Source organism: Carcharodon carcharias, chromosome 17 (genome assembly GCF_017639515.1).
Source record: "Carcharodon carcharias isolate sCarCar2 chromosome 17, sCarCar2.pri, whole genome shotgun sequence".
NCBI lineage: Eukaryota > Metazoa > Chordata > Chondrichthyes > Lamniformes > Lamnidae > Carcharodon > Carcharodon carcharias.
Genome location: NC_054483.1, coordinates 119,267,204 through 119,339,292, shown reverse-complemented (window position 1 = coordinate 119,339,292; position 72,089 = coordinate 119,267,204). Strand labels below are relative to the sequence as shown.

The window sequence follows — 72,089 nt, the reverse complement described above, 5'->3', positions numbered from 1 at the left end:
AAAGCTGCTTAGGATGGTCAGAATTCCTATAAAAGTGCTACAAAAATGCAAGTCTTTCGTTTTGACTTTCGGTAAAGATTGGATATAATCTGCTATTCATCCAGCCACTAATCTCTGCCAACCATTGCATTCCTTGACATTTTTCTGTCAAACTAAAATATACTGCAAGCTCTTGTGAAGAAACGTGGATGCGCTTGGATTCTTATCTTGCCAGCTTCCACTGTTGTTATTTTTTTCTTTAGGTTGGGAGTGGATGGGAAATTTTGTCTGGTTAAGTTCCCACTCTGCTTTGGCAATATTGCAAACATTGTGGGATAATTTGGTTTGATTACTACCAGGACTTTCAATGTGTTTGTAACATGATATAGCAACTAGAGGAAATGTCCCTTCTACAGTTGTTATGGGTCACAACCACAACAGAAAGAGAAAAGCATTGATACTATCTGATTTCAAATGGGGAACGTTTGAATGGGTCAAAATGTATAGTCTATGATGCTGTCCTGTCTCAATAGCTATTGCAAAGTTGTTGAGCTGGGATTTAGGTTCTGCTCTCTCCAGGTCTAATCCTGCTTCTGAGGCTCCCGGAATGATTTCTCAGGGAGACAACCATTTGCATGTATACCTCAGCTGGGTTCCCCACCTGCCTTGTACTGCAGTGTGGCTCTCAGCTTCTGAGCGATATAAACAGGAAGATAGAGTGTAATCAGTAATTCTGTGGCTGAGGGTACTTCCTTTCGGCCTGTATTGCTGAAATCCACCACTTTCCACACCGAGTCAACAAGGTACTCCAAAAATACAAGGCATTCCTCATGCCCAACAACAGCGTGCATTTATATAGCAGTGTTAACATGGAAATATTCCCAAAGTGCTTCACAAGAGCATTTATTAAACAAAAGGCAGCGTCAGCTGATACGGCGTCAGGTCCTGGCACCATATATAAAAGGCTCACAGCCCTAAATTCACTGCTTCACTGCCTTCTATGTCCTACTGACTGCCTGCTTAACACTGGAGCCTGCCTTCCTGGGAATCAGAAGAGTGAACAGTAACTTGCAGCCACACAGTGGCAGACGGAAGATCCCATATGGCCCCATTGTTCAGAATCGCCTCCCTTCAGGCTCTCCTCCAGGCTGCAAGAGCAATGTGGAAGGTCCCCTTCCCCAGAGATGGAAGGAGGAGGCTAACCTGCCTGACCAAGCAAGTCTGGATGGAGATGGCAGAAGAGGTTAGCAGCCAAGGGGACTTCTCTGGAGTGTGGCTGCATACAGATAGCATTTGTGTGCACCCATCACAGATTACTGGGCTGCCGCTAGCAGAGCTGTTGTGCTTGTCTCCATGGGGAAAATAACAGTGTTCATTTTTTGTTTTTGCTGGAGAAAGTGGCCCATAACATGAAAGAAAGGGCCAGGGTGATGGAGGGGTCCATACCTACACACCCTGGTCCACATGGAGAAGGAGGCCTTGGAACTGGAAGGGCAGCAGAGCAATTGCTCTATCGCTGATGGTCAAGCAGGAGTGAATGAAGATTGTGAATGAACGAGTGAAGAGATGCAAGGGCGTACCTGGCACACGCAAGGCAGGGAGCTCATGTGTCCACCACTGGACACATGGAGCACCGCAGTTGGGACAGTGGAGTGACGGAATGGAAAGGCCATAATCCTTCAGTCTATCTGTTCTCTCATGTAGGTCAGGGTCATGCTAAGGAGTGGGACACTAGAGATGCTGAGGGTGAGGCCGCGTCAGATGACAAATAAATCAGAGAAAAGTTGCTTCAAGTGAAAGTTTGCACTGGTGTCATATTTGGCACTGCCCTTTGAAATCAATTCTAATTCTTAAGGATTATTTAAGAAAATAATCTTTGCTGATAAATCTTTGGCCTGACAATACAGCTCATTCCTAATAACCTGCTCATTTCATTTGAATTAGTGAATAATTTTAACCTAAATTGGACTAAAATAAAATCCTGAATTGCTAATTTATTCCAGGGGCTGAATTCAAATTATTGATCATTCAGTTTTCCTTGGCACACAAAACAACTTCGAATTGTCAGCATAGACTGATAATTCACCATGGAGTACCAACATCCGAGTACCTAATGCAATCGTCTGACAGCCCTCTCTCTGCTGTTTTAGCCCTATTCTATTCTTATCCCTTTCTGAACAAAATTAAGCCTGTCCTTAAGCAGCAACGAAGCCTCAGATTATTGTATTAATCATTCATAAGCTGGTATCCCCTCTTGTATTTTCAGGCTTTTAGTGCAGTTCTGAGGTAGGGCTGCATTGTTGGAGATGCCGTCTTTTGAATGAGCCTTTAAACTAAGGCCCTTTTTGGCCTCTCAAGCAGATGTGAAAGATTCCATGACGTCATTTCAAAGAAGAGTACAAGAATTCTTCCCAATGTCTTAGCCAATATTTATCCCACTTCTAATTATAAAAAGTAGAAAATCTGCCCATTGTCTTACTGGCTGTGGGAATTTGCTGTGTGCCTATGACTGTCACATTTCCTACATTACAAAAGCTTCCAAAGTACTTTATTGGCTGTAAAGACATCCTGAAGTGGTGAAGGGCACAATATAAATGAAAGTCTTTCTTTCTTATTCAAAGCAAGCATGAAAAGCTGACTTCAAAATTAATTTATGCATGTTTATCAGAAACAAAATTAAACGTTTGGCTCATTTTGACCAGCCTCACTCCTTACTTTATGGCTGTATTGAGACTTTACACAATGGCGGTAATTTAAAGTTCTGCTATTGATAAAGGAAATGTAATTACCACACACACAACAATCCTGGCCGCTTATGTTTGAGCTTGCTTTATTTTTATAAACAGTTTTAAGTTTCAACTGAATTGGAAAAGAAAGACATACAGGAGCTGACCATTCAGGGTCATCAAATCATGGCAACTTTGCATCAGTTTGGTAAATAATTTTAAGTAGCGAAAGAAACCAGTGGATTATCAGAATGTCACACCTAAAGAACACCTTTCACCTGGCATGACAGGCAATAATTGATATTTCCAGCTGGTAACAAGAAAATGAGTAGCTGCTGTAAGCCTATTTGTTAGAAGCCAACCAATATCACAGGTCTTTTAACCTGCCTGTTTTGTTGGAAAAATAAAGGGTACAAGCAACAAAAAGCAGTCCTTGGGGACTTATGAGATTCTAGTACAGAAATGTATTTTCAAAAGGAGAGTGCATTCTTTATCTCTTCAAATTTCATTGATATATTGGGTGATTTATCCTGTAACATGGTGAGAGATCAGGTGTGTTGTTATTTAATGATGGAAGTCAGAGCTATGAGTTGTAGCAACATGCTGCAATACATCCAGCAGCTCCCTGCATTTCTTTGTTCTTTCTCTTCCATGACACACAGGCTGCTTAATCAGTACAACAAATGTGCACAGGAAGAAAGAAGTAACCTACATTTACATAGTGCCTTTCACGGCCTTGGGACATCCCAAAACGCTTTACACCCACTGGCACACTTCTGAATGGTGCAATGCAGAAATATGCAGCAGTCAATTTTCACACAGCAACGTGATCGTGACTGGATAACTCGTTTTAGTGATGTTGGCTGAGAGGTAAGTATTGGATAGAACACGAGGGAAAGCTCCCCCGGCCAAGAGGGCTGATGGAGCCATGGCTTAACGTCTCATTCTAAAGAAGGAAACATTAAAGATAGAGGGAAGAATTTGCATTTATATAGCGCCTTGCACACCCGCAGGACAGTCAATCCCAAAGAACTCTACAGTCAATTAAGTACTTTTTGAAGTGAGTCACTGCCACGTCCAACAACACAATACCATCCCTGTGCTCCCGAGCTTTGCTGTAGATTTTGTTCTCAAGGGCTGGATTTTGCAAGGTGCCATTTTCCACACCACCAACGCACCCCACCTCCCCCAAGCCACTGACAGAAATGGTGTTCGTCAGCTCCCTCGCAGGGATGTGTCGGGGAGCAGCCTTAATTATTTCAGATCGGGACCCCCACCCCCACCTGGGAGGAAGTCCCGAGCTGGAGCACGGATCTGATTGGCCGGCGGCTCTGATGTCCCAGCAGTGGCCACACCACTCGAACCGGGTGCTGCTGGGAAGACAGGGCAGTCGCCCAAAAGACTGCTGGGAAGGTAAGGCTGGAATTGTGGAAGGGCCTGAGTGGCAGATCCCAGCAAAGTGGGGGAGGGAGCACGGAGGCTGGGAGAGGCTGGTAGGGGAAGGTTAAACATGGGGGATGATCTTGGGAGAGGGACTCCCAATGGGCACTGGGTAACCCAAAAGGAAATACTCCACTTCCTGCCTGACAACAGCCTACGCAGTGAAAGCTGCTGGGATACCCACCTTGCCTCTGCCTTCCCCTGCCACATATAAGGTAGCAGTGGAGGCAGAATGAGGCCCTTAAGTGGCGATTAATTGTCCACGTAAAGGTCTCAGCAGGCCTAGGTTGCTTTCCTATTGACTTCCCACCCAATCCCACCTGCCATGATATGGGAGACAGCTCAGGGGTGGCCTTTGGAGTTCAGAAGAGTAAGAGGCGACTTGATTGAAACACGTAAGATCCTGAAGTGTCTTGACAGGTTCGATGTGAAGGGCATGTTTCCTCTTGTGGAAGAATCTAGAACTAGGGATCACTGTTTAAAAATAAGCGGTCGCCCATTTAAAACAGAGATGAGGTGAAATTTTTTCACTAAGAGGGTTGTGAGTCTTGAAGGTCTCTTCCTGAAAAAGGTGGTGGAAGCAGAGTCTTTGATTATTTTTAAGTCAGTGGTGGATAGGTTCTCAGCAATCAAAGGGGTGATAGGTTATCGGCGGTAGGTGGGATGCAGATTTCATGTTACTATCAGATCAGCCACAATCTTATTAAATAGTGGAGCAGGCTCGAGGGGCTGAATGGCCCCCTCCTGCTCCTTGTTCGTCTGTGCGTATGTTAACGGATCTCAAGTTGCAAACAGTTCGGAATGTGCGGTTTCACACACACCGCCACCCACAGAGTTGCTGAAGAGCATTAATTGGTTAGAGATAGCAGTTCTGACCCTCACTTGGAACTCCCATCGCAGATAACTGCTGAACAACCTGGTCGGCCAGCAGACCTGTAGTCACAGCAGCGACCAGGACTGGGACTACATGCCGTCTCCAGATTCCAAGTCACAGAGCCCAGGAACAGGCAAGTGCAGGAGGTCTCACAGCAGGGAGAGAAGGTGAGGCCCGGGGAGGGGTGGGGAGGCCGGGGTGGGACGAGTGCCTGATGTGGAAAGGGGGCCCTTGAGGGAGACGCCCACCCTCACCTCAATGCCTGCCTGAGGACTAAGCAGGGTGATTGGCCACTTGAGTGCGTCAACTGAGTGAGGTGAAGATGGTGGGCTCCCCTCGGTCTCGCCTACCCCATTTAAAATTGCAGACAGGTCAGGAGTGGGCAAGAGGGCAGGGGGATAGCCATTCAGGGAATTTCAAAGGCTCCCATCCTCCCCCCCCCTCCCTCCCCCACCAGAAAACCCACTGGCGAGGGACCATAACATTCTTTTCATTCATTGCTTTACTTCTGGCCTATATTCAACACTCAACCACACTTTCACGTTGCAAATAATGTCAATGAAATAATATAAACTGAAACATTTTATTTCTAAAAGTCAATTGTTGCATATTGGTCTGAGTCAGAAAGTTGGGGACATTTAACTGTGACTACAATCCCAGCTTTTTCCATTTCAATTTGTTTGCAATCTCTGTCTCAACAAAGAAACATAGGGGGTGGATTTTGGCCTTCATTGCCTGGTTGTTAAGCAATGCCTGGGGCCCGCTTGATTTTTCCCAAATCTGGCCTGTTCTGTTACTGTCATGTGAACCCTTCCACCCAACCCGTCAAATGCGCCCCGCCCAGCTCTGGCTCCCTCGCTTTTCAGTAGTCTGATCATGCCAATACCCATCTGGTTACTGCAGCATCAGATCTGCTATAAGGAAATAGGTCAGTTAACGGGACTGACAGTGAGTGAGGGAAGTGCCATTTACATGTATTTATTCTCTTTGGTACATCACACATGACGTGCAATGAGTTTTGTGTCACTACTCAACCACCCGGCGTGCAATGGTGTTCCAAAGTTGCTCAGTGAGTCTCCTTTAGTTACTGGCTGCATGCACTGAGGTGGAACAAAATCAAAATAGACATGCTCCAATAAGTGAATTTGGCCTGACATTTTTTTCACATTGAATTGACTCCAGACTTGTCACTACTGGAAATAGAGAGGATAGAAAGTGGAATCACACCTTCATTTATAAGGTGTCCAACAGGATATAAACCAGGGGCATTGATCACAGAGACATCAGCAAAACTTATTACTGCAATCCCAAATCAGTGCCATTTTGCGACAAACCAGCGGGAGTTTGATACCAAATTTCTAGTACAACAACAGAATAAAATACACTGAAGCAGTGGGAGGATTTTTCAGGCACTGACTACACTTTCAATCTAGTGTTTCCCTTATAGCCTTGGAATATTAGATCATTTTACTACTGATCCAGAACTGCTGCAGCACAAATGAACTCTACGCAGCAACCCACAGAGCAAAATTGCAAAGTCTTCATTACGTGGGGACTGAATCTAAAGCAGGCAGTCCCAAAAATTAAAAAGTGTTAAATCTGATTACAGCAGGTTGGCGTTTTAGGATTTGATGGACTTTGCATAATTTAAAGCCAGAATAAACAGCAAGATTGAATATCTTATATGTCTTTGAGTTGTTTAAACACTACAGTTATTTCATTATTGCTCATTGGACATGCAGAAAACTTAAAAAGGAATGACACTACGGGAGACGATCTTTATTAACCTGTAATTTTCCGCCACTCCATTTTTGTTTTAACTCTAGTTTTTTAAACCACCAAATGATTCATTCTCTCTTTACTGAGTTTAGTTTATTGAGATCTCCTTTACTGATAAGCAACCTGAGAAAATAACCTGCTATAAAAAGGCTTTATAATAAGAATTTGTAATAATGACACTCTGCCATAACTTGGAGCCCAAATAGTTAAAAAGAAGTTATCTTCAAATTGGTAGTAATAAACTTTATAACCAAGCTGCTTCTGATGTTAGCAATGTTGCCAGCAATGGTGCTGTGCATTGGCTCCTGTTTGTTCACCAGAGATAAAAACCCGCTTGCCTGCACATTTCATTGCCTCCTTGTGTGCGCAGTACATCATCCGTGACCATAGCAACTTGACATAATGAACTGTTGTTTTTCTTTGATATCTTACCAAACTGGAGAAACAATTTTCTGCAAGCTTTTAATGGACTTTCCGTTGGTTCAACAACAAAAAGGTCAGACATGTGAAGTGCTGTTGAATGGGCATTATGGACAAACCTGAGTTTTTTTAACCGTCTGGATTTGGTTCCAACATGTTTCTCACACTATGATACATGTTCTTACATTGCACTGGAGTTCACTTAAACTGGCAAAGTGGCAAAGTTCAGTGTTCTTTCTATACTCTGTTAATTGATAGTAGGATGAATTGACAGTAGGATACTAGTAGGATTCAATGGCTTGAACTTATATCGTACCTTCAACTTATAATAAAACATTTGAAAGGCACTTCACAAGAGCATTATAAAGCAAAGTCTGTCACCGAGCCAATACCAACGCTGTTATAGCAAATAGCCAAAAGCTTGATCAAATAGGTAGGCCTCAAGAAACACCCTAAAGGAGGAGCAAGGTAGAAATGTGAAGAGATTTAGGGAGGAATTTCAGAGCTTAGCACCTAAGGCAAAACCACAAATGGCAGAGCGATTAAAATCAGGGATGCTGCAGAATTAAATGAGTGCAGGAATTGGAGGGTAGTGGGGCTGGGGGGAGGTTACAGAGATGGAGGGAGGCAAGGTCATGGAGTATGAGCACACTGTGAAGAGGGCTTATGGTTGAAACAGGCTGAGGGCAGAATTTTCTGCCTGTCGGAGCGGGTGGGCCCGACCCAATCTCCGGCAGGTGGGGAACCGATCCCCGCCGGAGAAACAGGCCCTGCTGCCATTTTACGTGGGTGGGCCAATTAATGCCTGCCCAGTGTGACGTCCAGTGGAAAGCGCAATGCACTTCCTGTGCAAGCGGGGAGGATTCCCTAAAAGCGAGAGTGCGCTCTCTCACACATGCTCATGAAAGAGCGCACATCTCCCTGAGGCTAAGTGCAGCTTCAGGGAGATCACTTCCACTTTGAAAAATATTCAAAATAGAAAAAAATAAATTCCTTAACATGTCCCACCCCTTGTGACAATGTCACATGACATGGGGCATGTTCATAATTTACATAATAACTTTATGAAAATTTTGAAAACCCTGCATGAAACCTCATCTCCCCCCCACCCCCACCAACCCCCGATGATTTTGCCGCTCCCCCGGCTTCCTGAATATTTAAATGGGGCGGGATGACATCAGGGGTTCCACCCAGCATCATCCCGCGTCATTTTACGCGTCGGTGAGCAGGGTCCGCCCCCAAAACTCTGCCCTCAGCGTGAGTTCGGACATGGGTGGTGGAGGTTTGGATGATTTTAATTGCCACTCTGGAGAGAGTTAGATAGATCAGCTCTGATTGGACCAGAGCGCAAATATGTAATTTAGTTGTCAATTTAGAGCGATAGTGTAGTTTTTAACTTCGGACCTATTCAGATGGGAAATGAGTAGAGTGTTTGCCACTTTGATAATCTTGGTCAATTGTGAGCACCGTTTACACTTAGGCAGTGAATCAACCACAGAATTGCACTGGATATTTCCTTCTCAGGGAAAGGGGCAGGCATAGTTGTCTAGTGAGGTGTGAGGGATTACAGGCAGGCTGGAAGATTTTCAGGAGTCCACAAAAATATTTCTAAAAGAACAGAAATTTAGCTGCTTTGGGTATGGCCTGCAGGGGTCCCTTTAAGGATCAGCACCAGGTACCAATGAGCATAAGGTAAGAAAGGTCATACGGACTTGAAACGTAAACCCTGTTTCTCTCTCCACAGATGCTGCCTGGCCTGCTGAGTTTTTATTTCATGTTTCCAGCTTCCACAGTATTTTGCTTTTAGCATAAGGTGAGAGTTGCTTTGAAATTACATTGGGGAACTTATAGCTGACATAGGACCTGGGATTTTGTGTTCAAAATAGGGTCCCACCTGGAACAAGCTGGCACCTGGGTTACCTTATTGAAGACTTTGAAAGAAAATTACATTGGCCATACTGGGCTGAAATAGAGGTTATAAGTGGAGTACTGCCATGTTTCATCTGCTACCACACCATTGCAGTGAGCATCAGCCCCATGTACTCTGCCTTAATTTTTGTATTGCCTTTATAAAATTGCCATTAAACTAGAAAGTAGTGGGGGAGGGAAGGGTAAAACCCAAAGAAGTATGCCTAATGGGAAACAAAGGAAAATTATTAAAAAACTGAAAAGTAAGGAGAGGCCAGGAGAGGCTATTAAAGAGGCTATTAAAGTCCCCAGAACACAACATAGGACAGAGTGTTTGGAAAGGGCTAGGAATCTAACTTCAAGCACATCAAGTAAAGGGACGACAACGAGAAAGGGGATAGGAAATACAGGTGTTATATTTGAATGCACGCAGTATACGAAATAAGATAAATGAGCTTGTGGCGCAGATTGAAATTGGCAGTTATGATGTGGTGGGCATCACAGAGACATGGCTGCAAGAAGATCAGGACTTGGAGATAAATATCCAAGGATATACATCCTATCGAAAAGTTAGGCAGGTTGGCAGAGGGGGTGGGGTTGCTTTGTTAGTAAGAAATGAAATTAAATCGATAGCAAGAAATAACGTAGGGTCAGATGATGTAGAATCTGTGTGGGTAGAGTTGAGGAAACGCAAAGGTAAAAAAACCATAATGGGAGTTATGTACAACCCTCCAAACAGTAGTCAGGATGTGGGGCACAAGATACACCAGGAGGTGAAAAAGGTGTGTAAGAAAGGCAAGGTTACAGTGATCATGGGGGATTTCAATATGCAGGTAGACTGGGAAAATCAGGTTGGTAGTGGATCCCAAGAAAAGGAATTTGTGGAATGTCTACGAGATGGCTTTTTGGAGCAGCTTGTGGTGGAGCCACTAGGGAACAGGCAATTCTAGATTTAGTGATGTGTAATGAGGCAGATTTGATAAGGGAGCTTAAGGTGAAGGAACCCTTAGGAGGAAGTGACCATAATATAATAGAATTTACCCTGCAATTTGAGAGGAAAAAGCTGGAATCAGATGTAACGGTATTACAGTTGAATAAAGGCAACTACAGAGGCATGAGGGAGGAGCTGGCCAGAATTGACTGGGAGATGAGCCTAGCAGGAAAGACAGTGGAACAGCAATGGCAGGAGTTTCTGGGAGTAATTTGGGAGACACAGCAAAAATTCATCCCTAGGAAGAAGAAGCATACTAAAGGGAGGACGAGGCAACCACGGCTGACAAGGGAAGTCAGGGACAGCATAAAAGCTAAAGAGAAAGCATACAATGTGGCGAAGAGCAGTGGGAAACCAAGGGATTGGGAAGCCTACAAAGACCAACAGAGGACAACTAAGAAAGAAATAAGGAGGGAGAAGATTAAATATGAGGGTAAACTAGCCAGTAATATAAAAGAAGATTGCAAGAGATTTTTTAGATATATAAAGGGTAAGAGAGAGGCAAAAGTGAACATTGGGCCGCTGGAAAATGACGCTGGAGAAGTAGTAGTGGGGAACAAAGAAATGGCGGAGGAACTGAATAGGTACTTTGCGTCAGTCTTCACGTGGAAGACACAAGTAACATCCCCAAAGTCCAAGAGAGTCGAGGGGCAGAGGTGAGTATGGTGGCCATTACCAAGGAGAAGGTACTAGGAAAACTGAAAGGTCTGAAGGTGGATAAATCATCTGGACCAGATGGATTACACCCAGAGTTCTGAAGGAGATAGCTGAAGAGATAGTGGAGGCATTAGTGGTGATCTTTCAGGAATCACTGGAGTCAGGAGGGTTCCAGAGGACTGGAAAATCACTAATGTAACCCCCCCTGTTTAAGAAGGGAGTGAGGCAAAAGATGGGAAATTACAGGCCGATTAGCCTGAACTCGGTCGTTGGTAAGATTTTAGAGTCCATCATTAAGAATGAGATTTCAGAATACTTGGAAGTGCATGGTAAAATAGTCAGCATGGTTTCATCAAGGGGAGGTCATGCCTGACAAATCTGTTAGAATCCTTTGAGGAGGTAACGAGTAGGTTAAACAAAGGAGAGCCAATGGATGTTATCTACTTGGACTTCCAGAAGGCCTTTGACAAGGTGCCGCACAGGAGGCTGCTCAGTAAGATAAGAGCCCATGGTGTTACAGGCAAGGTACTAGCATGGATAGAAGATTGGCTGTCTGGCAGGAGGCAGAGAGTGGGGATAAGGGGGTCCTTCTCAGGATGGTGGCCGGTGACTAGTGGAGTTCCACAGGGGTCAGTGTTAGGACCACAACTTTTCACTTTATACATTAATGATCTAGATGAAGGAACTGAGGGCATTCTGGCTAAGTTTGCAGATGATACAAAGATAGGTGGAGGGACAGGTGATATTGAGGAGGCGGGGAGGCTGCAGAAGGATTTGGACAGGTTAGGAGAATGGGCAAAGAAGTGGCAGACGGAATACAACATGGGGAAGTGTGAGGTCATGCTCTTTGGTAGGAAGAATAGAGACATAGACTATTTTCTAAATGGGGAGAGAATTCAGAAATCTGGAGTGCAAAGGGACTTGGGAGCCCTAGTCCAGGATTCTCTTAAGGTTAACTTGCAGGTTGAGTCGGTAGTTAGGAAGGCAAATGCATGTTGGCATTTATTTCGAGAGGACTAGAATATAAAAGCAGGGATGTGCTGCTGCGGCTTTATAAGGCACTGGTCAGACCACGTTTAGAATATTGTGAGCAATTTTGGGCCCCGTATCTCAGGAAGGATGTGTTGGCCCTGGAGAGGGTCCAGAGGAGGTTCACGAGAATGATTCCAGGAATGAAAGACTTAACATATGAGGAACTTTTGAGGACTCTGGGTCTATACTCGATGGAGTTTAGAAGGATGAGGGGGGGATCTGATTGAAACTTACAGAATACTGAAAGGCCTGGATAGAGTGGACGTGGGGAAGATGTTTCCATTAGTAGGAGAGACTAGGACCCGAGGGCACAGCCTCAGAGTAAAGGGAAGACCTTTTAGAACAGAGATGAGGAGAAACTTCTTTAGCCAGAGAGTGGTGAATCTATGGAATTCATTGCCACAGAAGGCTGTGGAGGCCAGGTCATTGAGTGTATTTAAGACCGAGATAGATAGGTTCTTGATTGGTAAGGGATCAAAGGTTATGGGAAGAAGGCGGGAGAATGGGGTTGAGAAACTTGTCAGTCATGATTGAATGGCGGAGCAGACTTGATGGGACAAATGGCCTAATTTCTGCTCCTATGTCTTATGGTCTATGGTCTTATAAATGCCAAATTCTACAGTCAAAACTGTCTACGTAATCTTGTAACCACCTTGCTAACAAAGACTGTACAGCACCACCAGGAGAAAAGCATGATATACCTATGAAGAAGGAGAATCAGTATTGTGTTTAGATAGTTCTGCTGAATTGTACTGTTGCACAAGAGCAACAGCTTAAAAGAATGAAGGACCATCGAACTGACAAAGGGGCCGGGGACTCAGCTGTTAGTGGGACTCTGTATGAAGACAGAAAGTCTGACTAATATAAGATTATGGTGAGTGACCTGAATTGAAAGGTAAATTGGCGGTGGTGTTACCTGCGCTGTATTTGCTGTTATGTCAATGTATGGAGATTGTACAGATCAGCCATGATCTCACTGAATAGGATTGAGAGGCTGAATGGTCTACCCTGTCTCTGGTAACCTAGGAGTAAATTGGATAATTGATTCAATGTGATGTCTACAGGATGGACTCAAGTTTATAGCTGACTCAGAAACAAAAACAAAAATTGCTGGAAAAACTCAGCAGGTCTGACAGCAGCTGTGGAAAGAAAGTCTCAGAGTTAACGTTTCGAGTCCGTATGACTCTTCTTCAGAACTAAAGAGAAGTAAAAATGTGGTGAAATATATACTGTCTAGGGGAGGGGGGGAGGTGGGACAGGTGGAGCTGGGTAGAAGGCCAGTGATAGGTGGAGGCAAAGGAGAGATTGCGAAAGATGTCATAAACAAAAGGTCAAAGGGGTGTTGATGGTGATACTGGCTGAAGGAGGTGCTAATGGTGACATTCGGAGTAAAAAGCAGGGTGAGCAAGTGACAGATGGTCCTAGTGGGTTGGGGTGGGGAGAGGTGATGGTTTGGAAGATAAGATCAAAATAGGCTAAAAGGTAGGGATAAAACAACGAATGGAAATAACTTTTAAAAATAATAATAATAGAAATAGGTGGGAAATATATATATATATAAATTTTAAAATAAATATAAGGAAAAATTGGATCAAAAAGGGATGAGGATGGAAGAGAGAGTTCATGATCTGAAGTTGTTGAACTCAATACTAAGTCCGGAAGACTGTAAACTGCTCAGTCGGAAGATGAGATGCTGTTCCTCCAGTTTGCATTAAGCTTCACTGGAACAATGCAGCAGGCCAAGGACCAACATGTGGGCATGAGAGCAGGGTGGAGTGTTGAAATGGCAAGTGACAGGAAGGTCTGGACCATGCTTGTGGACAGACCGAAGGTGTTCCAGAAAGCGTTTGGTTTCTCCAATGTAGAACAGACCACACTGGGAGCAGCGAATGCATTAGACCAAATTGAGGGAAGTGCAAGTGAAATGCTGCTTCACTTGAAAGGAGTGTTTGGGCCCTTGGACAGTGAGGAGGGAGGAAGTAAAGGGGCAGACTCAGCAGTGTTCTCAGGTAGAAGGAAGTTAGACAGGAAGAATTAGTTGAAATTAACCATCTGGGAAAACATTTCATAAAAGCATGAAGGAAGTGATTGGGATATATTTAAACCAAAGATTTAGTGTGGGATGTGCTAATGCTTTGGTAAACACAGATGAGCTAACAGTTATTACTGATATGGACACAGGATGGAATTATACTATCCATGATAAACAAAGGATCACAAATATATCAGCTATCATAGAAAGGTGGTGTCAGGGATAACCTTTGTAACACTTTAAATCTTTTTCCAGCATTCTATTTACAGACTATTAAACCCGTTAGTTGCTGCTTTGTGAAAGTAGTTAGCACACTTGAATTCAATTAACTTATTTTTATCAATTAATGTAAAAACAATAGCAATACTCAACAGGTCCGACAGCATCTGTAGAGAGAGAAACGGTGTTCATGTTTCAGACTGATGATTTTTGAGCATGTTTTTACACACCAAGTACTCACCTGACTGGATTTCTAATGCTGATTTCTAAATGGGAAGTAAACCCAGAGCATATCAGATACACTGGCCAAAGGACCTGAAGGCACAGATTCAAGCTTATGATAGTTGCTGGGAAGTATTTCTTTATAGAGAGGATGAGTGACAGCTGGAATGAGCTGGCTTGAAGATTGTATCTGAGTGTAAAAAAAATACTAGATGCTGTATTGAGAAGGCAGTGAGGTTAATATTGTGGAAAAATGAGACTAAATGGTACTAATGGCCTTCTGCATCCAAATCCAACTTTTGTGTTACTCTTGAGTTTATGTGTAACCAGCAACACTTTTTCCAATGATTCAGTCAAATCAGAATTATTTAAATTAACTTTTTTTATGAATTAAAACTTGTGCACTGGCTAAATGCTAAAATATTGGCTGAACTTTCCTCACACACACACACACATTTTACTTTCCATTTTCCCTCTGTTGCCATTAATGGAAGGACCATACGAACATACAAATATGAAGATACAAATGAGGAGTAGTGGGCCATTCAGCCCCTTGAGCCTTTTCTGACTTTGGATAAAATCATGGCTGATCTTATTGTGTCTTCAACTCCACTTTACTGTCTTCCTCCTACAACCTGTGACTCCCTTGTCTATCAAGAATCTATTCAACAAACCAGCCTCCAATGCTCGCTGGGGAATTTCCACATACTAATGACCCTCTTAAAGAAAGAATTTCTCCTCACCTCCACCTTAAATGGGAAACCCCTTATTTTAAACTGTGTCCCCTGGTTCTTAGTCTCTCCCACAAGGGGAAACACCTTTATCCACCCTGTCAAGTCCCCTCAGGATCTTGTGTGTTTCAATAAGATCACCTCTCAGTCTTCTAAACTCCAATGGATACAGGCCCAATCTGTCCAACCTTTCCCGATAACCCCTTCACCCCTGAATCATTTGAGTGAACCTTCACTGAATTGCTTCAAATGCAATTATATCCTTTCTTAAGTAAGGAGACCAATATTGTACACAATACTCACATGTGATCTCGCCAATGCTCTATAACAACTGTAACAAGACTTCCCTACATTTATACTTGATTCCTAAATGCCATAAACAACAACATCCCATTTGCCTTCCTAATCACTTTGTTGTACCTGCAGAATAACATTTTGTGATTCATGTACCAGGGCACCTAGTTCCCCCTGCACTGCAGAGTTCTGCAATCTCTCTCCAGTTAAGTAACCTATTGTTTTTCTATTCTTCCTGCCAAAGTGGACAAGTTCACATTTTCCCACATTATACTCCATCTGCCAAATTTTTTCCCACTCACTTAACCTATTTATATCCCTTTGCAGACTCCATGTCCTCTTCACAACCTACTCTCTGACCTATCTTTGTGTCATTATGGCTATCATATCACTGATTTTTACTACCAAACAATTATTATTATTATATCATTAAGCTTGAACCTGTGCCCTCTAGTACTTCTATCAGTGTATATGATATCACTATTATTATGACCATTGTGGGCAATGCCCTCTGGCACTGCACATATGGCACCTGCAGTTGAGCCTCGGCAAGTTCCACCTGTACTCTTCATGCTGATTGCTTCATGGCTGCACTGAATGGAAGTAATGCCCAAAAATAAAGTATTTAGGTTGCTTTAGAAATGATAGCGATGATTCTCACTATGTAACACCTGCAGAATCCCTGCTGCATTGGTAATACTGTTCCTTTCCCACATTGCTAAGCCCATTTCAAAATATATCACCTCTGAATTCAGACACTGAGAGCTTGAACAGCAAGCAAGAAAGTTGACATAAACATAAAACTAAAAGGCATCAGGCAAGGGGGGGGGGGGTGGTGACATAGTGGTATTGTCACTGGACTAATAATCCTGGGTTCAAATCCAGCCATGGTGGAATATGAATTCAATAAAAATCTGGAATTAAAAGTCTAATGATGACCATGAAACCATTGTTGTAAAAACCCATCTGGTTCATTAATCCCCTTTGGGGAAGGAAATCTGCTGTCATTACCTGGTCTGGCCTATAATGTGATTGACTTAAATGCTCTCTGAGCAAGGGGTAATTTGGGATGGGCAATAAATGCTGGCCAAGCCAGTGATGCCCACATCCCATGAAAGAATAGAAAAAATAGATCAGAAATTGTTAAAGTCCCCCCTAAGGGAACTGTGGATATGTAGAATAAACTATCAAAAAAGGTAGTCAATTGGCACCTTTAAAAAGGAACTAGATCAATACTGTCACTTAGCTGTGAAAATGGACAACTGTCAAGAAGGAAAACTCAACAACTTTCATCTTCGCTCTTTGTGGCGCATTCTGGGCATCTCATGGAAGAACAAAATCATGAATGATGCAGTCCTCTCAGAAGCAAAGCTCCCAAGTATGTCAGCAGCCATCATACAGAGGCAACTTTGCTGGCTCATGTTCACAGGATGGAAGATGGTTGCACACCTAAGGACGTTCTGCATGGCAAGGTAGTCAGAGCCAGATGACCAGTAGGATGCCTATTATTTCTTCTGGTTCCCATAAGTTAGAAATAACCAGACTTTAGACTCTCAATGCTGGAGCTTCATCTGGTGTATTTCTTGCTGTTCTCCATGTGGCTGGTAGACTGATAGACTGAGACATTAATACTCAGCGCATGACTACCGTGCAGCAGTGAATGTGGCATCCCAGGATATATATTCATATTACAATTATTTCCTAGCTCTTTACGAATAATATAACAATATAACATCGCTCTTTTTAAAATATATATATATTTAAAATCAATATAACTGTTCCAAACATTAATTGTTTTCTCTAAACTAAAAAAATTAACAATCGACTTTTATAAATCAACTGAACCCCTTAAAATTATTTTATTGCTGGTTTTCATTATTCATGGTGTCACTTTGGTGGAAGGCTATTGTGCCTCCATCCTGTAGATTGGGCATTCATTGCTGTCAGTGGTGAGTTGGCATGCTGCACAGACAATGTTGTGCATGGCTCCTGAGGCGGAATTTTACAGCCTCTCCCGCTGGTGGGATTTTTGAGTCCCGCTGAAATCAATGGATTTTTGAACTACTTGCTACATTTTATGGCCCCACCCCCACAGCGACAGGGCTGTAAAATTCCAACACTGGTGTTGTAGGAGTTGTACTTGATGCTACTACCATTATGTCACTTATCGGTGTTACTGATGTCTTACTACTTGTTGGTGATGCTGTTGATGCTGTTGATGCTGTCTCACTGGTTGGTGATATTGCTGGTTTTGTTGATGATCTTTTCTGCTTTTCCAGCTCTGGTGTAAGTCGTATATGAACTCTCTTTCTTCTCATATGCTCACTGATTTCTGTCTCAATGATGTATGACCTTGGACACTCAGCTTCATCAACAACTTTTGATGGGTTCCAGGTTTTCATGATTGGATGCTGTACTTGTTATAATTAGTTCTGAGCTCTTTGCAAATAATGTAACAATGCCCAAAGGTCATCGATAATTGTAAGCGTGACATGAAGACCCTAAAGGTTGATTCTAGCATCTAGGAGACACTAACTGATGACTGAGAAAAGTGGCATCACCACCTGTGGGCCAGAGTGCACCATCATGATGATCAGTGGCTACAGTAGATTGGCAACAAGAGCCAGCAACAAAAACAACAGCCCACAATGACACCTGATAACCACTTCATATGTGACAGAACCTGCCTTTCACGTATTGCTCTCTTCATCCATTAGCAAAAGAGCAACATATGAAGCTAGCTCTTCACCAACAGATTTGATTTCTTGCATCTCCATCATCTTATGCAGATGGAAGGATGTTGACAATGTCATGAAAAGCCGATTATAGCCACAAATTACTTAAGGCCTATTGAACTTTTTAAGAAAGACGTGTGTGTGTTCTTTTAAAGAAATACAAGCAAGGACATTCAATGGCATTACCATCGCTGAATCTCCCACTATCAACATCCTAGGGGTTACCATTGACCAGAAACTGAACTGGACTAGCCATATAAATACTGTAGCTACAAGAGCAGGTCAGAGGCTAGGAATCCTGTAACTCACGAGTAACTCACCTCCTGACCCCCCCCCAAAGCCTGTCCACCATCTACAAGACACAAGTCAGGCGTGTGATGGAATACTCTCCACTTGTCTTAATGAGTGCAGCTCCTACAACACTCAAGAAGCTTGACACCACCCAGGACAAAACAGCCCGCTTGACTGGCACCACATACACAAACATTCACTCCCTCCACCACCGGCACAGTAGCAGCAGTGTGTACCAAATACAAAATGCACTGCGGGAATTCACCAAGGCTTCTTCAACAGCCCCTTCCAAACCCACGAACACTACCGTCCAGAAGGACAAGGGCAGCAGACTCACAGGAACACCACCACATGAAAGTTCCCCACCAAGTCACTCCCATCCTGCCTTGGAAATATATCGCAGTTCCTTCACTGTCACTGGGTCAAAATCCTGGAACCCCTCCCTAACAGCATGGTGGGTGTACCTACACCACATGGACTACAGCGGTTCAAGAAGGCAGCTCACCACCACCTTCTCAAGGGTAATTAGGGACGGCCCCATCCCATGAATTAATTTAAAAAACTGAGCAAAAGATGGCTGATAATGGAAAATTCCTCAGTGGATTATACTGACAGACCTATCCTGAGAGCATATGGAATGTCACAGCTGAAAAGGTGTCAGGGCCTTCTTCAAGCAGAGACACTTGAAAGGAGATGGAAAGATGAAAACAATTAATCTTCTGTGGTTATTGAGATAAGGACTAATTACCACATCTCAGCAGTCATCTGGTCTCTGTCTCCTGTTGATTGATGTCTCAGAATGTGTAAAATGAAAGAAAGCAGTCTTTCAGCACAAGACATGTTTTTTTTTTTCCCCATACAGGAATACACAGGAAAAATGGGATAAAAAGCTAGCTGCAGAGCAGTGCACTATGTGCTGGTCTGATGTTTGTGTGGCAGCAAGTCACCACTGCAGTTGCAGACGAAGCCTCTCTCTCTCTCTCTCTCTCTCTGTCACTGAGGGCAAGGCTCAGCAGAAGCCATAGTCAAAGAGGAAATAGGACAGCCTCTTCAGCCAACCTGTAGAACTTAGTGTCTCCAAACCAACTGCAAAGCTGCCAGAGTCAGCTCTACCAGATTCACCCCAACTTAATGGCCACAACATATCCCATCTACGCCCCACAGAGAAGCCAAAGACTGATTTGTATATTTTTTTAACTTTTATTTGGACTCTTAACTACTCATTTCTGAGCTATGTATATGTGTGTTGAGTTTTTATTATTTTTCTCAGGGTTTGAGCACCTAATAAACTTTCTCTTTCTTTGACTCAAGAAAGCCTGGTTAAATTGGCTCCTTCTAAAAAATAAATACATTTGGACTGGGCATTCCTCCTCATCCAGGAGCATAATAAAATTGGGGTCCCATTCAGGAAGTCAGCGAATCGAGGGACCTCACCCAGGGACTGGTTGCAACAGCAATAACTATCAAGAAAGGAGATTAAGCTGACAGAAATACTAATGGCTCCATTTGATTCACATGGGGGTTAGGAGTCAACCTAGTGACCTTGAGACAGGGGTCCATAAGAGAGATAGTCATGCGTGAACCGTGAAAGAGGCGGACTCGATGAGCTGAATGCTCTTTTCTCATTCCAAGTTTCTAATGTGCAAACTCATACTTCTGACGAGCAATAGGATTCAAGAGGCAGATTTTTAGGACCCTGTCATGGTGGGGGGGGGGGGGTGGGGTGGCATTGAGGGTGGGGGGGGGTGGCGGGGGGCATAAAATGCAGCGAGCCGTTTGAAATTCCATTGACTGCGGCAGGACCGTCAAATTCCGCCCAATATTTTTTCCTCCCTTTATTCTTGTGAAACTCTTGGAAACTGTACAGAACAGAACAAGCAAGACGCACAAAACAAGATTATTTTTCCTTTTAAGAGAGCTGTTTGCAACAAATGATTCTGAACAAAGGTATTTTCATCAATGACTTTCTAAGGCCACCAGGATGCCCGAGGCATGTTTGAGGTAGAAGGCAGCTCGCCACTTGCTACAACAAACTGCCTATTTAGTCTAAAATAGATGATCTGTCCACTGCATCAATACCAAGCAAGTTATATGTATTACAGGTGCTGGATTGTAACTTATGTCTCCCTTTGCTTCCCGAAATGTAATTGCTGTTCCTTTAATTTGTCGCTTGACATTTCTTTTTTTTTCTCTCATTCTATCAGATGCTGGTCCTCGTAGCCACAGGCATAAATCTTTTAATAAAACAGCATCTGCTTACATCAAAATGGTATTAAGAGCAAGGTTTCTAAGGTAGCCCCAAGGTAAGGCAAAGGAGCCAAACTACCCTGTAGCTTTTAATTCAGCTCTGCAAACAACCAGCTCCCATCCATAAGACTGCTCGAAAACAGGAAAGAAATCCTTCCATTTAAAGTGACTTATCGGTAATTGAAATCTCTGCTCACAGTACCTAACATAGGACTAATAGAAAAGCATTAGGTCATAACAGCAGTGACAGACAGTAAACCCACAGAGAATTTAGTAGCACTGAAAGGCTTGCAACATGGATGGCTATATTGTCATATTCTTTTTTTATTCATTGACAGGATGTGGGCTTCGCTGGCTGGGCCAGCATTTGTTGCCCATCCCTAATTGCCCCTTGAGAAGGTGGTGGTGAGCTACCTTCTTGAACCGCTGCAGTCCATGTGGTGTAGGCACACCCGCGGTCCTGTTAGGGAGGGAGTTCCAGGATTTTGATCCAGTAACAGTGAAGGAGCGGCGATATATTTCCCCAAGTCAGGATGGTGAGTAACTTGCAGGGTAACTTCCAGGTGGCGGTGTTCCCAATTATCTGCTGTCCTTGTCCTTCTAGTAGTGGTCATGTGTTTGGGAGGTGCTGCCTAAGGAGCCTTAGTAAATTCTTGAACTGAGAGCAAGAAGGAAGATATTATTGAATAGGCACTGAGGATGTACTCAGTCCAATGAATGAGTTAATTCTTCAGAGACAGTCAGGGAACTAAAATCATTAACTCCCAGTGCCTACAGCTGCAGATCATTGCCTTTTCACCTATAGGCATTTCATATCTGAATTTTTCTCACTTCCTTCTCCGAGGTTGTGACAAGAGGGGGTGTCTCCGTTGTTTCACCCGATTGGGAATTCATATTCAACTTGACTATTAACTCTGTTCCTCTCTCCACAGATGCCGCAAGGCCTGCTGAGCATTTCCAGCACTTTCTGGCCAGGATTTCCAGGTTGGCGAGCGGGGGGGGTGGTGGGGGGGGTGGCGAGGCTCGCTCGGCGACGCGGGGTGACGTTGGGTGGAACTCCCGACGCCACCCTGTCTCATTTCAATTTTCAGGTAGGCGGGGGCTCAGCAGAATCAGCTGTGCGCCCGCCGACCTGTCAATGGCCAATCAAGGCCATTGACAAAGTAATTGACATAATTAGTGGAGCTGCCCGTCCAACCTTAAGGGAGCCCTGGCGGGTATTGGAAAAAGCATAAAACCTCATCCACGGGCAGAATGAGGTTTCATGTGGGTTTTTAAACATTTAATAAAAGTGTAATTAAAAGTGATGGACATGTCCCAGCTCATGTGACAGTGTCGCATGAGAGGACATGTCAGGGAAACTTTTTTTTCTCTGTTTTTAACATTTTGTAATGTGGAGCCGATCTCCCTGAGGCGGCACTTAGCGAAAGATGCACTCCTGGATCAGGGAACCCCACCCCCGCCCGCACAGGCAGCGCATTGCGCTTCCTTGTGGATGTCACGCTGGGCAGGCCTGCATTGGCCCACCCACATAAATTGGCGGCGCCGATTGGAAGCACTCATCCTCGCACCCGCTCCTGAACTTCACCCCCTTACGGGGGGAGAATTCTCCTTCTGTTTTTTTTTGGGAATTCTCTACGCTTGGCCTTATGGATCTGTCCTCAGGCTGTTTAACTATGGAGGTCATTACAGCTTGATCCTTGCCTATCCCAATGCCCAAACCTATGGGGCTGAAGTAAACAAGGCACCCAATTCACCATCCCACCCACCCCCACCCCAGCTAAAAACCATGTGAAGGGGAGCCCGCCAAGGGCAACACCAGCTGTCGCGCGCCATTTAATGGCCAATTGGCAGGTATTAAACTGGAGGCAGCATTCCCACCCCTCAGGGACAGGAAAGCCCGCCACAGAGAGCTGCCAGTCAATCAGAGGCCGGAAACTCTCCAGTGTTTCAAACCAGACACAGGCGTCATTGGACCCGGATTTGAGTCAGTGAGGGGGATTGAATGCCCTCCTCCTTGATGAGTTTGGTGGAGGCGGGTGGGGGGGCATTTTACCACTCAGGATAGTGGCAGGTAGGGATCCCGCCATCTTCCAACCTCCAACGCCAATTAAATCCCTGGCGGGAAGGCCTGTGAATGGCCTTCCTGCCCAATGCCAATTAAGGCCCTTAAGTGGGCAATTAATGCCCACTTCAGGGCCTCGTTCCGCCACTGCTGGTAGTAACCCACCGGCAGGTGGTGGGGTTCACCATGTGAGGAGCACAGCAAACAAACCCATGCTGGGTTGCTTGTGGGCTCGGGGTGGGGGCGGGGTCATGGGTCACTCCTGCCATCACTCACCTCTGGCCTGGGATCCAGTGATGAGCCTCAGCCTCGGGTAGATGTCCTACTGCCAGCAGCCACTGCCCCCTTAGTGGTGTTGCCATTCAAAAGAGCTGCCAGCGTCTGATTGGCCTGCAGCTCTTGACGAGTGGGACTTCCTTGATCCTGCTGTCCAGATAAGTGCCTGAGTTGCACTTCATTCGGCAGGCCTTCCCTAAAACAGGCAACAGCAGCACTCCTGCTGGCTCTCCAGACAGTGGGCCAGATCCCCCCTCACCTCCATTAAATCCAGCCTCGTGATTAGGGGTCTTGCTGGGTTCCAAGCGGCGGGGCCAGGGGCCTGGGGTTTGAGAGGCCAATAGGGGATGGACAACTTTTGGTTTATGGTAAAACCTTTTTGGAGGGGTGGGGAGGGGTGGTGGGGGCCTTCCAGTGGAGTCCATTCAGACGGGGCACCCCTGCCTGCCACCAGCCCACACAGAGAAACTTGTCAGGCTCGCTGCTTGGCGTGGGCCTCTCCAGCCGCCGATTAAATCCTGGAATTAATTGCCCGCTTAAGGGCCTCAAAGGACCCACTGGCAGGCAGGCTGCCCAATGCCACCCCTGCTGCTGGTAAATTGAGATGGGTCAGGAATGGATGGTTAAGCGACAGGCAGGCTGCGTGCTGGATGTAACAAGGACCCACCTTCAATCTGACCAGCAAAATCCAGCCCATGTACACTTTTTGCAGGGATCACTTAACAGTGGGGATGAATTGAAGTCCTTACCAATTTATTTCCCATGCATTGTGGAGGGTGCTGAGGCCAGTTACAATAACCATTCGTATTCGTTAATTGGTGTTTAGCTCATTGAAGTTTTTATTAAAGTGTGTAATTGAAGCAAGATTATTGAGTCTAATACATTAAATGTCAGAGATAAATAGAATCGTAAAGTCTTGCGATTGCAGTGGTTAACAAACACATGTTTGAACTATTAGTGCTTGAAACAGGTTGGGCTGTAACAGCTGAGCTCCAGAGTGTCATATTTGGGGGGATCCCCCCCAACAAGGACTCTTCCCCCAACCCGACATTCCATTGCCCCACAAGGCCTGGCCTGATCCAACCAGACAACCTCCCACCCCCCCACCCCAATCCTACATACTTACCTTATACACTTACCTTCTCCCTGGCTTGTCAAAGAACTTTAAAACCTGGATGAACCTTTAAACTTACCTGGTTTACAGCAGCTAGTACCATAAAAAAAAGGGCCATAGCTTACTTAGCTGTGACTCTACAGCCCTCTACTCCAGGCCCTAGGGACGTGCTGCACTGCTCACAGCTCACCTAGTCTGAATTGGAAAGTCAGACAGGATAGTAAGAACTTTCCTGTGGACTGGCAATCCAATGCAGTTTCCACTCCATCGGAAGTTGCAGCCCATTATGTTCCAGCTAAGTTTTCATCTACTAAACTATAAGGTTCTGACTTGTAAAGTCCTGGCTGTTTGGACAAGAAAATTACATCTTCATTTCCTTACACATTGGAAAGAAAGGTTTGCATTTATATAGCATTTTTCATTACACCAGGACCTCCCAAAGAACTAGGAAATGTGGCAGGCAATATGTGCACAGTAAGGTCCTGCAAGCAGCAAGGTGATAATGACCAGATAATCTCTTCTTAGTGATGTTGGTGACTTATGCTTTCAAAATATATGCAGGATTCTGACATTAATCCATATCACTGAATCTAGGCCTTTGCCAACTCTTTTTTTCTAAATTCTTAAATGAGCAGTTCAATAATTTGTGAATGATTCCGACATTACTTCAGTACATTTCTTCATTATATCTCAGCAAAGCAACAGCAGCCTGGGCTCCATATTGTTGTCTGTCCCAAAGGTTATTGATGTTCTGTGCCATTTCCCTGGGCCGGATACACCAAAAATCCTGTCTTGTATCATGAATCCAATTTTGATATGACTATGCTAATTGCTTCTGTGTTCCTGCTAAGTTCCAAATACATTGAACATAAGAACATAAGAAAGAGGAGAACACCCATATAGCCAGTGAAGCCTGTTCCCCCAACAGGACAATGATTGATCTTGAGTATGTCTTTGCAGCTTCTTTGAGTCCTCCTCACAGCATTCCCAAGCAGCTTTGCATCATCAGCAAACATTACTCTCTGTCTCTTCATTTAAGACATTAATAATTATTCTGCTTCCTGTCCATTAACCAATCCTCTATCCATGACAATATATCACCCCCACTCCATGAGCTCTTATCTTGAGTATTAACTTTTTGCATAGCTGTGTATCAAATGCTTTTTGGAAATGCAAGTATACTACTTCTACAGGTTCCCCTTTATCCACCCCACTAGTTACATCCTCAAAAAACTTTAATAAATTTGTTAAACAGGGTTTTCCTTTTGGAAAACTTGTTGACTTGTTCTAATCATACTCTGCTATTTAAGTACATTGTTAAGACTCCCTTAATAATAGGTTCCAACACTTTCCTGATGACTGATGTCAGGCTAACTGGTCTATAGTTCCCTATTTTCCCTCATCCTCTTTTTTTTTAAATAGCGATGTTACATTTGCTGACTTCCAATCTGTTGGGACCATTCCAAATCCAGGGAGTTTTGGAAAATCATAGCCAGTGCATTTATTATTTCTGCAACTATCTCTTTCAGAACCCTAGCATGTAAACAAGTAGTGTTTCATATCTTTAACCTCCTTACCAAGCCACATGTGAAATCTTTTTCTCTGAATTTTTGTTCATCAATGGAATGTATTTGGTTAAAAATGTTGACTTGCTAATTTAAATGTTTCCCATTGTTTATTTATCACCATACCTTTCAGTTTATTTACCAAATCAACATTGGCCAGCTCCCTCCTCATACCTATGAGTTTAGCATTGTTTAAGTTTAAGATTCTTGTTTGTGATTAGAATATGCCATTTTCAAAGTTAACATGGAATTCAATCCTATTATGATCACTATTTCCCAGTGGATCTTTTATTATAACATTACAAATTAACCCTATCACATTGCACAATGTTAGATATAAAATAGTTTTATCCCTAGTTGGTTCCACAACATATTGCTCCAGGAAACTGTCATAAAAACATTCTACAAACTCATTTTCCAGACCACTTTGCCAATTTGATTCGTCCCATCAATAGGAAGATTGAAGTCCCCCACAACTATTACATGACCTGGATTGCAAGCTCCAATAATTTCTTGTTTAATGCTATAACCTCTATATTTACTCGCGATTTCACTGATTGGAAAATTACAGGGAATACATCCACAGTTTCCTGATGAGCCTCCAACAGCGAGAGTAATTCTACAGGTGGAACATGGTCTCAGGAACTTCTGTCTGTTATCTATAAGTGCTCTTCTTGCTTCAGTTTGTTGAAACCCAGACCCATCTAACCCATCTTTGGCACAATTTCAAAACTGTGGAAGGCATTAATTCCTCCAAATTTCCCTTCATTGTGTAATTTTCTTTAAAATCTATGCTTGGCATCAACTAACCATTAGCTTTAGATTTATCTTACTTTGACTATAATGGAAAAGAAAATTGGAGTGTAAAAGGAGCTGCCAATCTGTTCATGCTCATTCTGTGCTGCTGCCTTGGGCAAATTTATGCTCCACAGGATTTACTTGGCTGAAGACAGCATCAACCTTAGGAATATAGGAACAGGAGGAGGCCATTTATTCCCTTGAGGTATCCCACCATTCAATGAGTTCATGGCTGATCTGCAGCCTAACTCCATATAAGCACATTTACTGGTAAAAGCTTCACCCAACAGACCAATTATTTGCTCCCATCCCTTTGGTGCACAAAAATCTATCAATCTAAGGTTTAAAATTTACAATTGACCTTGCATCAATTTCCATTTGCAGAAGGAGAAGCCCAAACACTTACCACCTTTTGTGTGTAGGAATGCTTCAAAAATTCATTCCTGTGAGAATTAACCTCTTAGAGCAAGAAATTCAGCCACATCTTTATGCTCCCCGACCAGCACTAAAACCAAGTAGAAAATTATCCTTAATGCACAAACTGTCTTGCAATCATCCCTTTTTTTCAGTGATCTCTTCCAAAAGTGTTGCTTGAGAAAGTGTTCCGTGTATTGTAACCAAACGAAAGGACATGTAATATTGATGCTAACAAGCATCCCCCTGCATATCAAATCATAAATCTATCCCCTTCAATCTATTCAGATTTTGAGTTAATTATTCATCATTTCTATATTTCTTGCCTGAATCTTTTCCCAGAACTTGTCAGAATTAAAGTTCACTCAGTGGCCTTTTGCTATTCGTTATTGTCTCTTTGAATTAACATAGTTTGACAATCTGGATGTTGTGCAAACTGCTGCTGACTTTGTTATGTTGCCAGTTGCTTTCGGGCAATATGCAATTTATGGGGTTATGCATTGTTGAACCCAAAATTTTCCATTTTCTTGTCATATGATACCACCTCATATTGTCCTTAACATTACACAATGGTATTCGCCATGTTTGTTAGTTGATAGTTGTCATAATTTAATGGAACTGATATCTTACATTTTTTCATGCTTCCATGGCATATGAACGTCACTAGCAAGGCCAGCATTTATTGCCCATCCCTAGTTGCCCTTGAGAAGGTGGTAGTGAACTGCCTTCTTAAACTGCTGTAGTCCATCTGGTGTATGTACACCCACAGTCTGTTAGGGAGGGAGTTCAAGGATTTTGACCAAGCGAGAATGAAGGAATGGCAATATAGCAGCAAGTTAAAATGGTTTGTGTCTTGGAGGGGAACTTGAGGTGGTTTATGTTCCCATGCACCTTCTGTCCTTGTCCTTCAATGTGGTAGATGTTGTGGGTTTGGAAGATGCTTTTGAAGGAGCTCTGGTGAGTTGCTACAATGCATTTTGTACACATTGTGGGTTGGTGATGGAGGGAATGAATGTTCAAGTTGGTAGATGGGGTGCAAATCAAGTAGGCTGCTTTTTCCTGGATGGAGTCAATCTTCTTGAATATTGTTGGAGCTGTACTCATCCCAGCAAGTGGGAAGTATTCCATATCACAGTTCTGACTTGTACCTCATAGATGGTGGACAGGCTTTGGGGAGTCAGGAGATGAGTTACTCACTGCAGAGTTCCCAGTCTCTTACCTGTTCTTGTAGCCACGGTATTTATATGGCTGGTCCATACGATTATGATATGGGTTCTGTCCATTTATATTTAATAGGTTTTAAGTAAAAGCTGCTGATTACTGGATTCCTTTATTTTCATGTGCAACTTTATTCAAGGTTTCTTGCCTTCATTATTACATTTCACTTTAGAAACTGTCACCATTTAGTTTCTTATTTTATAACCACAAAGCAGGATCCAGAGGTTTACCCTGTTTAGCCAAGGATGTCATACTCTCACTGCTATTCCTTGCCTACCCACCACCATTGTAGTGCTAACCTGCTTTGTATCCTCTTTGCTCCCTTCTCTAACTTGAATTTTATTACTAACCTGCCTTACACCCTCCCCTACCCATTCTGTAACCTTCACCGTTGTGTTACCAACCTCCCTTGTTACTCCTATCGGTATGCTAGCCTAATGGGTAAGATACTGGACCAGCACTCCAGAAGATGTGAGTTTGAAACAACAAAAAAGTCTTGCATCGGTAAATCCTACCATATCAAGTCACGAAGTAGAACTCAATAAAAATCTTAATAATAATTGGAGGTTGGCACCAGTTAAGGTAACTGAAGATGCTGACTAATGATTCAGGAAGGAAGCTTTCCACCTACTCAGTAATACGCTTGACTCTTAATGGCCTCCTGGCAAATAGGGATAGGGGATTAATGTTCCTCTGCTCCTGTTGCCAATATCCCAGGATTTAGATCATTGTATTCCTAAGCTGCCTCAAGCCTTGCTCTAACATATGTCATGTGTATTTTTCTGCAGTTTCTTTAGCATCTCTTCATTGTCTCTCATATGCTCAATCATGAATCACTAATCTGTATGCTTGTCTAACTTTTCTTGGCATGAGGCAGGTTATTTGTGCAATGAGGAACTTTGGAGAAGTGATATTGGTGAAGGATAAAGCTGGTTAATAATACAACGGGGTAACTTAAGGAGATGGGAGGGAATGAGGTCACTTAGTACTGCAAAAGAGAAATTAATAAGAAAGGATTCTGTATTGAAAATTTGGATTCTGTATTGAAAATTCTGAATATCTGCAGAAAATGAAGATAGATAGTCTCATAAAGCTGTAATAAGCTGCACTGTTTAGGCCCATCAAGCGTACATCGATATCCATATGGAATGATACCCAACACTTTTAAATGTTTTGGCTAGTGTTGCGGACAGAAGGGGGTCAATTCAAACAACACTGATTTTACCTCTTACTACCTGGCCAAAAACAGAGGGTGTTTTGAATGTTTTTTAGAATAACGGTGGCATATTTACCAACCCCTCGATGGCCTTCATGTAGCTCTCTTTGAAGTTGGTCTGTGCAGTCCCAGGCGGTCTGTAAGAACCTCCTCAGACATAATGAGGTGTGATATTCTCGAAACTAAGAAGTGAATTATTTTGTTCTGGTAACTCACAAACAGAGGGGGCAGCCATCTGAATTGTCCGCATTTAGCAGAAAAGTCCAGGGGTGAAAGGTTGTCTGCGGGGGTAGATAGGAATGTGGAGTGGAGGTCACAATCAGATCAGCTTATTGAATGGCAGAGCAGGCTCAAGGGGCTGAATGGCCTACTCCTCTTAAATCATACATTCATAGTTTAAAAACAAGAAATAGCAATAAGGATAAAGTTATTTTTTTCTTAAATATAGTGTTGGGTTCTGTTCCATAACATTAGGGATTCCAACACTCAAGAAAAATAAATATCAACTTGGAAAAAAGATGAAGGTTCAAATAATGTGGGTATTTATCATGCCGACTTTGATCTTCAACATTTGTTTAATCTTCTTAATGATTAAGATTAGAAACAAAATATGACTTGTTTTTGGTGTGAAAGACATTTTTTTAATCAAATTCAATATATAATTGTTCTCCATCATCGCTTCCTTCTCACAGTAATAATTCTCTGCATTGGGTTTCTCAACATCAACTTCAATGCCTTCCCAACATTGGCTCCAGCCTCCCTCAGCTCTTCAAGCTAACATAACCTCATAGCTTCTAACTTGTCTCATCAAGTAATACAGACAAATGAGAGAGATGCATTGAAGCTTCATATTTATTATGATACACTTGAAGCATGTGACAATAATATCCAATGATAATTATGTAAAGCCACCAGGAATGAGGGTATAGTGAATGTCACCATCAGATACCTGGCCATGTTCCTGCACATTCTGATGGCCAAATGATGCCACAGTTCACCTGAAGTTGTTGTCATCTGATGCACAGATAATACAACAAGCTATTGCTATATTGTGCTGTTAAAAGGAAAGAATATACAGTGACAACTTGCATTCATATAACACCTTTAACATAGAAAGGTCCAAAGGAACTCCAGAGAGACAATGGAAAAGAAATCTTGAACCAAAAAAGGTGTATAGTTTGGGTGATTGTGAGCAATGGAGTCCAAGGCCATAACTTCAGATCATAACCTTGGCAGAGACCGGCATAGAATATAAATAACACAAAGGCTGAAATCGACACCTTACTGTCTCATTTGGCAGCAATGAAATAGTCAATTCTCCATCTCTAATTGCCTATCCCACTGGCCTAAGAATTTACAAGCAGAGGTGATGGGTGCCAGGATAGTTGGCAGACATGTAAAGCATCTGCTGCAGCACAAACTCACTTTTAGCTGTCACAAGGATTTATGCTGCCTGCAAAATAAACAATGGGGGCATCACCAACTCTTCATACTGCCCCTGAGTGCTATTTTCAAAGTTCTTAACTGCAATCAGGAAGTTTCTCAACCACCATCTGCTTCAATCATTTCACTATTTTTCCATAAAAGATGATGTTTACTGATTGTGATGTGCTTATAACTGTATATCACTTTTCTCTAAGCGTTCATTTTTATGCCTGATGTTAATGATGGCTTTCTGAATAGTTTAGTGTAATTTTCAAATTCAGCCTTTGCCTCATTTAAAGGATGTTTTTCTTTGTTTTATCTTAGTTGACAGTGTGCGGTTTGAAGGAGTCCATGCAACAAGGCTATGAGATGCATAAAATTTCATTTAATTTCATTATTACATAGCTTTTTGCTGGAGTGTGAGTGTTAATTGTATATTAATTGTGTTTATTGTATACAGGTGATGGACATTAACTGCAAATTCACTTGTACGACTAATGACACAGACTGAAACTGCAGTTGTTGGGTTAGGAGGTTCATGCTCGTATTGTGTAATTCTGTAAATAAATGCTTACAAAAGTGTGTAAAGATTGGCTCCAGTTCTATCCTTGACCTTTCCTTGGCTTTCTTGACTAGCACAGGGACTGCAAGTAATAATGAGGGACAAGGCATCACAGTTATATGGGAGAGGCTGGATGGGTATATAAGTCTATTTCTGTTCCAATTTCTGTAACCTCCACAGCCTTACAACCTTCCCAAGATCTCTGCACTCCTCCAATTCTGGCCTCTGGTGCATCTCCAGTTTTCATTACTCCACTATTGGTGACAAGCCCTACAGCTGACTAGCCCTATGCTCTGGAATTCCCTCTGTAAGCCATTCTGTCAAGTTACATCTTTTTCCTCTTTTAAGATACTCCTTTAAACCCACGGCTTTGACAAAGCTTTTGGTCACCCATCCTAATATCTGCTTGTTTGACTTTGTGTCAAATTTTGTTTGATAATATTCCTGTGAAGTGCCTTGGAACATACTGCATTATATTTGCTGCATTAGGTTTGCTGTATTATATTTGCTGTATAAATGCAAGTTATGTTCTTGTCTGTCAATTTTCTTCTGTTTATATTGACTTATCTCTCATCTCCAGTTTTCTTCTGTCCAATTATGAAACAGCTGCCTCATAGTGTGTTCTGCTTCCATTCTTCACGAGTGTGCTTGAAAAGGTAAAATAAAGTTCACCAATGTCATAATCCTACACTATGTGCCAAGCCCAAATGACATCTTAGTCAGAGACAAGGTTTTAAGAAAATCGATTCTCCGGCCCACGCTCCCTTCAGAAGTTATTTTTTTGCTGGGAGTGCAGATTGGATGAATTTATCCTCGTGATTATTCTCAGGTTATTCAAGCCTTGAGGATATCACAGTGGATCCTGATCCAAGCCTCAATTACTTTTTATTCATTTACAGGATGTGGGCTTCACTGGCTGGGTCAGCATTTATTGCCCATCCCCAGTTGCCTTTGAGAAGGTGGTGGTGAGCTGCCTTCTTGAACCGCTGCAGTCCATGTGGTGTATGTTCCCCGACAGCGCTCTTAGGAAGGGAGTTCCAGGACTTTAACCCAGCAACAGTGAAGGCTCCATCAACAGCACCTTCCAAACCCACGACCACTACCATCTAGAAGGGTGAGGGCAGCAGATAGATGGGAACACCACTCCCTGGAAGTTCCCCTCCAATTCACTCATCATTTTAACTTAGAGATATATTGCCGTTATATATTTCTAAGTCAGGATGATGAGTGACTTGGAGGGGAACTTCCGGATGGTGGTGTTCCCATCTAGCTGCTGCCCTGGTCCTTCTAGATGGTAGTGGTCATGGGTTTGGAAGGTGCTGTTGAAGGACCCTTGGTGAATTCCTGCGGCCCATCTTGTAGGTGGTACACACTGCTGCTACTGTGCATTGGTGGTGGAGGTAGTGAATGTTTACAGTTGTGGTGCCAGTCATTCAGGCTGCTTTGGCCTGAATGGTGTCAAGCTTCTTAAGTGTTGTGGGAGCTGCCCTCATCCAGGCAAGTGGACAGTATTCCTTCACACTCCTGACTTGTGCCTTGTAGATGGTAGACAGGCTTTTGGGAGTCAGGAGGTGAGTTACTCATCGCACAATTCCTAGCCTCTGACCTGCTCTTGTAGCCACAGTATTTATATGGCTATTTCAGTTCAGTTTCAGTTAACCCCCAGGATGTTGATAGGGGAGATTCAGTGTTGGTAATGCCATCGAGTGTCAAGGGGTGATGGTTATATTCTCTCTTGTTGGAATGATCATTAACTGACACTTGTGTGGTGTGAATGTTACTTGTCAGCACAAGCCTGGATGTTGTCCAAGTCTTGCTGCATTTGGACATGGGCTGCTTCAGTATCTGAGGAGTCGTGAATGGTGCTGAACATTGTGCAATCATCAGCGAACATCCCCACTTCTGACCTTATGATGGAAGGAAGGTCATTGATGAAGCAGCTGAAGATGGTTGAGCTGAGGACACTATCCTGAAGAACCCCTCCAGTGATGTCCTGGAGCTGAGATGATTGACCTCCAACAACCACAACCATCTTCCTTTGTGCTAGGTATGACTCCAACCAGTGGAGAGTTTTCCCCCTGATTCCCATTGACTCCAGTTTTGCTAGGGCTCCTTGATGTCACATTCAGTCAAATGCGGCCTTGATGTCAAGGGCAGTCACACTCACCTCACGTCGGGACTTCAGCTCTTTTGCCCATGTTTGAACCAAGGCTGTAATGAGGTCAGGAGCTGAGTGGCCCTGGTAGAACCCAAAATGAGCATCAGTGAGCAGGTTATTGCTAAGCAAGTGCTGCTTGATAGCACTGTTGATGACCCCTTCCATTACTTTACTGATGATCGAGAGTAGAATGTATGGGCGGTAATTGGCCAGGTTGGATTTTTCAAGCTTTTTGTGTACAGGACATACCTGGGCAATTTTCCACATTGCCGGGTAGATGCCAGTGTTGTAGCTGTACTGGAACAGCTTGGCTAGGGGCGCGGCAAGTTCCGGAGCACAAGTCTTCAGTCATATTGCTGAAATATTGTCAGGACCCAGAGACTTTGCACTCTCCAGTGCCTTCAGCTGTTTCTTGATATCATGTGGAGTGAATTGAATTGGCTGAAGACTGGCATCTGTGATGCTGGGGACCTCCAGAGGAGGCCAAGATGGATCATCCAATGGACAATTCTGGCTGAAGATTGCAGCAAATGCTTCGACAGACCTTGCAGTCCACTCTGCTCCTATCTCTTGTGTTCTTGTCTGTTTTCTTGCTACTGCAACTTGTCCCTTGGCCGCATATGTTCTGACCTTAGTCATAAGTTTGTTATGCATTATCTTATTGAAGGCCTTTTGAAAATACAAATACATTGAATCTACTACATTACCCTTACCTACCCTCTCTGTTACTCCTATAAAGAATTCAATAATATTGGTCTTGTATGAGCTCCCTTTTCCAAATACATAGGGCAGAATTTGTCCCAGATTTGCACAAAATGCAGAAGTAGGTGGGAAACAGGATGTTTTACATACCGGCCACAATGATGGGTTTTCACACCATATCGTCCCATTCACAGCGCATCCTGCCTCATTAATGATGCATTTCCATGAAATAGGCTGGATCGTTGGCAAGGCAGCCTCTGATTCACCAGCACTTCCATCACCTGAGGCCTTCAGTAATCCGGGCACCATATTTAAAGGGTGCCCCCCACACAGAGCTAACTCTCTCTAAGGCATCGGAAACTGTGGGAAAGTCATGGCTGCCTAAGGGAGGAAACATACTGTCCCCAAAATTAGTGACACCTCCCTAGGGCATCTACCGGATGCAGGGAAGTCCTGTCGCAAAGTGCTCTACCCTTGTTCTGGGCGAAGACCAGCAAGTAAGGTGACAAATCCAGCATGGGAGGTAGTGGTAGTGGTGGTCAGCACCAATGCCCTGCAAAAGAGGGCAGCCACCCAGTGCCGAAAGAGGGGAATGATCTCCTTCGCTCTGCCAGGGTAAGTCACTCTTCTCATCATTCTCAACTCAGACATCACAGGGATCTCACTCACTGCCAGTTCAAGGGACATCACCATTCATTCTCTTACACACACCGTCATTGTCCTCAGCGCATCCATGGCATCACTCACCACCCACACACACCACACATCCTTATCATCTGCCCTGGCAAGCGTCCTGCTTACACTCTCTCCATCTGTATTCATGCAGGTCAAGCTGGCACACAACAAAAAGGGAGAGATCGCAGACCGGTGAACGAATGCCTGACACCAAGGTCCTCACAGGCTTTGAGAATAGAGTCATCCAGCTGGCCGGCAAGGTTCTGGGCCATTCCTGTGCTGACGGTGAGGTCGGTGGTGCTCAGCCAAGTGAGGATCCAGCAGTGCAACACCCAGCAGACAGCCATGCTGTGAGTGAGTTCCCCTGTTCTGCAGTCCCCTTCCAGGCATTAATTATCTCTCCTTCTTTCACAGGCACATCTGGGAAGCAGCTGAGGGGTCCATGAGCCTGGTCCTCGACTCTAGTCCCAAGGACTCCTCAGAAGAAGAATCTAATGACAGCCTAATTGAAGACCCATCACAGTGTCACCCACACCCTCCACCAGCATAGAGACAGACACCTCAGTGGGACCTAGTTCTACAGTGGCCTCGGAGTCACATCTGGTGAGCACATCGTACTGCCTGATCCACAGCAGGCAGCGGTAGGGACTTCCGGAGAGCATCAAGACCAAGTGGCAGGACTAGGAAGGTTAAGAAGGTGTCGTTCTACAGGCTGGGCATGGGTGTTAATCACTTGTACACAATGTTCATATTGTAAATAAACACCCAAGAATGTCTCCTTGCCTATGGCTCCTTGTTATGATGATGTCACTCAGATGTGAAACCTTATCTCCTGCACAAGATAAAGGCAGGTTTCTCAGTCCAGGTCCTTTTAACCTTCAGACCAAAGTGATGGTCCGGCCTCACACTCACTGGACACATTAGTGATTCATGCACCTCGATGGTGCTTATCATTGCTGCCAGAATGTTGTGGGCAGGCATCACAGAGACCTGGGCAAGTCCCAGTGCTCTTGTTTCCTGCTTTCCTGATCTCGGGCAAAATGCACAAAGTTTTGTGCCTCCATGAAGCTGGTGTCCGTGACCTGCTGCATACTCTTGTGTGTGGAGGTTGCGAGATCCCGCACAGGTCACCTGTGGAGACCTGGAAGGAACCACTGGCATAAAAATTGAGTGCCACAGTCACTTTCACAGCCACTGGCAGTGGGTGCCCTCCATGTCCCCCTGGCACCAAATCCTGCAGCAGGTGGCATATGTGACCAACCAGTTCCCTAGACTTGCAAAGTCTTCAGCGACACTGGTTCACAGTCATCTACAGGAATGACAAGCGCTGTCTATAGATCCTGGGTCTAGTGAGGTGCCTACGAGCGACAGCTCTCTGTGGATTTTCAGCTGCGTGCACAGCAGGCCCTGCCACCTCTTCATCTTGAGGGAGGTGCTCCTCCCTTTACCGATCCAGACACCTCTGCTGCTCTCTTCTTCTTCTCTGCTCTCTGTAAACCATGAGACATACTGCAAATCACCAGACTCCATGTCCTTAATGCTCTCCTCCTGCAGGATCAAAGAGAGAGACATGTGGGTTAGCATGGGTGTACTAAGAGCCTCTCTTGGTTAAGTCAGAAGACCCCTTCACGCATGCAGGAGAGTGCTGATCCCGGCTTGGATGACCAGTGTGTAGTGCGCTCATTGGCTGTCCGAAACCCCACCCCCCTCTGCTCCACTCCACCCAAGGATTGGCGGCAGCTTTGCCCATTGGACTGCAGGCTGTGCTCTCAGCTCAGGTACAGGCATTCTCCTAACCCGCACTGCAAGGCTGCACTGTTAGCTTGAACCATGGGGGATACTGGTCCAAAACTGAATAAAGGCATTGCAAAGGGTTGTGAGCACCTCCAGCAGTGACTGCGCCATGACCACCTTTCACAAGGGGATTGTATAACTTACCCAGTCGGCCAATTTCTCTGCTGTCCCCTGAAACGTACATTAATTTGAAGCCTGTGCCTGAGGGGTGAAAGGTTCTGGAGCATTTGGTGGCTCTTTCATGCTTTTGTGTTGCTTGATTGGGCAGAAAAGCCTCAGAGGCCCAACTCCAAGCGCGTCAATGGAGCTGCAGCTGAACGGTCTCAGCTGTGGAAGGACGTTCACTTTTGCCAAGCTTTCCCTCACATCAACCCCCCCCACAAGAGTATTTCCTGCAGTCTGTGCTGCCTTGCCCCACCGCCACTCCAGTCTGACCCACACTGGAGCCCTTGCCCCAGCTGAAAGGCAGCCGGGAGAAAGCGACTTGCCTGTTCCCCACCCCCTCCAACCCCCACGGTGAATGTGCGGTACCTCTTCCTCGATGTCCCACAGGCGATGCCCGTGAGTGCTGTGCAGGGTTGTGCACTCTCACCTCCGAGTTCCCCTCGAAATTCAGGTCAGCAGGTGCACTCATTTCAAAGGCAGACGTGAACCAAGCCATTCTGAAGTCACGCCGACGTGGGCGGTAAATTTGATGTGGGGGGATGATTCTGGCGAGCAGGGCTCATAATTAGATGTAAATGTATTAAAATGATGTTCCCGCTGTGTAGCAGTGGGGAACACGGAGCGGACAATCACAAATTGGTTTCACAACAGCGTAAAGCTGATTTTTGGCCTTCTTGCCACATTGACCCCCCCCCTCACCACCTGCCTGCCATGATGCCCAACGCCAACAGGGCTGGAAAATTCTAGATCTTTTTGATTACATCTTTGAGTAAGGAAACCATCGTCTTTCCTAACACTGGCCTTAAGCTCATTAACCTTGACTTTTTTTTAATCACTCTTTTTAAATAGAGGAATCACATTATCCAATTCTCTGATGCTGTTCCCTTTTCTGATGAATTTTTATATATATGTGATACTGCCTCTGCTACCTCTTGCATGACGCCTTTCAGTAAACATTGTCAAACCTGCAAATTGGAGCGTATTCCCTTCACACCAGGCTTTCACCCCACAATGGGTGAAATGCTGTTCTTATAAATTGAAACTGGACAGGCCCTAGCATGCATTGCCTTATTTTATGCTCCTTTCATCCCATTTTCTTCTCAATGGTGTGGAGAAAGTGCGATTGACCTCATTGATTTTATCACTTTGGAATTAACTGAGTTTCCCGTGGTTCGATTAGTCAGCTCACGTCCATTTACCCTGGCAGCATTGCTGAGATGCAGCCTGAAGCCAGAGTGATTCACTGATTTGAACATCAGCAAGTAAGAAGGCAGGAGACTAGGATCAAAAGTTTAGAAAAAAATTTAAAGATCAACTTAACTGCGGGGAGGGTGTAGTGAAGCATGGGTACAAATTGTTTCCATTGACATGCTGTTGGAATACAACAGAGCTTGGAAAGAGAATAACAGCCTATTCCTCCAATGCTGAGACTGCCACTGTTGTAGGTGGCCAAGTTGTACAGTCAATGAGTTGATCTGCATGCACTTCTTTGGTGGAAACTTTAAGTTTATTTACAATATACTCAGTAGCAACTACACGTGTGCTTTCAAATCTAACTCTACACTGACTGCTGAGGTAACCCACGCTACTCTCTTATTGGTTACTACAGATCATGTGACCTTGCCTAACAGATATTATTCTTAAAGGTACATTACACACTAGATGAAACCATATAATTACGACAACCACAGGGGAGAGTACAGAGAGCAGTTCCTGCAGGGACTTTCAGCAGTCTTGAGCTACAGATGGCAGCTGCTTACTCAGAATGCAAAATGGTTAATTGATATGCAAGATGATGAAAAACAGCAGCAAAGCAGTAATTTGGCACCTTGCAGAAGTGAAAGTCAGCCAGTATGGTCCGGTACTGGGACTGTTTCTGGAGAAGGTGGGACCTGTACAAACGGGATGGTCTACATCTGAACCAGAGGAGGACTAACATCCTTGTAGGCAGGTTTGCTAGTGCTGTGGGGAGGAGTTTAAACTAATTCAGCAGGGGGAGGGGACACAGAATGTTAGCAGAATAGAGACACATTATAATACAGTAAAACAATCAAGTCAGAGGGAGTACAGCTGCATTAAGTTTCAAGGAATTTAGGCAAGGCTGGATGGCCTCTACTTTAATGCCAGGAGTATTACAGGTAAAACAGATGAGTTAAGGGCGAGGATTGACACATGGAATTGTGATATAGTAGCCATCACTGAGACATGGTTGAGGGAGGGGCAGGATTGGCAGCTCAACATTCCGGTGGAATCTTCAGGTGAGACAGGAAAGGGGGTAAAAGAGGAGGGGGCATTGCATTATTAGTTAAGTCAGTTACTGCAGTAAGGAGAGATGATATCTTGGAGGGAGCATCGAATAACGCCTTGTGAGTAGACATTAGGAATAAAAAGTGGCAGCCACATTGTTCAGTGTTTATTATGAAGCCCTAGATAGTCAAAATTGAGGTGCAAATATGTGCACAATTTGTGGAGGTGTGTAAAAACAAGAACAATAGGGTAATTATATTAGGTGATTTCAACTTTCCCAACATTAATTGGGATAGACATAGTGTTAAGGGCTTGGATGGAGTGGATTTCTTGAAATATGTACAGGAGAACTTTTTAGGTCAATACGTAGAGGGTCCAACAAGGGACGATGCATTGCTGGACCTAATTCTGGGGAATGAAGCCGGACAAGTGGCTGAGGTGGTGGTGGCGGAGCATTTTAGTGATAACGACCACAACAAGGTACAGTTTAAGTTTGTTATGGACAAAGAAATAGACAAAAAATTTTTTGGATTGGGGGAGAGTGGATTTTAGTAAAATAATGCAGGATCTAGCCAAGGTAGACTGGGAACAGTTACTTGTGGGGAAATCAGCAGAGGAGCAGTGGAGATGGGGGGGGGGGTGTTCAAAAAGGAAGTGGGGAGGGTACAGGCTCAACATGTTCCCCTAGGGTGAAAGGAATGAGGAACAGGCCCAGAGAACCATGGATGACCAGAGATATTCAGGATAAAATGAGAAAGAAAAGAGAGGCTTTTAGCAGGTACAAGGGGAGCAAATCAGTGGAGGCATTAGTGGAGTACAGACAGTGCAGGGTGGAGCTTAAGAAAGCAATTAGGAGAGCAAAGAGGGGATATGAGAAAGCTCTGGCTGGTAAAAGTAGGGAAAATCCCAATATATTCTATCAATATATCAATGGGAAGAGGATAACCAGGGAAAGAGTAGGGCCCATTAGGGACCAAGGGGGCAATCTATGGATGGAGTCAGAGGACATCACTAGAGTGTTGAACGAATACGTCACATCCGTCTTCACCCAAGAGAATGAGGATGAAGGTATCGAACTTGGGGAGAGAGAGACTGCGAGGTTCTTGGGCAAATTGATATAGGGAGTGACAAGGTATTGGAGGTGTTGGCAGGCTTAAAAGTGGACAAAGCTCCAGGTCCGGATGATTTGTGTCCCAGACTGCTGAGGGAGGCAAGGGAGGAGATCACAGGGCCTCTGACCCAAATTTTTAGTTCCTCTCTGGCCACGGGGGAGGTGCCAGAGGACTGGAGAACAGCTAATGTGGTTCTGCTATTTAAGAAGGGTTGTAGAGATAAGCCAGGGAACTACAGGCCAGTGAGCCTCACATCAGTGGTAGGGAAACTATTGGAGAAAATTCTGAAGGAGAGAATCTATCTCCACTTGGAGAGGCAAGGTTTGATCAGGGATTGTCAGCATGGCTTTGTCAGAGGGAGGTCATGCCTAACAAATGTGATTGAATGTTTTGAGGGGGTGACCAGGTGTGTAGATGAGGGTAGTGCAGTTGATGTAGTTTATATGGATTTCAGCAAAGCCTTTGACAAGGTCCCACATGAGACTTATAAAGAAGGCAAAGGCACATGGGATACAGGGTAATTTGATAAGGTATTTTCAAAATTGGCTTAGTTGTAGGAGACAGAGGGTGATGACAGAAGGATGCTTTAGTGACTGGAAGCTAGTGTCCAGTGGTGTACCACAGGGATCTGTGCTGGGTCCCCTATTATTTGTCATTTATATAAACGACATAGATGACTATGTGGGGGGTAGGATTAGTAAGTTTGCAGATGACACAAAGTTTGGCCGGGTGGTTAACAGTGAGTTTGAGTGTCTTGGGCCAGAGAAGATATAGACTGGATGGTCAAATGGACAGATAAGTGGCAGATGGAATTTAACCCTGAAAAGTGTGAGGTGATACACTTTGGAAGGAATAATTTGACAAGGAAGTATTCAATGAACGGCATGACACTAGGAAGTTCTGAGGAACAAAGGGACCTTGGCGTGTGTGTCCATAGATCTCTGAAGGCAGAGGGGCATGTTAGTGGGATGGTGAAAAAGGCATATGGGACACTTGCCTTTATCAATCGAGGCATACATTACAAGAGTAGGGAGGTCATGTTGGAGTTGTATACAACCTTGGTGAGGCCACAGCTGGAATACTGTGTGCAGTTGTGGTCGCCACATTATAGGAAGGATGTGATTGCACTGGAGGGGGTGCAGAGGAGATTCACCAGGATGTTGCCTGGAATAAAACATTTAAGTTATGAAGAGAGGCTGGATAGACTTGAGTTGTTTTCGTTGGATTAGAGAAGACTGAGGGGTGACCTGATCGATGTGTACAAGATTATGAGGGGCATGGACAGGGTGGATAGGGAGCAGCTGTTCCCCTTAGTTGAAGGGTCAATCACAAGGGGGTATAAGTTCAAGGTGAGGGGCAGGAGGTTTAGGGGGGATGTGAGGAAAAATTTTTTACCCAGAGGGTGTTGACGGTCTGGAATGCGCTGCCTGGGAGGGTGGTGGAGGCGGGTTGCCTAACATCCTTTAAAAAGTACCTGGATGAGCACTTGGCACGTCATAACATTCAAGGCTATGGGCCAAGTGCTGGTAAATGGGATTAGGTAGGTAGGTCAGGTGTTTCTCATGTGTTGGTGCAGACTCGATGGGCCAAAGGGCCTCTTCTGCACTGTATGACTCTGTGATCCTGTGATTCTGCACCAGTAAGAAAGCGGCTGAAGCATTTCCCCTTCAGCCCACACTCCCAAACCAGTGGCACCAGGGTCAATTCCCAGCACCCCAGCCTCGTGGTCTGTTGGATATCAGTTAACGCAGCACAGGCCCTGAATATGGAACTTGAAACCACTCTGGTTTTCCAACTCAGAACCATTGACCTTAGGAAAATTCAGACGACACCAACCCAAATTAGGCTGCAGTACCAGTGAATTGTGATTCTCGCTGAAGATTATTGGATTATTTCTAATTACTCGGGAAACCTTTCAGATCTCACTAAGCAGGGCCTGCAGGAAATGGCAATTTCTATTTGATTTCTAGCCATTTGGACTGAAATCTGCCTGAATTGTATTAAATTGTATATCAATGAAATCAAAGCAACAAAACGCAGGAATGGGACCCCATCGGGTCTGAGGGCACATCGCCAGTTAATCATTTGTAACAAACCTTTCCCGGTTTAATCTAAACCAGCATTGTAGCAAGTTTCCAGATTGGCAACGGAACAGTTGGGTGTAAAGTTGTAGCAAAGTATCACGAGCTACATGGCTGGTGGGTTTGGTGAGATCCAGATCCAGAAACAGCTGGTAACTTCAACAGGAAACGTCGTTAGCAACAGTTTCCAAGGCCAGGGCTGCCGACCAATCCGGAATGGCTGCAATTGCCGGTCTGGAATTGGATACAGGATATTGCGATGCAATCCCTGCAGTGAGGCTGGGATGTGTCAATCCTGGGCTCTGGGCTTTTGGAGGAGGCCCGAGGTGACCTGAGCTTCGCGCTTCAATTAAAGGGGTCCCAGTGGTTATAAGGGTCTCTGTGCCTGTTGCTACCTGGTTGGTTTCAGTCTGCACTGTATGATTTTTGAGTAAGATGTCTAGTAAGACTGCTAAACAAAGAACTGGAATCTCACATGCTTTGTGTGTGTGTGTGTGTGTGTAAAAGATGGAGATGTGCTTTTCTTTCCACTTGTGCTAGCATCACACGATGAAGGGACGTCCATTAGGAATATTTCTCATTAATTTTCTTCAATAGCAAGCAAGTAGGAGTTTAATTTATATTTTCACATTTTTCCTCTCCTACTAACAGCACACGTTCCTCGCTGAGGTATAATCCCATAACAAATTAACACCGGAGTTAAATTAGCTGGTAAAGGAAGGTTTAAAACAAGCATTTACATTAATATCACAGCATAAATTCAAGGTCAATGTGACAAATACAGGGCATGCTACTTCCTGATGATTTAGAGTGGGAAGGGGGGGCTGTGACATTTGTTACTTTCACTCCTGGCCCCCTGTTTTTAAAGAACTCAACTGATAAACAGATCCAAATCCAGGTATTCTGTACATTAATTCAACATGAGCCAATTAAAAATGCTTAAGTTTCAGAATTTGGTTCATCATTCATCCCTACACTGTCTGCTTTTATTTTACCATTATTTTACTGGCATTTAAAGTGAACCACATTGATAAGATATCCGACAGTTTCGCTTCCAAATTGAATTAAATTAGTTCAGGAGTATACAGTGGTGCTGTATTAATGGACAATCCCCATTGAGACTAATAATTAGAATGCAATCTGCACAATTAACTATCAGTTTCACCAATTAAAAACAATTACACTGAAGTCAGCAGAGAGTATAGCAGCAGTTAAACAAACTTGGGCAATAGGACATGCATTTCTCGGCCAAACATCTTCAGCTGCTTCATCACTGACCTCCCTTCCCTATAAGGTCAGAAGTGGGGATGTTCACTGATGATTGCAGAATGTTCAACACCATTCACAACTCCTCAGATACTGAAGCAGTCCATGTCCAAATACAGCAAGGCCTGGACAATATCCAAGCTTAGGCTGACAAGTGGCAAATAACATTCGCACCACACAAGTGCCAGGTAATGACCATCTCCAACAAGACAGAATCCGACCATTATCCCTTGATGTTCAATGACATTATCATCACTGAATACCCCACCATCAACATTCCTGGGGGTTACCATTGTCCAGAAGCTGAACTGGACTAGCCATATAAATACTGTGGGCACAAGAGCAGGTCAGAGGCTAGGAATCGTGTGACGAGTAACTCACCTCCTGACTCCCCAAAGATTGTCCACCATCTACAAGGCACAAATCAGGAGTGTGATGGAATACTCCCTACTTGCCTGGATGAGAGCAGCTCTCACAATACCCAAAAAGCTGGACACCATTCAGGACAAAGCAGCCCACTTGATTGGCACCACATCCGCAAACATTCACCTCCTCCACCACCGGCGCACAGTAGCAGCAGTGTGTACCATCTACAAGATGGACTGCAGGAATTCACGAAGGCGCCTTAGACAGCACCTTCCAAACCCATGACCACTACCATCTAGAAGGACAAGGGCAGCAGATAGATGGGAACACCAACCTGGAGGGTACCCTCCAAGTAACTCACCATCCTGACTTGGAAATATATCGCCGTTCCTTCACTATCGCTGGGTCAAGATCCTGGAACTCCCTCCCTAACAGCACTGTGGGTGTACCTACACTACATGGACTGCAGCGGTTCAAGAAGGCAGCTCACCGCCACCTTCTCAAGGGCAACTAGGGAAATAAATGCTGGCCCAGCCAGTGACACCCACATCCCATGAATGATTTTTTTAAACTCTCGAGAGTAGTACGGTATATGCATTAATTATTATTTCCAGTGCCTTATAATGCAAGCAAATTAATTGCTGTTAAGCTGATTAAGAAAAACATCACACTTTATTCTCCTTTCCATGACTGTGAATTAGCCGTGAAAATGTAAATATCACAAGGTGTTTTTCTTATCATGTTTTGTCCTCTCCAGTGAAGTGTCCTCCTTTCTTGCTGGACTGCACTTTAGCTTCTCCAGTCAAGGAACAAACCTGGGCTCATTCTACCAATTGATTTACAAGGTTGTCAGCTCTTTAGCCAACCAGAAATAATTGGTTGGCTCCTGTTAACATCATGCTGTCTGTCTTTCAAATAAATAAATAAATAATCAGAGAAGTCGAGAAAGCTAAAATTTCCCTCAAATTTCAAAAGAACTGCTGCTCATTATCCAGCATTAAGAAAATTCTAATGTCAATCTGCAGAGCAGTAAAGCAGAGGCTGACCAAAGGGTTTATGTTAATATCACAACCTCATCGCAGTAACCACCATATAAAAGAATTGCTCCTGTTTCTGTTAAACGTTGTTACAGCTCATCAATATCTGGCACTGTACTATATATAGCAGTGTGTAGCATAACCTTCTCTAACTCCATTCTTCTCAGAATGACAGTTCGACACCAGCCTCAGGTTCTGATTCCACGTGAGCAGATCTTTCTGAGCGAAACTAATTATACTGGCAATTGTATGGCTATAAGGGGTCACAATGGAGCTGTTTGTATGCAAATTTACTGCCCGTGCTGTACTCACACACATGTGATTGATTTTGGTGTTTTGTTGGGCGCTATTTTTGTAAGCAAATATCATTACTAACATTTTAAGAATTTCAAACCCATATTAGCTGTATTTCCCCTGTGTGCTTGCTGCCTGTGGGAACCTATCACTAACAGGATGAGAACAAGAATAGATCCATGGAGAGGTATAATCAAAGATTTCACAGATGAGTGAGATGTACAAGCAAACAATATGCACGCACGTAGGACTAAGCAGGACATCCTTATTTGATTTTGGTTGCAGCACTTGTATTGGAATTTATCTAGTGTATAATGAGGCAAGAAAATGCTATAGGTTTATCAGCTGACAGGTGCACACCAACACAGTGTCAAAGCAGTGCAAAAACATTCCTTTGAAATTGGTTCCTTTGCCCTTGATTTTGACAGTGCCATGTGACATCCTGTTTAACAGGCTTGTGGACTGACAGATTTCCTGGGCTAAAAGTGACAATAAAATGAAGCTTATATCCTAGAACTCAAACATATGTTTTATACACTTTAAAAAAGATGATTAAATAAATATAGAAAGTAATCTATGCGACAAGGATTCCTTCTTTGCGCATACAATGGAGCGTTAAAATCACCTTGATATTAAAATTTCTCACCCTTACTTTCATGGCCCCACCTCTCTGTAATCTCCTTCAGCCCCACAACCCTCGGAGATACCTGTTCTCCTCTAATTCAGGTCTCTTGAGCATTCCTGATTTTAATCTCTCCACCATTGGTGACCATGCCTTCAGCTTCTTTGGCTGAAGCTCTGGAGTTCACTCCTGTCATTTGTTATAATGATATAGGCGCCAATCACTCATGAGGGATTGGGGAAACACTTTATGGGTTCATTTATTTAGACTAAGCACATGGGAATATTTATACGTAGGAAGAATGTTTGAAGACATCAGCAGCAGAGCTGTGTACGTGTGTGTGCTCTGCTCACAGGAAAAGTGAAACTAAGGCGGGATCACATGACACACTTCCCTTCTCATGACATCATGCTGCTATCTCTTAAAGGCATGTTACAACAGCTCCCTACACCTCTCTACCTCACTTTCCTCCCTTAAGACAGTCTTTAAAATCTAACTCTTTGACCAAGCTTTTGGTCATCTGACCTAATATCTCCTAATTTGGCTTGGTATCATACTTTGTTTTATAATACTCCTGTGAAGCACATTTTAGGATATTAAAGGTACCAAAATTTAAGATGTTGTTGTTGCTTTATTATTTGTTAAGTAAAACTGCCTTGGAGAGAAATGCAATAGAGTTACTCATGGCCTGGAGTTCATGGCGTGAAACAAGTATCCTTGTTTGCATGCTATGTACTGTAGATTAATTTCATAGAGATGCCTTTATATAATTGATATAATCTGTGTGGCCCAGTACTGTTCCGATAACTTCAGCAAAATGAACCTGAATGGCTGGACTTGAAGCCAGCACCACACCAGACTCCAGCCTAGCGTGAGAATTTACAGTAGACTCTATAAGGGGCAGAGACTCAGGCCCAACTTTTCCAAGGCCTGTGGTGTAAGGGGGAATGGGGATTTCAAATGTCAGAGGTCTCACTTCTCTGACCTCAGTCAATGGAAGCAGGATTGGCAAACAATACATCCAAGTTATGTACCAGGTGCATCAGGCTGCGAAATGGCCTTAGAAGCCTCGAATGGAATCTAGAAGAGGAATCTCAAATAAGTCTTTTTCTCCCCAATGTAAATGTGGCCCTTTACAAAGATGATCATGATGGGGTTGAGTGGTTGGATGGACAGATTGAAACTCCACCCAGACCCAATGACCTGAGCCAGACTTTCCAGCCCCCGTTAAGTGGAAGGTGCTTTAAATGTGCCATAATGGCACATTTGCCACATTAATTAGTTGACTTCCCCGATCATGGGATGAGTGGCAGGGAGTCCCAGGCACTTACCCCAGAATGCATACCCTCCACTTTCAGACATTGGAGACAATCATGTTTCATAATATAATAAATAGAAATACTTGTAAATAACAATACAAAACTTTCCCCTGGTTATAATTATGTTTCTCTGCATACACAATGTCTGTTCCATGTGTCTGGCTCAATGCCCTCATTAAAGGTTCAGTGGGCAAATGTACTATGTACTGCGACATACAGAAAGTTTCCAAATGTACCCAAACGATGCCAGATTCGTTCCCTGCTGTGTGCTAAATTGCCCAGTCTTAGCAAGAGTGGTTGTGATAAACCGCAATTAATCACAATGTCCGTGAGCTATAGAGCAAAAATAGAATTAGACAGTGTATGTTCTCCTTACCCCCCACTGGAAGCATTTGTGTGGGTAACTTAGCTCTGAATCTGTGCAATGGTCCAATCTATCAAACAGCCTACTGACACTCATTGATCAGGCTCTGGGGAGGTGAGGGGGCAAGGGAAATAGATTTTAGAGGATCTTTCAGACATGACTCCTGTCAACCTTTATAGATGAAGAATATGGGTCAGTGAAGAATAAGAGAAAGTCCTTTGACAGATCAGACATCAATTACACTGTTGGAGACATAGTTAATCTCCTGGCAAAGTCAAAAACAAAACCACAGTAAAACTTGCAAGAAGATAAACTCTGTAGAATATCTCCCTGACCTCTAATCATTGATCAATACTTCAGAAAATCAGGCTATCATGATTTACTGCTTTACTCAAGCATGATCTATTACAGGTGGCATTTCTGTGTCCTGAAGTGTACAGTGACTATTACATTTGTGAGGTTATATGATCATTTATATCTCTACTTATCTTTGTAATCTTCAGAGATAAAAAAGAAAAGCTGTCAAAATCAAACAGATTTGCAAATACACTACTGGGGTGAGAATGGATTTTTTTAAAAAATATTTTGGGGAATATTATGTTATTCTGTAAAGAAAGCTGGGTGTCTGTATTTGTGTGAGATTTAATTATGCTGGGCAGAGTTTGATAGGAGTCAGATTGTCTGTGGGGTTTGGGAACATGAAAGTAATAGAGGTGTTAAGTTTGAGCTATAAGTAAATCGGTTAGGTCTAACATTTGCATTTTTAGATAAGTTGAGTTCTTGCTTGAATAGCAAAGTGGAGTCAGAGCTGATAAGAAACATGTTTGCATTTTGCAGGAGTTCCATGGGTGAATAGTAATGGGGATATTATACTTTATTGACCCAAAAACAAAGTCAAGATGGAAACATGAAAGATCTTATATTTGGAAGCGCTTGAGTTTCAAAGAGGTGTGAGAACAATGAAACTAAGATGAAAAGTAAAAAAGGTATATTAGAGTTATTGTGGATAAAAACAGAATTACCTGGAAAAACTCAGCAGGTCTGGCATGACCCTTCAACAGAAGGGTTGTGAAGACTCGAAACGTCAACTCTTTTCTTCTCCGCCGATGCTGCCAGACCTGCTCAGTTTTTCCAGGTAATTCTGTTTTTGTTTTGGATTTCCAGCATCCGCAGTTTTTTGTTTTTATTACTGTGGATAATGTTGAGCTATGGATGGCTGGAGATAGATGGAGTTGTTTGAGCTGTTGAGATAGCTGGAGCTCTGGGCTGGGAGAGGATGCAGTTTGAATCATCCACCCAGTCAAGCCAGCAAAGTCTTGGGCTTGATTCCTTTGCAGATTGGAAGATGGTAAAGGTCATGTGGTATGCCCTTATTGAAACTACAGCAGTTTGCCTTGTGTAATATGATTGGATTTCATAGTAGACATCTATAAGGAAGAGTAGCCTGGAAGATGTTTACTTGTGGGTTTGACCAAGTAGAGAGTTTTGGGAAATGTTTTGTAAGGCCAGCCTTCATTGTGTAACAGTAATCTTGTGTGCTTAAGTTTTCTTTTTTTGTTAATAAAACTTTTACTTTTAATTTTTGAAATCCCAGAAGTGTTACTGGACCTCTTACTGCTGAGATCAGTACGTCTTCTTCTTGATTCCAGAATACAAAACAAACGGTGTGGCCTGGAAGCCAAGTTTCCCTCTGGGATTTGGTTTGCACAGCAGTTGGCACCGGCTATGGTCATAACACTGGTCAATCAGCATCTGAAAGTGATTCCCTGCTGCCTGTCTTAGTTGTTCTCATTACTCTATTGCTGCAATGCAGTGCTCCCTCAGTGAGTTCAGCACTGGTGGTGGAACAGTGCCTGGGCTCAGTTCAAGGCTTCTGGGATACTCACAGTTGACGGTCTCCATGAATTTGGTCCAAGAGGATCCCAAAAGCAGATGGCAACAATTCAGCATCTGCTCAGGGTCAATCTGGTCAGCTGATTTTCCGGCACCATTGGTTCAGGGAATGGTGAGGTTGCATAAGTACATGAGAAATAGGAGCAGCAGTAGGCCATTCAGCCCCTCGAGCCTGCTCCGCAATTCAATAAGATCATGGCTGATCTGCTTGTGCTTTAAATCCCACATTCCCATCTACCCTCGATAACCTTTGATTCCCTTGCCAAACAAGAATCTATCTACCTCTGCCTTAAAAATATTCAGTGACCCCACCCCCACCACCTTCTGAGGCAGAGAATTCCAAAGTCGCACAACACTCTGAGAGAAAAAAATTCCCCTCAACTCTGTCCCAAAAGGGCGACACCATATTTTAAAACAGTGCCCCTATTTTGCAGACATGCTGTCACCCCTGGGAGAGGGCAACCTGTTTTCCAGCTTATCCAAAGAAATGGTGGACCCCAGAGCCATCCTGGCTATGTTATGAGTATCCCACAGAAATGTTACTGCTGGTACCACTGACTCCAACAAGGTGAGCCCAGGTGTGACACCCACTGAGGTGACCACATGCTCCATGTTTTACTAAAGAGTGTTAATGCCACAAAAAAATCTTGCATTTATACAGCACCTTTCATGACCACCAGAGGTCTCAAAGCAGTTTATAACCAATGAAGCACTTTTTAAGTGCCATCGCTGTTGTAATGTAGGAAATAGAGCAGTCAGTTTGCTCACAGCCATCTCCCACAAACAGTAATGTGCTAATGACCAGATAATCTGATTTTGTAAGGTTGATTGAGGGATAAATATTAGCCTGGACACTGGGGGTAACTCAATTGTTCTTCTTCAAAATTGTGCCATTGGATCTTTTACAGTTTAACATCTCATCTGAAAGACGACATCTCCAACAGTGCAGGACTTTTTCAGTTCTACACTGGAATGTCAGTCTTTATTTTTGTGCTCATGTCCTGGAGTGGAGTTTGAACCCAGAATCTTCTAACTTATAGTCAAGACAGCTACCAATGGAGCCACAGCTCCTAAACCCAACACAAGATTGCGGTGGGCTCCTCTATACTCTCCGACATGTTCTGGAAGCTCCCTGACAGATGGTCCAATCAACTGAGAAATTGTTGTTGCATTTTCACCAAAGCAAAGCAAATTACAAGTAATTATGACAGAAGAACTGAACATTATGAAAAGATAGCACAAGTTTGATAGATCAAGACTGCTTCAAGGAGTTGAGATCTCTAGAAGGAAGTTCCAGAGGCAAAAGTATAATGATTTGGAAACAACGCAGGATGAAAGAGTCGAAGCTGTAGAGTTCGCTTCTAGTGCATGAGACAGAGACTATAGGCGGGATTTTCCAGCCCTGCCTCCTCTGGGATCATCTGCTCCTGCCAAAAATCAATGGGCTTTTGGCTGGGCCACTGAATCCCCCATGGTGGGTCCCACAACGCTGGAGCCGAAAAATCCCAGCCTATGTTAACATTCAGGGCTCATTTGGATAGGTGAAGAAACAAAGGAGATGAAGGAATTTGGGAAAAGGATGGGTAAATGTGATTAGAATTTTTTTGCCCGTATTTAGAATAAGTGCCAAAACACATTGGGCCTAACAGCTGCACAGAGAGTAGGAAGACTTTCCTTGACTGTCCTGGTGAGGTTGTTAAGTTTCTTCCTTCACTGCAGACAGGCCCTGTGACCTCTCAGCCTCTCTCTATTTCTACTGGCCAACTTAAGGGGACACATTCTGTCCATTGAAGAGAAAGACGAAGGCCATTTCACACTCACCTACAAACACCCCCTCGGCTGCACCAGGAATCGGGGGGGGGGCCCTGACCCACCTCGTTCTGCCTGCTGCATCAATGATTTGCTCCTCACTTTAAAGAGCTGCAGGCTGCCCTGAAGCAACAGCACCCTCACTTGACCCACCCCCCACAGCCCCCACCCCCCCCCCCACCCCCCCCCCCCCCCCCCCAACCACCCCGAATCCACAGGGTGCCTATAAGGAATGTGATTGGTGTTGATGGTTGCTTTCAAATGAAGCTCCATCACAAAACTCAACTGAGTCTCCTGCTGATCTCATCTTGAAAAAAGAACAAACACTGGCCTCCTACTAGCCCCATATACGCTCAACCCAAGAATTGACCGCCTCCCCTTCCCCAGCCCCCCTGCCCCCCGGCACTCTGAGAAGGAAGCTAGTGTTTTGAGTAAAGCTCAAACAACCTGATCAGTTAATTGTCATTATAGTGACTACAAACCATTACAGGCCATGCCTGAAATATTAAATAAAAACAGAAAATGCTGGAAAAACTCAGCAGGTCTGTGGAGACAGAAACAGAGTTAACATTTCGGGTCCGTATAACCCCTCTTTACAACAACATGAACTTGCATTTATATAGCACCTTTAACATATTAAAACTTTGAGGTGTTTTACAGGAGCTTTATCAAAACAAATTTGCCACTCAGCTACATAAGCAGGTGTTAGGAGAGATGCCCAAATGCTTGGTCAAAGATGCATGATTTAAGGCCCATCTTAAAGGAAGAGAGATAGGCAGAAAGAAAAAGAGATTCAGGAAAGAAGTTCCAGAGCTTAGGCCCAGGCAGTTGGGAAGAGCAGCCAATAGCAGCGTGATGCAAATTGGGGATGTGCAAGAGTCCAGAACTGGAGGAGCACAGTAACCTACAATGGAATTGTGGGGCTGGAGGAGGTTACAGAAAATGGGGTTAAGTTGTGGCAAGATCTGTTATACACTTCTAAAGTTTCTCAATTTTAGTTTTTATCACCTTCAATTTTAGCCCTTAACCTGCAATTAATGAAACTGTTTACTTTAGATATGCCAATTACATAGGAACATAGGAGCAGGAGTAGGCCATTCAGATTGTTGAGCCCGTTCCACCAATCAAAGCGATCATGGCTGATCATCTAGCTCTGCCATTTTTCCCCACTATCCCTTGATGTCATTTGTATAGCTGTGTACATACAGTGTTAGCTGATGTTGTTTGTTTCACATATCCACTATTCTCTGGGGAAAGGTTTCTTCTAGTCTTCAACCTCACTTGAGGTTAATCATTTTTGTATTTGTTTACCCTCACATCCTAAATTGAAAACTGTTAAATAATCTACACTACCCACACTTCCCTCAACTCACAAGCCATGACAGAAAAGTAATCATGGAAAGGAAGTTCTTACAGATTGAATCATTGTCCCAGATGCTGAAGTTAGAGTCTTGTACACAAAATAACTCTAGGGGGCTGTTTAATTTATAAAGAGTTGTGCACGTTCCTCTGGGCCAGCTACACTATTGGCCTGCCACATGCACCTTGTATTGCAGTGGGTAGGGGTCTTGTGCAATGGGTAACATTCCTGCCTCTGAGCCAGAAGCTTGGAGCTCAAGTCCTGCTCCAGGACTTGATGGCCATGGAAGGTGAGCTCATAATGTGACCAACAGGTTGATTGTCAACCTGTAAATCCTTCAGATACACCTATGGCAGGCAGTTAGAGTCTCCTGGTCAGCCAGAACCATGTGATAGCTACAGCACAACAGCCTCGCCACGTTAAAAGACTCCATGTGCAAGTTCTTGCCATCAGCTATAACTCTACAGCAAGCGTTCTCCCTTGCCGGGACTGCTGCTGCTGATGATTATGAGGAGATAAAGGTTAAGAGTCATATTACAGCTCTTAGAAGAAGCTTTATCTGAAAGCACTCCTATGTGTTCAGGATGGCATCAGGATCATGAGAATGCTGGGAGCAGTTAGGAAAAAGCAAAACATAATAATTCATCTAAATGAGACAGTAAATCCTACTCTTCAGAATTGGAGGTGAGCGGTACAGAATTTAGTTTCACAATGCAATTCATCTTCATCCTGCGCTTTTCTAAGATTTACTCAATCTTCACACACACTGGGCACATATTGGAACATTTTGGGCAGTTCTACAGGCTCAAAGCTTGCATTGGAGGGTCATGGACAGTGAGCCTATGGTTTATCTGGTACGCGCCCGCTGACTGACCTATTGCGCGACTGCGCGTTGACGTTGGCATGCTCGGCCATCGTCAGTGTACATAATGTCACCCTCGAGCAGGTCGGGCACGCGCCCAACCGCCAAGCAAAAAAATTCTGCCCATAGAGTCATAGGATGTTACAGCACAAAGGAGGCCATTCAGCCCATTGTGCTTGTACTGGCTCTTTGAAAGAGCGACCTTAGTCCTATTCCCTGCTTTTTCCCTTTAGCCCAGCAAATGTTTCCTTTTCAAGTTTATACTTAATCCCCTTTTGAAAGTTTTTACTGAATCAGCTTCCAGCAGCTATTCCAGATCATAACCAGCTAATTAAAAGAAATTCTCTTTACCTCCCCCCTGACTATTTTGCCAATTATCTTAAGGCTGCAATTATTGCTAACACCAGGCTTGTGCAGTCAGTTCTGATGCTCCCTTACGCCATAGCGAGCAATGGAGTCGGCAGCAGCCAGGATAAAAAATGGCACCGATCAATAATAATCAGGCTGTTTTCTCCTCTTGATCCGATTGCTTTGAGTTATTGGGAACATCTGTTATTTTCATTCCTACATCTGCACTTTGGATTTAAAGATAACATTCCCATTCATCATTCTTTGTTCATGTCAATTTAATTTAAATAAAAACAGAGAATTGCGGATCTGATTGTTTGATTATTGCTGAATACAACGCAGGAGCCTGTGGCGTACTTTCCCTTTAGGAGGAGGGGTTGGGGTCCTGGGGGGTAGTGAGGAGGAGATGGAGGAGGAGGAGGAGGACGATGAAGGGGATAGGGGTTGAGGAGGGGGGAGGCGATGAGGAGTTGTTGGGAATGAGAACTACCACTCTCCCCATGGACATGCTGACTCAGTCCCCAGGACACCTGCAAATACTGATACACTTAACAGGGAACCTCTGTAGATTACTGGCACATTCCTCACAGACCCACAGTGAATACTGACATCCTCTTTGGCGAGTGGACACACACCTCGACATGCCCTGTAAATACTGAGAGTCTCCCCAGGGACCCCATTTAAAATGGTGACATATTACTAAGGGATCCCCTGCAAATGCTGAAAGACTCTTGGGAAATCGCGTGTTAATGCTGAGACACTCCCTGGGAACCCCCGGTGAATTCTGTGTTCTGTAAGATGTATGGGAAGAACTGGCCTCTTCTTGCAATGAGGATCTTCAGTTCCCTACAAGTTTATACACTTCAGGCTCCCCAGGCTTAATGTTATCAGACCTCACTTGCCAAGTAGTGGCCCACTCTGCAAGTTTGCTTATGTCTCATATGGATGTTGCAAGATGTATTTCTGCGATACTCAAGTTGAAACAGGAGCTGATAACGAGTAACAATAAATAAATTTACCCCTCTCCAATGGGAGGATTTTTCGTCAAGATAGATGAGGTTCTATTGCGTAATAGAATTTCCTACACGTTGCTCTGAACTGCAGCTTTTCAGAAACCTTTGTCAGATTATCACTTGTTAATTACAGACATATTGCAAATTCACTGCATGGAATCCAGCCCACAGCGTCCGTTCCCACCAAAACTGTGCTGACCAGCTCCGCCTTAATCCCACTTCCCAGCTCCTGAATCATTGCTCTGTGGGTCGCGTGACACTTCTAGTGAATCTGACCACATCCTTCCTGAAATTCTGTGCCCTTGCTGCATGCTTTGCTCTGGCTGTGCTCAACCTAGTGTCTTATACAGTTCTAGTTTAACCTCTCTGCTCTTATATCTTGAGCTTTGACTAAGAAAGAAAAGTATGCCTTACACCTTCTAAACCACTTTACCTACCTGCCTAGCAGACACTCCACTTCTCCTCCATTCTCCTAAACTTCTCAAGTTAGCACCATTTCTTTTGTCATTCCTCATGTGGCCTCCCCGTCTCAGCCCTCCCTCCATCACCTCCATGCGTGCTGCCCCCTGAAGAGAGTCACATCCTCAGGTGACCAATAGTTTGCTCCATATGGCCCACCCTGACACATAACTATCATCAAACCTCTCTTCTGCTTCACTGAGAGGGTCCCTAACAGGGTTCACCAGTCACATCTGCAGCAGGGAGCTCCTGTCGCCGCTGATCCATCTGTAAATCTGAGACACCTGTGAGTGACACAACACCAGTGCATTGTGGCTGCTGACTGGTATTGCTCTGGTTCCTGCCACTTTAGCTTCTGGACAGCTATAGCAACCTGGACACTGAGCAAGTAGAAACCCCCAACTATGTCAAGAGGCAATCTCATTGCAATGTACAAAGATTGGAAGGGGCTTGATAGGGTAGCTGCTGAGAGATTGTTCTCATTGGTTGGGGAGTCTGAAATATGGGATGCATAGGGCGGAATTTTCTGTGCCCGCTGGCGTCGAGCGTGTTTGGCGGTTTGAGCGGAAAGTATAGTGAGAGGCCAAAAATCGGTTTCACAACGTCATGAAGCCAGTTTGCAATCGTCCGCTCTGCCCATCAATGGCGGCCATGCTCCCCACCAGGAACCTCATTGTAATACGTCTGCATATCATAAGGCCAACCCCCCCCAGAATCATCCTCCCCACCAAGCTGGATCATCCCAGCCCGTCGGCATGATTGCAGCGTGGGTTAGAAGAATGCTTGAGCCTGAGCTGAGAGCACAACATTCAGGCCGAAGCTGCCTCCAAAATCGGTCAAGCGGAGGAGGGCAGAGGTGGTGGGGTTTCAGGCAGCCACGCAACACACTAAGCTCTGGCCATCCTAGTGGTGGCCCAGGCTCTCTGGGATGTGTTAAGGGGCCTTCAGGCTTAACCAAGAGAGGTTCTTAGTGCACCCAAGCTAACCCACGTGTCTCTCTCTTTCATCCTGCAGGAGGAGTACATCAGGAGCATGGAGCCTGGTGAACTAGCTGTGGGTTTCGTGCCAAACAGAGTGGGGAAGAAGGAGAAGAGAGCAAAGGAGGTGCCTGGCAGGGCAGAGGGAGGAGCAGCAACTTAGGAAGAAGGGGCAGCTGGAGTTCCCACACAAGCCGCTGAATAGCCACTGAGAGCCATCGCTGGTCGGCACCTAACTAGACTCAGGGCCTATAGACGCCGCCTTGCATTCCTGCAGGTGACCGAGAACAAGTGTAGCAGAAGACTGCGCATGTCTAGGGAACTGGTTGTTACATCTGATGCAGGATGTTGTTGCAGGATTTAGCGCCACAAGGATGGGGGCACCACTGCCAGTGGCCGTGAGAGTGACTGCGGTGCTCAATTTTTACACCAGTGGCTCCTTTCAGGGCTCCACGGGTGACCTCTGTGGGATATCACAAGCCTCCACCCACAAATGCATCCATGAGGCCACGGACGCCATCTTTGAAGTCACAAAATTTTGTGCATTTCATCCAGCACCAGCGCAGCCAGGATGCAAAAGCGATTGGATTCGCCCAGATCTCGGGTTTCCCATAGGTTCAGGGTGCCATCAACTGCTCATGTGGAGCTTAGATCTATGTCACAACACATGGTCAACTATGTCAACTTCAAGGGGTTCCATTCACTGAATGTGCAGCTGGTGTGTGACCACCACAAACCCATCCTGCAGGTCTGTGCACAGTTTCCAGGGAGTGTGCACGACTCCTACATTCTCAGTCAGTCACAGATCCCTGAAGTCCTCCAGGGTCCACAGAAGCTGCAGGGTTGGCTCCTCGGGGACAAGGGCCACCCACAGAGGCCGTGGCTGATGACACCCGTGAGGCAGCCTCAGACTGCAGCAGAGCGACGCTATAATGAGGCTCATGCTGCAGCTCACAACTTGGTGGAGCAGATCATCGGGATGCTGGAGATGAGGTTCTGGTGCCTGGACCGGTCTGGTGGAACCTGCAATACAGTCCACAGAGGGTGACACACATCGTCATCGTCTGCTGTACCCTTTACAACCTGGCGCTGCAATGGGGGGAGGAGCTGACTGAGGAGGAGATAGAGGAGCTGGGAGTCTCCTCGGATGAGGAGATGTCGATGAGCTGAGGGTGTGGAAATCCTCGAAGGTGACGACGACGACGATGAGGCCCTTGCACTTGCCAGGTGAGGCAGGCGAGCTCGGGCAGTCTCACAGCTGCTGGATTTGTGGAGGATGATGACGACATACAGTGAGGAGACACCATAGATCCTCACATTGTATCTATGAATGTTTGACTCCAGTCTGGCTTATGGCAATGCACATACCCTCTGTGAGAATGCTCTTGTCATGGAGACACAGTGGAGGCCCTAATCATTGCTCAATTCCAGGAGGATGATGACCACATGCAGTGAGGACACTCCATAGATCTTCACATACCCTCTGAGAATGTCTGACTCCTGTCTGGCCGAGGGCAGTTTGCTTACGCTCTGTGATCAGGGTCATAACATGCAGATGCAGCCTTGAAACTTTGAATGCATCTGATTCTTTGCCCACCTTCAGCACCTGAGCCCTTCAGGATCACAGCATCACTGGTCACAGATGCTGAAGAGATGGGGACCAGCCCCACATTAAAGATGCTGAGAGCACACGGAGAGAATGAGGGAACTCTGTGACGCCTGCCCACTACATTCTGGCAGCAATGACCAGCACCATCGAGGTGCAGGCATCAGTAATGTGTCCAGGGAGTGTGAGGCTGGACCATCACTTTGGTCTGAAGGCTGCACAGACACAGGGAAGAGGCCCTGGACTGAGACACCTGCCTTTATCTTGTACAGAAAGGTTTCACATCTGAGTGACACGAACACTGCTCATCAGAACAAGGAGCCATAGGTAGGGAGACATTCTTGGAGTTTATTGACAATAGTGAACAGTATGTACAAGTGATTAACACCCATACCCAGGCTGTGTAACTACATTTTCTTAACAAGCAACTTTTTGCCTTTATCATTCCTCATCTCAATTCAAACTGCTCCTACTTCCTGGTTTCCTGAACTTAGGTCAATCCTCTCTGATGTGCTAATACCATCATTAATTAACAAAGCCACCCCTCCATCTTTTCCTAACTTCTTGTCCTTCTTAAATGTCACATCCCCTTCAATATTCAGGTCCAAATCTATGCCATCCTGCAACCATGTCTCTGTAATGGTTATCAGATTACACTTATTTATTTCTATTTGCATCATCATTTCATCTGTTTTGCTTCGAATGCTATGTGTATTTAGATACAGAGCCTTTAGTTTTGACCTTTTATTATTTTTGTAGCGTCTAGCTTTATCTGCTGATTTACACTTAGAATTGTACTCTGTCCCTTCCTGTCACAGTCTGTTTATCATTTCTCATATTAATAACTTTCTCTCTTGCCTTGTGTCTACCCTTTGGTTTGCCACATCTTCCCAAATTTGATCCCTTGCCCCCACTATTCAGTTTAAAACCCTCTCAATTCCCTAGTTATGATGCCTACAAGGACATGAGCCCCAGCACGGTTCAGGTGTAGACTCTGCCAGTGGACTCTCCCCATTACTGGTGCCAGTGCCCCACAAACCAGAACCCACCTCTCCCACACCAGTCTTCGAGCCATGCATTAATTTCTCTAATCTTATTTGTCCTATGCTAATTCACACATGGCTCAGGTAATAATCCAGAAATTATTACCTTTGAGGTCCTGCTTCTTAATTTGGTGCCTGGCTTGTCAAACTGACTATGCAGAACCTCCTTCCTGATCCTGCCTATGACATTGGTACCTACATGGACATGACCACTAGATCCACCTCCTCCCACTGCAAGTTTCTCTCCAGCCCTGAGCAGATGTCCTGAACCCTGGCACTGGGCAGGCAACACAGCCATCTGGACTGTCGCTCTTTACTACAGAGAAGTGTCAGTCCCCCTTACTATACTGTCACATACTATCACTACATCCCTTTTTGCTCCCCCTGCTTGGATAGCTTCCTGTACCACAGTGCTATGGTCAGTTTGCTCATCCACTCTGCAGCCCCCACTCTCATCCAAACAAGCTGAGAGAATCTCAAACCTATTGGACAATTGCAGAGGCTCAAACTCCTGCCCTCTGGGCCTCCTTATCTGCCTCACTCGCAGTCACACCCTCCTGTCCCTGACCAAATCAGAAGACTCTATCCTAAGTGGTGTGACTGCCTCCTGCTGTAAAACATCCAGGTAACTTTCCCCCTCCCTGATGTGTCGCAGAGTCTGCAGCTCAGCCTCCAGCTCAATGACTCTGAGCCAAGGTTCCTCAAGCCACAAACACTTACTGCAGACGTGTTTGCCCTGGTTCACAGTGTTATCCAGGAGCTCCCACATGCTGCAGCCTTGGCACAGCACCTGTCCTGACATCTTTGGTGTGTTTTAAGTAATTACTTTAATCATTAAAGTGATTAATTATATTAATCACTTATTTATGTTGTTTTCTTATATATTTTATTATCTTTACCACAAAATTGTGTACTATTTTAAACCTTACAGATAGAATAGAACTTACCCACTTAGCAGATATTCACCAAACAGCTAGCTCCTTTCCCTGTAGTTGAGCAAGAGCCAATTTCCATGGGGTGAGAAAAATAGAAAAAGGAAACAACAACCCCGCAACCCCCCCCCCCTCCACACCCCCCGCACCACCCCCTCTCCCCCAATCCACCCCCACTCCTTTCTCACCAAACTCCAAGTTATCACTCAGTTAGCTCAGCTGCAGATGGAGAGATGGAAGCAGGACACCTGCCAGGCCAGATGATAAGTATACATGGCAAATGTGGGTGGTGAGTGGTCCCATGGATGGGCTGAGGACAATGAAGGTGTGTGTGAGAGAGTGAATGGCGATGTCCCTTGAACTGGCAGTGAGTGAGATTCCTATGGATGTGCGATGGGTTTGTGAGTGTGTGAGTTGAGAGTGGAGAAGAGTGATTTACCCTGGCGGAACGGAGGAGATTATTCATCCTGTTTTGGCACTGGGCGGCTGCTCTTTTGTAGGGCATTGGTGCTGACCACAGCTGCCACCACCTCTCATACTGGAGTGGTGGTGTTGCTGACCCTCTTGCGTCCAGCATGGGGATAGAGGACATCACATTGGGCCCCCATGGCATCCAAAAGGCATTCGGGGGACACATCATTAACCCGGGGGGTGGGGGGGGTGCTGCAGGCTTCTTGCTTCTTGGGGCCATGTCTTTTTTGCAGCCGTCCTGGGCTGGAAGCGCCGAGAGGTTTGCGCGTGGCTGGAATTTACATCTGGCGCCCGGTGTGATGAAGCAGAGAGATGATGGCAAATGAGTGGCAGTCAGTCATCGAAACAGCACGTTTCCCGGGAATGCAATGTTAACGAGGCGGGATCGGAATGATACAGCGTTAAAAAGCTACCATTGCAGCCGGCTGGTAAAATGTCCCTTTTCCCACCCGCTACAACACTTAGTGCCAATCTGGGACCATTCCACCCACTGCCTCAGGATAAGGGGCTGATTATTTAGGACTGAGATGAGGAGAAGTTACTTCACTCAAAGGTTGTGAATCTTTGGAATTCTCTGCCCCAGAGTGATTGGAGGCTCGAGTAGACAGATATTTGGTCTCAGGAAGTTAAGGGATACGGGGACCGGGCGGGGATGATGGAGTAGGTTCAGTGGGCCATGTCGTGTGCAATCAACACCTTCAAGCTGCAGGTGATGGCAGGCTGGGAGATCCCATAACTGAGGTGGGTAGCTGCGTCCAATGAAATGGTTGGTCTGTCCATGACATATGATCGCCGCCCTTTGCAGGCATGCCTGCCTATGACCTCTTCTAAGTGAACATCCAGAGGGCTTGCCAGGTGAGAAACAAAGAAGAGAGCAGGTGCCAATGGCATCAGTTGAGACAGGCAATCAACAGTCAGCGCAATGGAGCTGAGTATGTGTGCAAAATCGCCACTGTTTAACAATAGGTTGAGGGGCTAGGGCACACTGGCTCTCTGAGCTACCACCCCCTGGGATCTGCGGGGTGTACTACATCATGGAGACTGACAGGCTCCTCCTTGTGATGGGGAATTGGGTGGAACAAAGAATCAGACAACAACATCCACAAGCTTGTACTAACACGGCACCCTTAACTTTGGAGGATGTGCCAAGGGGTATCCTGGAACTAACTGGTAAGCAAGATTTGACGATGAGGTACAGAAAGAGTTATTGGGAATGTGGGAACGTGCGCAGTGATGTGCTTTATGGAGTTAATGGAGCACGTGGAAGGTATGAAGCCTCGAATGCTGCTGTAATAATGATCTTACCGTCCTTGATGGCTTCAGTGCACATGAACAAAGGCCTGTCTAGTGATGCCAGCAGAGCCCCCAGCAACTCCCAGGTGACCTCCAACACCAGCTTGACCCTGCAGAGTGGGAGAAGAGACCGTTTGGATCAACAAGTCAGACTGTTACCAATAGATGGTGCATGTGACAACCTTCACTGAGTTCCCCCCTCCAAGGCAAACTAAGCACAAAGCACGTTGAAATGGATACTAGGCCTTCAGTCAATGTGGGGCAGAATGTATTTCAGATATATGGGGGTGGGGAAGCAGAGTTAGTGGTTAGCAGAGTTAGTGGCTAGCAGAGTTAGTGGTTAGCAGAGTTAGTGGTTAGCAGAGTTAGGGCAACAAGGAAAATCCTGTGCAAGCAACGCTACACCTGAGACTGGATAGGCAAGAGTAGAGGTAGGGGAGCATGGTCAGATGCAGACACGAAGGCGACCCGACGAGGGTGGTGAGGCCAAGGGTGTGGCTGAAATGGATGGGAAGGGGTATCTTACTTTGGATGCTGTTCAGGGGCATTGAGGCCAATGTATTCATCTCACAGACCTCGCTTGGAACTGTTTTAAACACAGGACGTTAGCACCTCAGCTCTTTCATTCATCACCTACATTGGAGAGAAAGAGTTACAGACATGTGTACTCGAATGCTCTACACAAAGAAATCCATTCATGTAGATTATTGTTGAGACGTAATGCAAATTGTCATTCAAACAGCAATGGTTCAGCTGTGTCACACTTGTATTCTGATGGCTGTCTACCTGCTGACATATTGACAACTTGGTATTGCTGACATCAAATACACTCTCGTCCTCGGCACAGGCCCTGGTGTCCTCCTCCTCCTCAGCTTCATCCTCCTTGTCCTCAGTGCACTCCTCCTCGGCCCACTCCTCCACGTCCTCAGTATCCTCCTCTTCCTCAATGTCCTCCTTTGCCTCATCCTCAGTATCCTCCTCCTCCTTGGCTTCCCCCCCCTCCTTGGTTTCTTCCTCCTTGTCTCGGCTCAGGAAGGCTGCAAATGCAGCACACACACAGGAAAAATGAGATGAAGGGCACACAAAGCTTTTCATAAAGATGGAAGGAGATAAAACGGACTCGCGCACAGGAAAGCAGTTCCTGGCCCTGGAGTAAAGTATAGGCAAGTAAAGCTGATAATGCAGGAACATACTGTCAGGGTATGGGCAGTGTACAGCAACCTTCTCAAGACAAATACCAATAAAAGTTACATTTCAATACTTAACATGACACAAATTATTGAAGACACTGCAGTACAAGGATCCAGTACATTAAGGGTTAACCTGGGACTGAGTACCGTGCCACCCACCAGTGATGTAAGAAGGCACCTGACCTAGAGCAGTTTGGTTGGCAGTTTGGAGCTGGGCAGCGACACATAAGGACACGTAAGGACACTCCATGGAGTCCTCTCCATACCTGTACCCTCTACTGTCAGTCTGTACTTAGTTCAGTAATGTTAATAAAGATGTCTTGGTAACTCTTACAAGACTGTTGAATGGTGTCTAAGCAGTACACACCATGAGCAGCGAGAACAGACACAGGAGCGTAGACAATGGTAGCAATGATTTCGTGGAAGCCAGAGGTTCTGAATGCAGTCGATTGAGATCACAGGAAAGGAGCAAAAAGCCATCGTTTTTCTCTCTCTCTCTCTGCTGGAAGGAATAATGACATCACCTTCCAAGAAATCGCACTGCAAAAAAAATTCGGATGAATTTCCTCTGGAAAAGCAGACTCAAAGGCCGGAATTTTCCGGCCCCTCATGCCAGCGGGATCTTCTGGATCCACTGATGTGAATGGAGATTTCAATGGCTGGCCGGTCCCACCTCGAGGGAACCCGCTGCAGGGAGGGCTGGAACATTCCGGCCTGAGTCTCCACTTTCAGTCTCTCTATCTCTGAAGCTTCGGCTAACTGCCAAATTTTGAAATTGGCACATGCCCAATCCTTCTGACCTTCAGCTTCAGGCAGGCCTTAATTGTGCATCACGTGATGTCACCACACACAAGGCCGCACCGATGTCGCTGCATATTTGCGTGATGACATCATTCGTTCATGGCAGGCAGGGCGCAGTGGAATGACATCATTGGCTTTCTGGGCACATGTGGGCCAGCGCACATGGCACAGACTGGTTTCAGCGGCCATCTCACATTGGCAGGAGTCGCAGTGTTACCTTAAATCTATGTCCTCTGGGCACCAACCATCCCACCATTGCTTTCAATCTAAAAAGGAAAATTATTTATTTTTGCCCACTGGCACCAGCGTCAAGTGCGTTGACAGCAAAGCAAAGTCATTTCTTTCGCATCTTCTATAATGATTCTAATTAATTAAGACTCACCTTCCATGGACGCGTCTGAATCAGCAGCTTCTCACTTCAATCACCTGTGATCATCAACCAAAAATTGCAATTTCAATATGTAATTTGCTAAAGTTTAGTTTATTAGCAGGGTATAACTTTCCATTGCTTTTGTTATAAATGGTTAATGAAGAGGCTGCTACTCAACAGCATCTCTGATGCATTACAATCCAGGGCAAGTTCAGCCTCTTCATTGGTAAATTTGGACATGCAACATTGGCAGATCAAGAATAATGAGCTTACTTTCTAGAGAAGCGTGAAATAAATTTGGTTTTAATTAAGTGCAGCTTATTTCAAGCTAAATCTGATTTACATAGATAAGCTATTCACTTGTTAGTTTTTATTTTAAAAAGTTATTTTGCACTTCTAACTGAAAGGTGTTTAACGCTCCTTGTGTATTCCAGACCATCTTCAAGTGTAAAAATAGCTGGAAAAATTCAGCAGGTCTGACAGCATCTGCAGAGAGAACACAGTTAACATTTCGAATCCATATGACTCTTCATCAGAACTGAAGAATCACTTCTGTTGAAGAGTCATGCGGACTCGAAACGTTAACTGTGTTCCTCTCCGAAGATGCTGTCAGACCTGCTGAGTTTTTCCAGCTATTTTTGTTTTTGTTTCAGATTTCCAGCATCCACAGTATTTTGCTTTTATCTTCAAGTGGAAGTGGTTTTCCAAGATGCTGGTGCTCAATGCTCTTGGATCAGCTCCCCAAGATGTTAGGCCCACTGGATACAGCAAAGGCCCCAATAACAAAAACAGCTGTGATGCTGATGATCTGTGCACCATTACTCGAGCTATTCCAGTGTAACTACAACACTGGCATCTACCCGACCAAGTGGAAAATTAACCAGGCATGCCCTGTCCACAAAAAGCAGAACAAATCCAATCCGGCCACATACCACCCCATCAATCTACTCTCAATCATCAGCAAACTAATGACAGTAAGTGGCACTTACACACCTGTAACCTGCTCAGCAATGCTCAGTTTGGGTTCTGCCAGGGTCACTCAGCTCCAGACCTCATTACAGCCTTGGCCCAAACATGGACAGTGGCTTGTATCCACTGGAGTTTAGAAGAGCAAGAGGTGACTTGATTGAAACCTTTAAGATCCTGGGGGGTCTTGACAGGGTGGATATGGAGAGGATGTTTCCTCTTTTGGGAGAATCTAGAACTAAGGGTCACCCATTTAAGACAGAGATGAGGAGAACTTTTTTCTCTCAGATATTAGTTAGTCTTTGGAACTGTCTTCCTCAAAGGGCAGTGAAATTAGGGTCTATGAATTTGTTTAAGGCAGAGCTAGATAGATTCTTGATTAAAAAAAGGGGATGAAAGGTTATCAGGGATAGACAAGAGGTTAGTTAGATCAGCCATGATCTTATTGAATGGCAGAGCAGACTCAAGGGCCGAGTGGTCTACTCCTGCTCCTAATTCGCATGTTCATATGTTTGTGTGGACAAACAAATTCACTCCCAGAGGTGAGGTGAGACTGACTGCTCTTGACTCAAGGTAGTTGACTGAGTGTGACATCTAGTAAAATTGTGGTCAATGGGAATCAGAGGCCAAAACTCTCCACTGGTTGGAGTCATGCCTGATACAAAGGAAGATGACTGTAATTGTTGAAGGCCAATCATCTCAGCCCCAGGGCATCACTGTAGGAGTTTCAGGGCAATGGCCTAGGCCCAAATATCTTAAGCTATTAAATCAATGACCTTCCCTCCATCATAAAGTCGGAAGTGAGAACGTTCACTGATGGTTGCACAATGTTGAGTTTCACTTGCAACTCCGCAGATACTGATGCAGTCCATGCCTGCATGCAGCAAGACCCGGACAATATCCAGGCTTTGTGGGAAGTAAAATTCATGACACAAAAGTGCCAAGCAATGACCACTTCCAACAAGAGAGATCTGAATACCTCTCCTTGATAGGTTACCATCAACTAGAAACTGAACTGGACTAGCCATATAAATATTGTGGCTACAAGAGCAGGTCAGAGGCTTGGAATTCTGCAGAGAGTAACTCACCTCCTGACTCCCGAAAGCCTTTCTACCAACTACAAGGCACAAGTCAGGAATGTGATGGAATATTCTTCACTTGCCTTGAGGAGTGCAGCTCCAGCAGCACTCCAGAAGTTCAACACCATCCTGGACAAAGCAGCCCGCTTGATTGGCACCCTATCCACCACCTTCTCCATTCAGTCTCTCCAGCACCAACGCACAGTGGCAGCAGTGTGTGTCATCTACAAGATGCACTGCAGCAACTCACCAAGTCTCGTTTAACAGCACCTTCCAAGCCCATGACTTCTACAACCTGGAAGGACAAGGACAGCAGATGCATGGGAACACCACCACCTGCAAGTTCCCCTCCAGGTCAACACCACCCTAGCTTGGAAATATATCATCATTGCTTCATCAACGCTGGGTAAAAATCTTGGAACTCCCCACCTAACAGCACGTACAGCACACGAAGCCAGCAGCTCACCACCACTTTCTCAAGCACAAGTAGAAATGCAGGCTTTGTGAGTGAAACCCAAATCCCATGAACAAATTGAAAAAGAAATTGCCAACTTTACCATGGGGGTACTCACAATCACTGCCATAATTTTGGCGGAACCCTTGGTCAAAGCGCTTAAAGACTAAAATCAGCCGTTTTCCCCCAATGGGGTTTCTGCTGATTTTCACCAGAGGTTCAGGTGGGAGACCAGAGAATTTCCCCATGGAAATTTCCCTATGAAATTTCTCTTCCACCATGTTTAAAACTAATACGGAAAGGTGGACTGAGGGGTTTTGTATCAGTGCATGAAGCATATTAATATCTTTACTCTGGTGAAGTTTGTTGTATTCACGCCAGTATTTTGATCATACTCGTCTTTGACTTAAAATTTGTTTTATGCCTGGTTTATAAAATTAGGAAAGGATGCACACAGATGGTGCTGATGTCTCTCCAGCTATCTAACAATCCCTCTCCAAATGGGCCATCCAGGCAAACACAACAATCACACACAAGCATATGGTAACGTGACCAGGCTGTACTGTGGATCTGATTTTCTTTTAAATGGCATCACCAAAACAATCGTAAAAACATTTGTACAGGAAATGTTCCCATTACATTTCTGAGGTCACTTATACATAGTAAGCACAGGAGGATCCCTCATATTTATCTACTGTTAATTCAAAATTAATTTTAGTTAACTCCTAAGATCACACTACTCATGTATTGGAAACTGAGAGTGCAAGAGAAAACTCCAAGCTTCCTGTTGAAAGATACATAGCTTATTTAACTAAGACTTCATAAATGAAAGTTGTTACAATCTGATTAGAGACCAGTAATTCTTGTTGTAAAGTGGATAAAATTTGAACTCCCAGGTATTTATTAAGAGAATGAAGCCATAGGATTCCACTATTTTAAACAAACAGAAGAAATTTTACTTTACAAGAGTCAACAAAGCAAACAATCAATATTAACTATCTTATACTCTAGCACCCAAAATTAACATGAGGTAAACATGAATTACTGGGCAAACTGTGGTCAACACATCACCAACTGTACATTAAATGGCAGAGACAACCAAGGTAGATCCCAAAAATGTTCTCAGCAACACACCCAGGTGTCAGTGATCACTGTGAGTCACAAAAATGCTTTAAACTCTGTCTTCTCAGAAGGGATTTCAGATTCTCTCCTTCGAGGATATAGCCTCTAATTTCCCTCCATTGCAGCCCTAACCCAGCCTTAAGGCCATCTTCTTTTGCCTGCAATGAGTTGTCCGACAATTGGACTCCAGCTCAGACTTTTCCAATGACTGCTCCCCTCCCAGCTGCTCAATCACTTTTTCTGAGGCTGCATCCAGCCTGGGTTGGTTAGGTTACGCCCCAACATCTAGCCACCTTCATGATCCCAGCTATCTAGCTGTACTAACCAGACAACCACTGCTCACCACAAGCTTCTTTTTACCACACTATCAGTTTCACGGAACAGACATTTTCACTGAGCTCACCACTCAGCCCCAGCTCCTCAGCAGCACAGAAAAAAACAACAGCTCCAAGGCTTCACTGAGCCACAGCTCCCCAAGGAGCTAACAGCAGTTCAGCCACCAGCTCTTCATCTCTGGATTAACCTTATCCCATGGGTTCAATTTATTCAACTTCCCCTCTAAGATCCCATGGTCAGGTTTCTGTGCCACACACCTGATCGCATAGGCAACTTTTAATACCACACACCACACAGCTGCACTGCTGATGCGTCTCCCAGCATCTTTCAACCAGGTCCCAGCTTCAAGACTTACCAAAGCAATTTGAGAATACAGATTCTCTCACAGTGTCCAGTGGAGCACTGCAGGCACCAGTAAACAGATGCCAACTGCCATTGGAACAGCACCCACTACCTGCTGTGCCATGCAGTCCCTCTCACAGCAAGACTCAGAGCAGCAGGCAGTAGTAAAAACAAAAAAACTGAGGATGCTGGAAATCCAAAACAAAAACAGAATTACCTGGAAAAACTCAGCAGGTCTGGCAGCATCGGCGGAGAAGAATAGAGTTGACATTTCGAGTCCTCATGACCCTTCGACACAACTTTCACCTCTTTCCTGGACTCACTCAATTTCTGTCGAAGGGTCATGAGGACTCGAAACGTCAACTCTTTACTTCTCCGCCGATGCTGACAGACCTGCTGAGTTTTTCCAGGTAATTCTGTTTTTGTTTCAGCAGGCAGTAGTGTCGGATTCTCTGAGGAAGCTTTCAGAATCAAATATCTGGTGAACTGTAGCAATTGCATTTGCACATGTGCAATGGAGCAAGTTCATTTCACTTTCCATCCAGACATTCCATATAAGCACCACATGGATGCCAGTGCCTGGAATTTTATCAATACGTTAAATTCCACTCTTCCCTGTATATTTTATTTTGTCCTAACACCAAAGTTCTTGCAGGTTGCCAGATCCCTATTATTGAGAACATGTTCATCAGAGCACATCTTCTCTTAGTCAGGTTTGCATGGAGGATTCGTGCATACCAAAGACAGCATTCTAGAGCCAGCTATAGGATGTCCTAAACCCAGATAAAAAGACATTCTGAAAGATAATCACAGGGCTTGTAAATTGGACCCCACTGCAAGGGAAAATAAAAACAACCCTGGACAGATCCAAACGGAGAAGCCTCTGACATCAAGCAGTCTCAACATGTGAGGAAAAGAGACTCAAGTCCTTCCAGAGCAGGCAAGAACATCACAAAAACAGTCCCTTCATCCACCCTTCCAGTGGTGACTTCAGATGTAACATTTGCAATCAGATCTGCAAATCAAGGTTTAGCTTAACGTCACACAGGAGAGGACACAAACCCAGACGGTGAGCAATTGGTCTCTTTGCCAAAGTGACGGGAGAATCCATCAACTTTTCAGTGATATATGCTGCTGTAATGAAGGGTAAATATATCCAATGCTGAAGTTCAGTTCAAGGTCACCTTGACCTGTTACCTCCTAATTGAATTTATAATACAAAGTTCAATCCTGCGAACTGTTTCAGTTAATCTATATGCTTCTTTGATTCAGGACTTCTCAATAGCTTAAACTAGAACATCATAATAATAAAACAGAGTTTTTGTCTGTCCTCACTTGGCTAACTGGTTGATGGATTGATTTGGTGGACAGAGCCTTGTGTATGAGGAGGCACGTGGAGGACTAGAGTATGTGAGGCACATATTGTAGTAATTCTGGGTCACAGAGGGCAGCTAAATTCATACATTGTCAAACAGCCCCATTGTTATATTCCTATTTGTTTTGAATAATTTTATTGTCTCTTTTTCTGATTGGCCAAACACTCTACAGCTGATAGGACAGGCCAGGCAGCCCTCAAATCTAGTTCCCTAGACATTACCAAAGCCCCTGTCGCCAGGAAAGGCCAGGGCCTACCTAATGAGACTCTCCGATGTGATTTTCCCCTCTCCCTGCCCTTCCCCAGATCCCACCCCCCCCCCCCCCCCCCCCCCCAACCTACCCATATCCTCATTCTAGCAGATAGAGGACATTTCAACTTATTTCAATGAGTGCAGGCTGAGAGATCAGAAATTGTGAGGAACAGGGCTCCTTGCTCTTTGACACTGACCCCCACTGCCCTTAAAAAAAGAGGCTTACTATTCTGGGAGCTTTAGTTTGTGGTGACATATTTGTATTGGAGACGGTATTAGCATTTTATATGTTCTGTTTAATGCATATTAATGCATATTAATGGATATTAATATGCATATTAAATACCCAGTGCTTGAAGGTAATAAGGTGGCCAGGTGTTGATTTGTTAATTATACTCAATTGTACAAAAGGAAGATTCGGCCAGCGCTGGCTGTCTGGTGTGTTAGAGGGGAGAAGTCAGCTCTTTAGTGGGCAATAAACATTCTCTACCTAAGCATCCTGGTCTCTTGTATCCTTCACATCCAGGCTTGGGAGTTAGCTAACAAGCGGTACAGTGAAGATTCACTAACTTGGTCCCTAGGATAAGGGGGTCGACAGGCTGAGTAAATACTCTCTTGAGTTTAGAATAATGAGAGGCAATCTGATTGAAAAGTGCAAGATTCTAAAGGAGCTTGACAGGGTAGGTGCTGAGAGATTGTTTTCACTGGTCGGGGAATCTAAAACACAGGGACACAGTCTCAGGATAAGGAGCCAATCATTTAGGACTGAGATGAGGAGAAACTACTTCTCTGAAAGGATTGTGAATCTTTGGAATTCTCTATGCCAGAGGATATTCCATTATTAACTGTATGTATGGCTGGGAAAGACAGATGCTTGATGCCTCAAGGAATCAAGGGATTTGGGGAGCAGGTGCGAAAGTGCAGTTGAAGTCCAAGATTAGCCAGGATCGCATTGAATCACGGAGTAGCCTCAACAGGCCTTGTGGTCCATGCTGCTCCTAGCTCATGTTTTTTTTTATTAATTCAAAGGCTGTGGGCTTCACTGGCTGGGCCAGCATTTATTGCCTATTCCTAATTGCCCTTGAGGAGATGGTGGTGAGCTGCCTTCTTGAACCGCTGCAGTCCATGTGGTGTAGGTACACCCACAGTGCTGTTAGGGAGGGAGTTCCAGGATTTTGGCCCAGCGACAATGAGGGAACGGCGATATAATTCCAAGTCAGGGCGGTGAGTGGCTTGGAGGGGAACTTCCATGTGGTGGTGTTCCCCTGAGTCTGCTGCCCTTGTCCTTCTAGGTGGTAGTGGTCATGGGTTTGAAAGGTGCTGTCAAAGGAGCCTTGGTGAATTCCTGCAGTGCATCTTGTAGATGGTACACACCGCTGCTACTGTTCGTCGGTGGTGGAGGGAGTGAATGTTTGCGGATGTGGTGCCAATCAAGCGGGCTGCTTTGTCCTGGACAGTGTCAAGCTTCTTGAGTGTTGTGGGATCTGCACTCATCCAGGCAAGTGGGGAGTATTCCATCACAGCCCTGACTTGTGACTTGTAGATGGTGGACAATCTTTGGGGAGTCAGGAGATGAGTTACTCATCGCAGGATTCCTAGCTTCTGACCTGCTCTTGTAGCCACAGAATTTATAGACTATTCCAGTTCAGTTTCTGGTCAATAATAACCCTCAAGAATGTTGATAGTGGGGGGATTCAGTGATGGCAATGCCACTGGACATTAAGAGGTTATGGTTAGATTTTCTCTTGTTGGAGATGGCCATTGCCTAGCACTTGTGTGGTGTGAATGTTACTTGCCACATGTCAGCCCAAGCCTGGATATCGTCCAGGTCTTGCTGCATTTGGACATAGACTGCTTCATTATCTGAGGAGTCACAAATGGTGCTGAACGTTGTGCAATCATCAGTGAAAATCCCCACTTCTGACCTTATGATGGAAGGAAGGTCATTGATGAAGCAGCTGAAGATGGTTGGGCCAGGGACACTACCCTGAGGTCCTGGAGCTGAGATGACTGACCTCCAGTAACAACAACCATCGTCCTTTGTGCTAGGTATGACTCCAACCAGTGGAGAGTTTTCACCCAATTCCCATTGACTCCAATTTTTGTTAGGGCTCCTTGATGCCACATTCGGTCAAATGCTGCCTTGATGTCAAGTGCAGTTACTCTCACCTCACCTCTTGGTCCATGTTTGAACCAAGACTGTAATTAGGTCAGGAGCTGAGTGGCCCTGGCGGAACCTAAACTGGGCATCGGTGAGCAGGTTATTGCAAAGCAAGTGCAGCTTGATAGCACTGTTGATGACT

The 72,089-nt window shown here is 44.6% G+C and overlaps 1 long non-coding RNA gene across 1 annotated transcript; it reads right to left on the bottom strand.

Annotated features, from left to right (window-relative positions):
- Nucleotides 1-31,819: 31,819 nt before the first annotated feature.
- LOC121289752 lies at nt 31,820-62,097 on the bottom strand. The gene is made up of 3 exons (XR_005945639.1): nt 62,025-62,097; nt 61,511-61,608; nt 31,820-31,877 (listed from the first exon to the last, which is right to left on the bottom strand). It is a non-coding gene; the product is annotated as an uncharacterized LOC121289752 (long non-coding RNA).
- Nucleotides 62,098-72,089: the final 9,992 nt, after the last annotated feature.